This window comes from Hevea brasiliensis, chromosome 4 (genome assembly GCF_030052815.1).
Source record: "Hevea brasiliensis isolate MT/VB/25A 57/8 chromosome 4, ASM3005281v1, whole genome shotgun sequence".
NCBI classification, from domain to species: domain Eukaryota; kingdom Viridiplantae; phylum Streptophyta; class Magnoliopsida; order Malpighiales; family Euphorbiaceae; genus Hevea; species Hevea brasiliensis.
In genome coordinates this window covers 27,897,372-27,969,460 of record NC_079496.1, presented here as the reverse complement: position 1 = coordinate 27,969,460, position 72,089 = coordinate 27,897,372, and positions in this window count along the sequence as shown.

The window sequence follows — 72,089 nt, the reverse complement described above, 5'->3', positions numbered from 1 at the left end:
TCTGATCACCCTGATCTTCTCCTCAGTTTGCTGAACAATTTCGGGTCCAATCATCTTTCTTTCGCCCACGTCATCCCAACACAACGGGGTTCTACATTTTCTGCCATACAAAGCTTCATATGGAGGCATCCCAATGCTTTATTAGTAGCTGTTGTTGTAAGCAAACTCAATCAAAGGCAAGTGTGTATCCCAACTGCCCTCAAATTCAATCACACATGCCCGTAGCATGTGCTCCAAGATTTGAATTACCTCTCAGACTGGCCATCTGTCTGTGGGTGGAATGCAATATTGAAGTTCAATCTAGTTCCTAGGGCTCTCTGAAGACTACCCCAGAATCTAGAAGTGAACCTAGGATCTCTGCCTGATACGATGGATACTGGCACTCCATGCAGTCTCACAATCTCATCAATGTATAACTTGGCCAATCTTTCCAAACTGTAGTCTATTCGAACTGGCAGAAAATGAGCAGACTTGGTCAATCTGTCAACAATAACCCAAACTGCATCATGACTCTTCTGTGTCCTCGGAAGTCCCATCACAAAATCCATTGTTATTCTCTCCCATTTTCATTCTGGTACTGGTAGTGGATGTAACAACCAAGCAGGTACTTGATGCTCTGCTTTTACTTGCTGACAAGTTAGGCATTTGGAAATAAACTCTGCCACATCTCTCTTCATACCCATCCACCAGTAATGCTCCTTTAGCCCCCTATACATTTTTGTGCCACCAGGGTGCATGGCAAAAGGAGACTCATGTGCTTCCTTCAAAATGATCTTCCTCAATTCTACATCATTAGGAACACATTCTGCCCTGGTGTAGCAATAGACCATCGTCTCTTATTGAGAATTCTGGTTTCTTGCCCTGCCTGACTTCTTCCAACAGCTTCTGATACCTTTCATCATTCTGAGCAGCCATTCTGATTTGATCAATCAACACTGGTTATACATGCCATGCAACTGCTGTCTGCCCATCATCATTAATCTCTAAGCTGGCATGCAATGATCTTAACTCATGTACAATGATCTTAACTCATGTACCAAAGACAAAGGAGTAACCCATAGACTTGCCATAGTCTTGCGACTTAAGGCGTCAGCCACAACATTAGCTTTCCTTGGCTGATAGTCTATCAGATTATCATAGTCTTTTATTAACTCTAACCATCTTCTCTGTCTCAAATTCAGCTCTTTCTCAGTGCCCAAATACTTCAAACTCTTATGAACTGTGTAGATGTAACACTTTTCCCCATACAAATAGTGTCTCCAGATCTTAAGAGCGAACACAATGGCTGCAAGCTCCAAGTCATGTGTCGGATAATTCCTCTCATGCGGTTTCAGCTGGCGTGATGCATAGGCAATGACATTTTGATCTTGCATCAATACACAGCCTAACCCATTATAAGAAGCATTACTATAAATTGTATATTCTTTACCCGGAGTAGGTAAAGTCAGGACTGGAGCTTCAGTCAAACATTTCTTCAATTCATCAAAACTCTGTTGGCATTTATCCGTCCACTGAAATTTTACATCTTTTCGGAGTAACTTAGTCAATGGAGATGCCAACATGGAGAATCCTTTCACAAATCTACGGTAGTATCCAGCTAAACCCAGAAAACTGCGAATCTCTGTGACATTTCTGGGTGGCCTCCAATTAAGGACAGCTTCAATCTTACTTAGATCTACCTTGATGCCTTTTTCTAATACTACATGCCCCAAGAAAGATATTTTCTTCAGCTAAAATTCACACTTCGATAATTTAGCGTATAGCTGTTTCTCCCTCAAAGTCTGCAGTACAATCTGTAGATGTCTATCATGCTCTTCTGCATTCCTCGAATTGACCAACATATCATCAATGAATACCACAACAAACTGGTCGAGGTATGGTATGAAGATAGTGTTCATCAGATCCATAAAAGCAGTCGAAGCATTAGTTAACCCGAATAGCATAACTAAAAAGTCATAATGGCCATAACGGGTTCTGAAGGCAGTTTTATGAATACTCTGCTCTTGTACTTTCAGCTGATAATAACCTGATCTCAGGTCAATTTTGAAGAACACAGCTGCACCCCTCAACTGATCAAACAAGTCATCAATGCGGGGCAATGGATATCTATTCTTTATTGTCACCTTATTCAACTGTCGATAATCAATACACAAACGGACAGTGCCATCTTTCTTCTTTACAAACAACACTGGCGCTCCCCAAGGTGACACACTAGGGCGGATAAAGCCCTTGTCAAGCAATTCTTGCAATTGCACTTTCAACTCTTTCAATTTTGCAGGTGCCATTCTATATGGTGTTATGGAGATTGGATCCACACTAGGCATAACATCAATCTCAAACTGCACCCCTCTTTCTGGAGGTAATCCTAGCAATTCATCAGGAAACACATCCGGAAAGTCATATATCGCAGGGATGTCCCTCAGTGCTGGACTCCCCACTTGGGTGTCTATCACATGTGCCAAGTATGCTTCACACTCCTTTCTGATCATCCTTCTGGCTAGTGCAGCAAAAATGATGTTTGATGGCAGTAAATGCCTCTCCCCATGTATTACCACATCACCGTACAGAGGGAGACCAAAAGTGACTGTCTTCAGTCTACAGTCAATCATAGCGTGATGCCTGGCTAACCATGTGACACCCCTTACCCGGCTACAGTGTATCCGAGTAAGCTATGTCACACGGTGTACCGGCACACTCTATTTTACCTTAATTAATTTTTTGTCAAAGTTTTGAATATAGTTTGTGAAATATAGTTCATTTATTGAAATTATAATTTATTTGAGGTTCCGAAAATTTTATAGAAAATTCGGCAGAATACCGGCTAAAAATAGAGAAAACAGTTCTTCTAACTCTAAAATCACTTCCAAATAATTTCCAAACAATCCCAACTTCAATTTATCAACAAAGTCTCAATATCAAGATCTCAACAACATTTCTCAATTTCAATTCTCAATCATCCATCACATGTGATAATCAAGTATAAATCACAAATAGATATTTACTTTTCCATTCACAAATACAATTTTCATAATTTACATGAACATCAATATACATTACACAAGTTTAATTACATATGAGAAAATCAAAATTAATTATAAAATGCCAAAATGACACCTAGTGTCCTACCAATGCACTGCAGAAGTTGAGGTGACACGGACACTGTGCAGAACTGCAGGATGGACTCACCCAGTCTGCGGTCTACTGGGCTCACGATCTGTATCTCCGTAACTCACGCGTGGTAAAAGCAACGCGCTAAGCAATAATGCTTAGTGGTGCAATAATAAAATAAAAGAAATAGCAAGAAATAAATATGTAACGAATGTATATGTTTTATTTGTTTGGTATTTGTATATCATTTACTTTGTCCACTTTTATTCATTTGGTTGCCCCAAGTAACCTACACTAGACGCATCGGATGGATAACGTAACCGCATTGGGTATCTAGTACCTCGGGCCATCACACCATCGGTCACATATGCATCTCCGGCAGGCAATGTAACGACTACCAAGTCAGAATCATCTCAGGCACAAGGCCAAATCTCAATGCAAGGTCAGAATGGCTAAAAGCCATGAAATCACAGAATGGCATATTGCCATGTGCAGTACTGCTAACTGAACCCTATTGGCATGCCAAACTATTCAAACCAATCTTGTTAGGTATATTAGGGCATTTGGAACTTTTAAATTCTTTACTTTATGAATTTCAAGTTTCGGTGTCACTATTCACCTCTTTGGTCAACAAAAATGTTGACTTTTAGGTAGAAATTAGGTACATTGGTTTTGGCACTCCCAACATACCACATTTTGTATTTAAAACTTGTTGGAATTGATTACCATTACCATTTCTAGGCTTAAATCAAAAGGGCAAAATTTTCAGATTTTGAAGCCTGACTTTACTGTTTCATTGAGCACTGTTGCAATGGGAATTTGAGGAAATGATAAACATGAAAGTTGTTTCTTATTTTGTATAGTTGAATTTCTTTTTTTGAATCACTCCATTTGGAGTTTTGTAGCTCCAAATATGGTCCAAAAACCACAGTTGGCCGGATTGCCAAAACTGCAGAGTTACCAAATCTATAGTACCATGAACAGTGACTGTGATTGCCATTTGGGTTAGGTTCTGGCCATAATTTGGGGTAGGTTTCTTAATGAAAGTTGTTTTTCTATGTCTTAACTTGTTGCTGTAAAAATTTCAGGTCAATTGACCATATCTACAGTGAGTTATGGCCAAATGAACAGTTACTGTTCATTTGGTCATTTTTGCAGGTGCTGTTGCAGTGTATCCGGATTGGGGCCAACTTTTGGTCCTCTTGCTTTGGTCTTTTGGGCATGGTTTCTTCAGAAAAAATGTGCCATTATAAGCCTAGTTTCATGTCCAATTGGCCAAACACCAATTGGACCTACACAGCCAAAGTTATGGCTATCTAAGTTGGCTGGAATCTCAGCCACCATGCTGCTGTCTTTAGGCAGCCTACCATTTCACTTTGCCATGCCATATTTCAGTCCAATTTATGGTCAACTTACCTCAAATGGTCACTAATTGACCATTAGAATGTTCTTTAACAATTTTATAAACAAAGTCAAATTTTCACTCCTACCCCTAGCTCAATTTCAAAGTTTTCACAAATTTCCTTAGTTAACTCTTTTATTCTTTGTATATATATATGTATACACTTTAAACATAAGCTCTAGTTCACTCTAAGTCCATCAAACAATCAGAATCATTTCTTCCTTAGGGCTGCCGAAAATTGAAGATACTCTAACATATATAATTTACTTCAAATTATTACAATTTCTTAACTTAATTTGATGCTCTAACAAAGATTAAAAGAATGAGAGAGGAAATAAAGCACTAACCTCTTTGCTCAACTTATTGAGCTTGTGAAAACTCTAGAATTTCTTCTCTTTGTGGCTGCCTAGAGTTACCTTGTGATGTGGGGATAAGTTTTAGTGAATGGAGTAGGAAAATTTATGGTGAAATGAGGAGAGAACTTGAGCTTTGGTTGAAAATCAATGGAGGGAGGAGGGAGGAGGGTTTCGACTGGTTTGGGTCCAAAGGAAGAAGATGAAAATTTTCTTTTATTTTCAGCCTCTTTAGTTTGTTTTAAGTGTATTTGTTATATGGTGATTGGTGGACCATTTTTAAATAACATCATTATGATGTCACAATTCCCATTTACTTACTTTTCTTTTTACTTTTGTTTTCTTATTTTCATTTCTCATTTTTAATAAATTTTTCATCAACATTAATTCATATTTTATGTCACAATATTTATTTACTCAATTGGCCAAGTCGGCCAAAAATCACCTCTGAAGGCGAAATGACCAAAATGCCCTCCGTTTGGCTTAACGGGTCAAAATTGTCTGTACCGATTGAAAAATTTTTCTAGGTATTTTCTTGGCATTCTAATGCCATGGGAACCTCAATAACCCTTCTCTGGAGTCCCTTATAATTTTTCCCCCAGGTCTAGGGCTCCTAGTTGAGAGAACCGCAACTTCACTCTGGGTTACCCATCGCTAGGGCACTGGCTCGTTTAATTTGATTGTATTTTAATTCTAAAATTTTTACTAAATTTTTCTTATTAATATTTGAGTTAACTATGGTTCCTGACTTTAGTTTAAATATTTTTCCCGACGTTCTAGCTGTCCGGACCGACATCAGTCACCGGAACAGTAGAATGTACGGAGTTGTTAGCGGGAGGGTGTTACAACTCTTCCCCTCTAATTTAAATTTCGTCCTCGAAATTTACCTGATGCAAACAGTTGAGGGAACTGTTGCCTCATCGTCTCTTCACTTTCCCAAGTTGCCTCCTCGGTGTTGTGGTGCCTCCAAAGCACTTTCACCAGTGGAATCTGCTTATTTCTCAATTCTTTCACTTCCCGAGCCAGGATCCGTAGAGGTTCTTCTTCATATGTCAAATACGGTTGTATTTCAATTTCTTCCCTGGAGATGACATGTGAAGGATCTGAGCGGTATCTTCTTAGCATAGACACGTGGAACACATTGTGGATCTTGTCCAGCTCTGGTGGTAAAGCTAGCCTATAGGCCACTGGACCCACACGTTCAATGACTTTATATGGGCCAATGAACCTAGGGCTTAACTTACCTTTTCTTCCAAACCTCAATACCTTCTTCCAAGGTGATACCTTGAGGAACACTTTATCGCCAACCGCATATTCTATTTCTTTTCTCTTCAGGTCGGCATAAGATTTCTGTCTGTCTGAGGCAACCTTCAGGTTGGTTTTGATTAGTTTTACTTTCTCCTCAGTCTGTTTCACCAGGTCTGGCCCTACCAGTTTGTCTTCGCCCAATTCAGTCCAGCACACTGGAGTTCTACATTTCCTCCCATATAATGCTTCATATGGAGCCATTTGGATGCTAGCTTGGTAGCTATTGTTGTATGCAAATTTTGCCAGTGGGAGGTATCTATCCCAACTTCCCTCAAACTCAATGACACAACTCCTCAGCATATCCTCAAGGACCTGACATATATTTCATGTTATTATTATCATTTCAATTCAATATTTGTATCAATTCCATTGGTTTCAATTGTTTACCTGGATTACTCTTTCTGATTGCCCATCCGTCTGAGGATGGAAAGCTGTGCTGAAGTGGAGTTGTGTACCCAAGGACTCATGTAACTTCTTCCAAAATCTCGATGTAAACCTTGGGTCTCGATCAGATATGATGGAAAGTGGGATTCCATGCAGTCTAACTATCTCACTGATATACAATTCTGCTAACTTCTCCAGTGAGTAGTCAGTCCTAACTGGCAGAAAGTGTGCTGACTTTGTCAATCTATCAACTATCACCCATGCTGCATCATGTTTCTTCTGGGTGAGAGGTAGACCACTTACAAAATCCATGGTGACCCGATCCCATTTCCATTCAGGTATGCGTATAAGCTGTAGCAATCCTGATGCAACTTGATGTTCTGCCTTGACTTGCTGACATGTCAAGCATTTAGTCACGTAGTCAGCTATGTCTTTCTTCATACCAGGGCACCAATACTGAAGCTTCAGATCATGATACATCTTTGTACTTCCTGGGTGCATAGCATATACACTGGTGTGTGCCTCTTCGAATCATCGCCTTCAATTCCCCATTATCTGGTACACACAGTCTTCCTTTGTAATATAGACACCCATCTGCTTTCATCTCATAGTCAGTTGCTTTTCCCTCTGAGATTTTGCTCATAATAGCCATTAGCTTCTCATCTACCTTCTGCCCATCTAAAATCTACTGTAACAGGGTTGACCTCACTTGCAACTCAGCCAAAATAGCTCCATCACGAATCAAAGTTAGACGGGCATTCAATGATCTCAATGTTGTCATGGATTTTCTGCTCAAAGCATCAGCAACTACATTTGCCTTCCCAGGATGGTAGTCAATTACACAATCATAGTCTTTCAGGAACTCAATCCATCGCCTCTGTCTAAGGTTGAGCTCCTTCTGGGTTGGCAAGTATTTTAGGCTTTTGTGGTCCGTGTAAATGTAGCACTTTTCACCATACAAGTAATGCCTCCATATCTTCAGTGCGAAGATAATTGCTGCAAGCTCTAGATCATGGGTAGGGTAGTTCTGTTCATGTGGCCTTAGCTGTCTGGAAGCATAAGCGACCACCTTCCACTCTTGCATCAATACACACCCTAACCCATTATGTGAGGCATCACTGTAGACCACAAAGTCCTTTCCTGACACTGGTGCCTCTGTCAACATAGCCTTCAACTTCTCAAAACTGGTCTGACACGTGTCATTCCAGTCAAATCTGACATTCTTGTGTAACAACTTGGTCATTGGAGCAGCTATTAAGGAAAATCCTTTCACAAATCTTCTGTAATACCCAGCTAGCCCCAAGAAGCTTCTGACCTCAGTTGTATTTCTGGGAGGCTTCCATTCCATCACTACTTCTATTTTCTTGGGATCCACCCTAATCCCATCAGCTGACACTATGTGTCCAAGGAATGCAATCTCATTCAACCAAAAGTCACACTTGGACAACTTAGCATACAGCTTCTTTTCTCTCAGGGTTTGCAGAACAATCCTCAAATGCTCATCATGTTCTTCCCTGGTCTTGGAATACACCAAAATATCATCAATAAAGACCACTACGAATGCCGCTGGTGCATTTGTTAGGCTAAAGGGCATTACCAGGAACTCATAATGCCCATATCGGGTCCTGAATGTAGTCTTTGGCACATCTGCATCCTTCACCCTCAACTGATGATACCCTGATCTGAGATCAATCTTAGAAAATACTCCTGCTCCCTTCAATTGATCAAACAGATCATCAATTCTAGGCAACGGATATTTGTTCTTCATAGTCACTTTATTCAACTGCTGGTAATCAATGCATAGCCTCAAAGTCCCATCCTTCTTTTTCACAAACAAAGACCGAGCTCCCCATGGTGACACACTGGGGTGTATGAACCCCTTATCAAGCAACTCTTGCAACTGAGTTTTCAACTCCCTCAATTCTGTGGGTGCCATCCTATAAGGGGCAATGGAAATGGGTGTCAGATCTGGCAGTTGTCTCAATAGCAAATTCAACTTCCCTTTCTGGTGGCAAACCAGGTAATTCTTCAGGAAACACATCTGGGAAGTCTTTTACTGTGGGTATGTCACTCAGGTTTGGCTTAGCCTGCCTAGTATCCACCACATGTGCTAGGTAGGCTTCACAGCCTTTTCTCATCATTCTTCTTGCAACTGTGGCTGAAATGACATTGGACAAGAAATCTGTCCTTTCCCCCACAACTGTGATCTCATTACCCTCAGAAGTTTTCAAAGAAATGCTCTTCAGTTTACAATCAACTATTGCCTGATGACGTGACAACCAGTCCATTCCCAAAATCACATCTAACTCATGGAAAGGCAACTCAATCAGGTCTGCCAAGAATTCATACCCCTGAATCCTTAACGGGCAACCCTTGTATACTTTGTTTACCACTACACTGTGGCCCAATGGATTAGTGACCAGAATGTCTTGGTCACTCTCCCCTACTAGTATCCCCCTTTCTACGGGTAGGTTGATGCAGATATATGAATGAGTGGATCCTGGATCCACCAATGCATGCACAGGCGTATTGTAGAGGGAGAACGTACCCCTGATGACATCCGGGGCATCTTGCTCCTCCTGAGCTCTAATAGCATAAGCTCTTGCAGGTGGTCTGTCGCCGCCTCTCTGGCCGCTCGGATGCAGCCTCTGTGATGGTCCTGCACCTCGACTTGCCGATTTTCTACCCCTTTGTGGTGCGGGAGTAGGTGCATGCGCTTGTGTTGGAGCAAACAGAGTAGTTCTGCGTGGCAGTTCTTCAACTGATGCTCTGTTGACCCACACCTTAAGCAGGCACTAGTCACTCTCCAACACTCTCCCTTATGCCATTTCAGGTAGTGTGGACATGCAGAAGTTGCTGGGGCTGGTCCCCTGAACCCCATCCCTGGAGAGTTGCCCACTGATGGTGTGGACTGACCTCTCCTAGGGGTAAACTATGGCCTAGGCCCCTGAGACTGACCCTGACCGTGTGGCTGACCCGAACTCTGTGCAGATGGACCTCTGAACTTCTTCCCAGTGTGAGATGAGCTACACCGACCGGTCCCCTCTTCTCGCTCTCCCTTCTCAGTCCGCTCACTTATTCTTACTTTTTCAACCCTTATTGCAACTTCCACTAACTTGCTAAATTCTGTGATTCCCAAGGCAGTGAGCTGAATCTTTATGTTGTCATTTAGTCCCTCTTTAAATCTCTTACATCTTTCAGCTTCATTAGGGACTATCTCCCTTCCATAGCGGCTTAATCGGACGAATTCCTTCTCATACTCGGCCACTGCAACTGTCTCTGCCTCAGGTTAATAAACTCTCTTCTTCTCTCTTCCAGGTATACAGTGCCCACATATTTCTTCTTGAATTCGGAGAGAAAGAAGTCCCAAGTTATAGCTTCTGGCTGCACTTCACTGGACACAGTATCCCACCATTCGTAGGCATCATCTTGCAACAGGGATATGGCAGCTTCGTGTTTTGCTCGAGTGCAGTGGAGTTGTTTTAGAACTCGCTGCTCGTTTCAACCAATTCTCTACCGCAATGTAATCATCTTCTCTCTTACCGAAAAAGTCCACTGCTCCAAACTTTCTTAGCCTTTCCAGGTGTGATTTCTGCTGTGGAGCTGGTGGTGGTGGTGGTGCTGGCATTACCCTGGCCATTTGTCTAAAGAAATCGGCCATTTGCTGGAACATGGCCTGTGGAGGTTGAGCAGGCTCTGCTTGAGCTGGCGGAGTAGGTTCTCCCCTACCTCCAGTCTCAGCTGCTGCAGGTGGAGCATGACTCTCTACTTCCTCCTCGACTACTCTCTGTGATGAAGGGTCCATATCCTATTTAACAAAGACAAACAGATCTGCATTAGTGTCACCTCGACTCTTACAAATGCAATGCATGGTATGGACTCAATCTAGGCCCAGAAACGCCTAAACCATGCTCTGATACCACTAAATGTGACACCCCTTACTCGGCTACAGTGTATCCGAGTAAGCTATGTCACACGGTGTACCGGCACACTCTATTTTACCTTAATTAATTTTTTTGTCAAAGTTTTGAATATAGTTTGTGAAATATAATTCATTTATTGAAATTATAATTTATTTGAGGTTTCGAAAATTTTATAGAAAATCCGGCAGAATACCGGCTAAAAATAGAGAAAACAGTTCTTCGGAACCTGTTAAAAACACTTCCAAATAATTTCCAAACAATCCCAACTTCAATTTATCAACAAAGTCTCAATATCAAGATCTCAACAACATTTCTCAATTTCAGTTCTCAATCATCCATCACATGTGATAATCAAGTATAAATCACAAATAGATATTTACTTTTCCATTCACAAATACAATTTTCATAATTTACATGAACATCAATATACATTACACAAGTTTAATTACATATGAGAAAATCAAAATTAATTACAAAATGCCAAAATGACACCTAGTGTCCTACCAATGCACTGCAGAAGTTGAGGTGACACGGACACTGTGCAGAACTGCAGGATGGACTCACCCAGTCTGCGGTCTACTGGGCTCACGATCTGTATCTCCAGAACCTACGCGTGGCAAAAGCAATGCGCTAAGCAATAATGCTTAGTGGTGCAATAATAAAATAAAAGAAATAGCAAGAAATAAATATGTAACGAATGTATATGTTTTATTTGTTTGGTATTTGTATATCATTTACTTTGTCCACTTTTATTCATTTGGTTGCCCCAAGTAACCTACACCAGACGACTGGAGTGGATAACGGGTAAATTGGCACTGGGTATCTAGTACCTCGGGCCGTCACACCATCAGTCACATATGCATCTCCCGGTGCAGCAATGGCTACCAAGTCAGAATCATCTCAGGCACAAGGCCGAATCTCAATGCAAGGTCAGAATGGCTAAAAGCCATGAAATCACAGAATGGCATATTGCCATGTGCAGTACTGCTAACTGAACCCTATTGGCATGCCAAACTATCCAAACCAATCTTGTTAGGTATACTAGGGCATTTGGAACTTTTAAATTCTTTACTTTGTAAATTTCAAGTTTCGGTGTCACTATTCACCTCTTTGGTCAACAAAAATGTTGACTTTTAGGTAGAAATTAGGTACATTGGTTTTGGCACTCCCAACATACCACATTTTGTATTTAAAACTTGTTGGAATTGATTACCATTACCATTTCTAGGCTTAAATCAAAAGGGCAAAATTTTCAGATTTTGAAGCCTGACTTTACTGTTTCATTGAGCACTGTTGCAGTGGGAATTTGAGGAAATGGTAAACATGAAAGTTGTTCCTTATTTTGTCTAGTTGAATTTCTTTTTTTGAATCACTCCATTTGGAGTTTTGTAACTCCAGATATGGTCCAAAAACCACAGCTGGCCGGATTGCCAAAACTGCAGAGTTACCAAATCTACAGTACCATGAACAGTGACTGTGATTACCATTTGGGTTAGGTTCTGGCCATAATTTGGGGTAGGTTTCTTCATGAAAGTTGTTTTTCTATGTCTTAACTTGTTTCTGTAAAAATTTCAGGTCAATTGACCATATCTACAGTGAGTTATGGCTTGGTCATTTCTTTAGGTGCTGTTGCAGTGTATCCGGATTGGGGCCAACTTTTGGTCCTCTTGCTTTGGTCTTTTGGGCATGGTTTCTTCAGCAAAAATGTGCCATTATAAGCCTAGTTTCATGTCCAATTGGCCAAACACCAATTGGACCTACACAGCCAAAGTTATGGCTATCTAAGTGGCTGGACTCTCACCACCATGTCATTGTCTTTAGGCAGCCTACCATTTCACTTTGCCATGCCATATTTCAGTCCAATTTATGGTCAACTTACCTCAAATGGTCACTAATTGACCATTAGAATGTTCTTTAACAATTTTATAAACAAAGTCAAATTTTCACTCCTAACCCTAGCTCAATTTCAAAGTTTCCACAAATTTCCTTAGTTAACTCTTTTATTCTTTGTATATATATATGTATACACTTTAAACATAAGCTCTAGTTCACTCTAAGTCCATCAAACAATCAGAATCATTCATTCCTTAGGGCTGCCGAAAATTGAAGATACTCTAACATATATAATTTACTTCAAATTATTACAATTTCTTAACTTAATTTGATGCTCTAACAAAGATTAAAAGAATGAGAGAGGAAATAAAGCACTAACCTCTTTGCTCAACTTATTGAGCTTGTGAAAACTCTAGAATTTCTCCTCTTTGTGGCTGCCTAGAGTTACCTTATGATGTGGGGATAAGTTTTAGTGAATGGAGTAGGAAAATTTATGGTGAAATGAGGAGAGAACTTGAGCTTTGGTTGAAAATCAATGGAGGGAGGAGGGAGGAGGGTTTCGGCTGGTTTGGGTCCAAAGGAAGAAGATGAAAATTTTCTTTTATTTTCAGCCTCTTTAGTTTGTTTTAAGTGTATTTGTTATATGGTGATTGGTGGCCATTTTTAAATGACATCATTATGATGTCACAATTCCCATTTACTTACTTTTCTTTTTACTTTTATTTTCTTATTTTCATTTCTCATTTTTAATAAATTTTTCATCAACATTAATTCATATTTTATGTCACAATATTTATTTACTCAATTGGCCAAGTCGGCCAAAAATCACCTCTGAAGGCGAAATGACCAAAATGCCCTCCGTTTGGCTTAACGGGTCAAAATTGTCTGTACTGATTGAAAATTTTTTCTAGGTATTTTCTTGACATTCTAATGCCATGGGAACCTCAATAACCCTTCTCTGGAGTCCCAAAAATTATCTTATAATTTTTCCCTCGGGTCAAGGGCTCCTAGTTACAAGAACCGCAACTTCACTCTGGGTTACCCATCGCTAGGGCACCGGCTCGTTTAATTTGATTGTATTTTAATTCTAAAATTTTTACTAAATTTTTCTTATTAATATTTGAGTTAACTATGGTTCCTGACTTTAGTTTAAATATTTTTCCGGACGTTCTAGCTGTCCGGATCGACACCGGTCACCGGAACAGAAGAATGTACGGAGTTGTTACCGGGAGGGTGTTACAAACCAATCCATGCCCAAGATAATATCATAATCTCTGAAGGGCATTTCAATCAAATCTAACAGGAAAACATGTCCTTGGATCATCAAAGGACAGTCTCTATAGATTTTATTGACCCGAACCTCTTGTCCTAACGGACTAGTTACTAGCACTTCAAAACCCATTTGCACACATGAAACAGCAAGTGAACAGACTATGCTAACACTAACATAAGAATGGGTTGAACCCGGATCAAACAGCATAAATACTTCTTGATCAGAGAGAGAGAATGTACCAGCTACCACATCGGAAGTCTCAGCCTCTTCTCGCTGTCTCATCGTGTAAACTCTAGCTGAAGCACTTCCTTGTACTGATTGACCAACTGTGCCCTGACTGCCTGAAGCAGTGCCTCTACCTCTGCCTCTTCCTCTGCCAACTGACTATGAACCTCTGGGAGCAGAACTCTGAATAGATGAAGGAACGGAAGCGTGAAAAACACAAGTTTATACCATTGAATTAAAAAATTTTCACCTAGGGTCACATGCATCATGTAAGATTTATTTTTATCTATTTGATTTCAATGATAAACAATATATTAAAACTCTTTTAATATGTTTTTGGATCTGTATTTGCCATTTAAGATTTTAAAATTAATCAGATTAATTTTAGAACCCTAGATTAAATCAAGAACGATTACACTAACCTCTTGATGCAATCGCAATGTGTCTGCGCCTTTGAGATTCGTCTTTAGGACACTAGATGTTGTCCCTCTAGCTTGTCCACACCAAGAACACCTATGGCAGCCCTTGAACAGCTTCTAAAGCCTTTTCTATTAATTAGAAATTCAAGTTCTGCCTTTTAAGAGATTAGAGATGTAAACAGGACACTAGAAACAATTTCTAGTGTTCTTAATTCAAGAGATTGATGGTAATCTCTTTGAATTGATGAGAGATGAAGAAGAATAGAGAGCGGGCTGCAAAATGGCGTGACCAAGGAGTGTGGCTGCTGGTTGTGTTTTATTTTCTCATAACAACACTTAAATAGCTAGGTTAACACATTAAACCCTTGCCACATGTCACCCTTTGATTAGCTCTAGGTTTAAGTGACCCAATCACATTGTGCCAAGTGTCAAACCTATATGTAATCTTGATTTTAATCATCTTACATGATTAAAAAAAACATTTGGCAAGCTTATGTGTTATGCCATGTGTCACCATCTCATGGTGCCACGTGTCACCATCTCATGGTGCCACGTGTCACACTGCAAAATGACCAAAATGCCCCTGTGTCTTAATTTTGAGTTCTCAACCCAAAATAATTATTTTTCTTCTTCTAATTAATTTATATCAAATATAAATTAATTAATTAATCTCTATTAATTAATTTCTCATTAATTAAATTCATATTTAAACACTTTAAATATAAATTTAACTTATATTATACATCCAATAATCTAGATTTGGTTTCAAGTCATGCTAGGGACTTTGCAAACTAATTGCAAACCAAACCTATTTAATTAATCAATTAAACTCTTTAATTAATTAATTAAATCATATTTAATTAGGTGATAACTTGTGTATGTGTGTGACTTACTAGGCTCATCACTAATTAGTAATGAGACATGATATCAACTCTTAATATCATCAGAACTCTTTCTTACCATAAATGATTTCTCTAAATCATTTTATGCACCTCATAGACCATGGTTAACACTTAGCATAGCATGCCATGGCCACCCAATTAGTAATAAGATTTACCTTAAATGAACCGATAATCATATGTTACCATGCACTAGAATCTCTCTGTTACAAAATCCTAACTCAAGTTGGAGTCATGGTTTATGTCAAACTCCATTTGCTATGAATATTATGTTCTCTTTTAATTCCAGTTCTTGATTAAAAAGATTTTCTCATCAGAAACTCTTTTATGAATAAATCTATCTGTCTCTGCCAGAACTTGAAACATCAAGAACAATTAAATGAACATAGGATTTTATCTCTATTTACTTAGAGGAACAGATTCCATCTTGATCAACACCTACCTCCATATATAACTAGTAGGAGCCAACACATGCCCATATACCCATACACAGTACAAGTATGAAAGCAGTATCAAACTCAAACTACCTATATACAAGATAACTGTGCTATCTCAGGTTTAAAGATTATATGCACTGATATGATTTATGACAAAACATTGACAAGAGTAAACTCCATGTGCTTGTTATAAGTGTCACTGGTTCGGCCTACTTATCATTTATAAGTGCCTATCATGTTTGTTATATGGCATGAGACTCACCATTCCATCTTATTTATATCTCATATAAATAACTTGGGAACAAACATGAATACAATCTTTCTGGATAAGTCATGTCCTTATTATGAAGTATCCTCGATTGTGAACCTATTTATGATACTTTGTGCTAGAAATATTGTCACTCATATTATTAACAACTTAAGAATAATATTTCTAACAAAATATCAATGGACCTTTTCTATTACACATAAATATATTATGTAAACGGAAAAGTGGAAATGCCTTTTATTAATAAAAATATGTACAAGATACATACTAAATGATATGCTCTAGGGCATACTACTAACAATCTGCCACTAGCACTAGAGCTATTCATTACAATATCTTAGACCTATCTTCTCAAGATGTCGGTATAACTGAGTCTGTGACATAGGCTTAGTGAATGGATCAGCTGGATTTTCAGCTGATGCTATTTTCTGCATGGCTACATCACCTCGCCCAACTATTTCTCTGATAATGTGGTAGCGCCTTTCTATGTGTTTGGATTTCTGGTGAGACCTTGGTTCCTTAGCCTATATGACTGCTCCATTATTGTCACAGTGTAGTGGAACTGCTGACTCAATGGAAGGAACTACTGTAAGTTCTGTCACGAACTTCTTTATCCAAACAGCTTCCTTTGCAGCAATATACTCAGCCTCTGTAGTGGAATCTGCAGTCTTGCTCTGTTTGGAACTCTTCCAACTGACTGCACCTCCATTAAAAATGAACACATATCCAGAGGTAGACTTTCTATCATCGATATCTGATTGGAAATCAGAATCGTATAACCATCCAATTGCATGTCTCCAACTACATAAATGAATAATAAATCCTTAGTTCTTCTCAAGTACTTAAGAATATTCTTGACAGCTATCCAGTGTTCCAAACCTGGATTGGATTGATACCTACTAGTCAAACTAACAGCATATGCGATATCCAGCCTAGTACACAACATTGCATACATTAAACTTCCAATAGCCAAAGCATATGGAATCCTGGCCATCTTATCTCTTTCTTCAGTTGTCTTTGGAGACATCTCTTTAGAAAGATGGATACCATGTCTCACTGGTAACAATCCTCTCTTGGAATCAAGCATGTTAAACCTCTTTAACACCTTTTTCAAGTATAGACTTTGGGATAAATCAATTATTCTTTTCGCTCTATCTCTATAGATGCGAATCCCAAGAATATAGGTTGCCTCCCCTAAGTCTTTCACGGAGAATGTATTTGACAACCGTACCTTTATAGTTGTCAACATACCTGTGTCATTACCCATCAACAGTATGTCATCCACATATAAGACAAGGAAAGTGATAGCACTGTCACTAACCTTCTTATATACACATGGCTCATCCTCATTTTTGATAAAACCAAAGGATTTAATGGCTTCATCAAAACGGATGTTCCAACTCCTCGAAGCTTGTTTCAACCCATAAATGGATCGCTTTAGCTTGCATACCTTGGAACCATCTTGGGATTCAAATCCCCTAGGTTGTTCCATGAAAATGTTTTCTTCAATGTATCCATTGAGAAAAGCTGTTTTGACATCCATCTGCCAAATCTCATAATCAGAGTATGCAGCTATTGCTAATAAAATCCTAATTGATTTAAGCATGGCAACAGGCGAGAAAGTTTCCTCATAGTTGATTCCTTGCCTTTGGCGAAACCCTTTCGCTACTAGCCTTGCCTTATAGGTCTCTACCTTTCCATCAGAACCAATTTTCTTCTTGAAAACCCATTTGTTCCCTATAGGTACAATACCTTGTGTGGGTCAACAAGATCCCAAACTTGATTCTTATACATGGAATCAATCTCGGATTTCATAGCATCAATCCATTTTGAAGAGTCTATATCTGATATAGCTTCTTCATAGGTAAGTGGATCATCTCCATGATCTACTTCTTCATGAGTAGACAACTCTTGTTCTTCTTCATGAAGAAAACCATATCTCACTGGTGGGTGAGATACCCTAGTTGTTCTGCGAGGAACAGCTGTAGATGTTTCATCAACGGATATTGGTTGACTAGATGGATCTATATCCATCTGATCTGTTGGTTAGTCAGAATTCTCCAATTCTAACTCTATTTGCCTTCCTTTGCCTCCTTCTTGAATAAACTGTTATTCAAGAAATGTGGCATCTCTGCTTATCACAACCTTTTGTGAAGTAGGCAAATAAAAATAATATCCAAAACTATCTTTTGGATATCCAACAAATCGACCTTTTTCTGATCTGGTCTCCAATTTATCAGTGTTCAGCTTTTTGATATAAGCTAGACAACCCCAAATCTTAACATGCTTAAGACTTGGTTTTCTTCCATGCCATATCTCATAAGGTGTGGAAGAAAATGATTTTGATGGAATCCTATTCAGAATATACAAAGCTGATTCTAATGCAAATCCCCAAAAGAAGATTGGCATATCAGTGTAGTTCATCATACTACGTACCATATCCAATAGGGTACGATTTCTCCTTTCAGATACACCATTCAGCTGTGGCGTTCCTGGAGGAGTCAGCTGAGAAACAATGCCATTCAGTAGTCAAATATTCACCTCCACGATCTTATCGAAGAGCTTTAATATTCTTTCCTGTTTGATTTTCTACTTCAGATTTAAATTCTTTGAACTTTTCAAAAGATTCATGTTTGTATTTCATCAAATACAAATACCAAAACTTTGATTTATCATCAGTAAAGGTAATAAAATAATGAAAACCCCCTCTAGCCATTTCTTTAAATGGACCACATACATCACTATGTATTAGCTCCAAAATATTTTCAGCTCTTAGCCATTGTCCAACAAAGGGTGATCTAGTCATTTTACCCTGAAGGCAAGATTCACAACTTGGGGTAGGCTCAGAGCCCAATGAGGATAAAATCCCCATTTTCTCCAATTTTGCAATCCTATCTTCTGCAACATAACCTAATCTTAAGTGCCAAATATATTTTGAATTTTGAGTTGATTTTCATCATGGCATTACATTCTTTTAGATTGCTATACTCTGGACAGTGGAAACACTTTCCTGCTGGCAGTGGAAACACTTTCCTGCTGATAGTGGAAACACTTTCCTTTACCTTTGTCAACTTTGATCTTTGTTTTTTCTGTTTGGCTATCTTCTTGGAAGGACCAGGAATCTGAGGTTTCTTTTTCTTATTGCCCTTATTCTTGTTGGACTTTCCAGTAGAAGAAGATGCAATCAAAGCTACCTCTTTTCCTTTATTGCCTGGCATATTCTTTTGGGCAATAACCGGCATGTTGAGTAAACCAGCTAAGGTGCATTCCTATTTAGTCATATGGAAATTTGTCACAAAATTCCCAAAAGACTCAGGAAGGGACTAAAGGATCAAATCCGTCTGTAGTTGGAAATCCATGTTGAAGTCAAGATGTTCCAACTACTTAATCAGCCGAATCATCTTGTGGACATGATCCCCAACATTTTGTCCCTCATGCGGAATAGCTGTCTAGATATCTCATACCTAGCATTCCTGCTATGCTCACCATACTACTCTTGTAGGTGAAGGAGGATCTCACTCACACTCTGCATGTTTTCATGCTGCTTCTGTAACTCATTACTCATGGAAGCAAGCATGTAACACTTAGCTCTCATATCATGCTCCTTCCACTTGTCCAAAGTTTCATGTTCCTCTTGTGTGGCCTCTGGAGGTAAGGGACCAGGAACATTTGAATCTAGAACATATCCTATATGTTCAAGGTTCAAGACAAGTTTCAAATTTCTTAGCCAATCAGAGAGATTAGGTCCTGTCAACCTATTGCGATCAAGTATGCTTGCAAGGATATTGGATGGTGGTGGTTGTTTTGTGCTCATTTTTATCAGAAAATTAACTGTAGAAAATAACCAGATTAATTAGTAAATGTATCATGTAATTAACCAAAATGATTATGGTCTTTTAATCAAATTGGTCCTCCCACTAACTTAGCGAATCCTACACTTCCAAAGTAGAAAGCGAAAAACCTAGTTGGATGGATTTCTAGTGGGTGATTGAATTCTTATAATTCTATTGATCATCCTCAGGTACATCCATTATTGGAATTACAATAAACTATAAGTGAGCAACTCCTTGCCCATCATATCTCATGTGAGGTTCAATCCTTTACCTAGCCCCTAATGCTCAAAATCTCAGGTACATCCATTATTGACTTATCTTGCAGTATTTAAGTTGATCCCATTGAGCCATTAATTATGCAAATAATTTTAATGTCCTCAGGTACATCCAATATTGGCCACTAAACCATTTACATATTTACAACATCTCATGCTTAACAATTATTCTTAAGAAAATCTCTTAAATTAATTGCATCTTATGCAACTATTTAAAATTTCTTAAAATAATTGCCCCAATGGAGGGCCTATGTTATAATTACTTTAATTATAGCATTTCCAACTTAATCATTTGTTTGGAAGATTTTATGGTCATTCTAATTACTATTAAGGTCTCACTTTGCACATTATCCATTTAGCATGCATATATCATATAATTGCATACATTTCCATACATCTCATGCATTCATGGATAAGCAGTAAATATGGTATGATCATGGACTTTCTAAGGGATTCAATTCTGAGCCACCAAAAATTGAATCAGAGCATTCCTAGGTGCATTTCATTCATTCATTCATTTTACAAGTGTTGCTGAAGGAGTACATAATTAGCACTTGATCTTGAATTCCTCCCACTGGTCCCACCAATGCTCTTGACCTCCTTGAACTTCTTGCAATCCAATATTACATAGTAATCCTTGGCATACCAAGGCTAATTTACAAGAACTTAAATAAATGAAATTACAACCCAAAAATTATTACAAACTTAATAATACATGCCCAAAATAAATTATAATAAATTAATTAATTTACAATCCCAAAGAAACATAAAAGAAATAAATCCAATCACATTGGTCTTTTATAGTCCATGATCATCCATCATGCATATCACTATTTAACAATTAAATAAAACATACATACTTAAATTAAATTGAATATCTCATATTCAACTTAAAAATCCAGATTTGAATATGATTCAAATAAATTTAAAAATTCAGATTTGAATCTCATTCAAACAAATTTAAAAATTTTGATTTGAATCACATTCAAACAACTTCAAAAATTCAGATTTGAATCACATTCAAACATTTTTAAAAAAAATCAGATTTGAATCACATTCAAATATTTTTTTAAAAAATGAGATATGAATTTTATTCAATCAATTTTTAAAAAATCAGATTTAAATATGATTCAAACAACTTTAAAAATTCAGATTTGAATCACATTCAAACAACTTTTAAAATTCATATTTGAATCACATTCAAACAATTTTTAAAATTCTGATTTGAATCATAATTTAATTGTGTGATTAAAATTCCTAATTAAACATTTTAATTAGTCATATGATGAACCTTTCATCATGCAACAATTGCAGAATTTAATAACAACCATGCGCACCATGATCTTCCAAAGCCATGCGCACCATGTTGGAGTTCATCAAGAATGCCGCCACACCTCTTGTTCCAACCAGCAATGGATCAATCATCTCATGATCAAATCACACAATTAAATCATATAATAAATAATCTAAATGGCAAATACAGTGGCTCTGATACCAATTGAAGGAACGAAAGCGTGAAAAATACAAGTTTATACCATTGAATTCAAAAATTTTCACCTAGGGTCACATGCATCATGCAAGATTTATTTTTATCTATTTGATTTCAATGATAAACAATATATTAAAACTCTTTTAATATGTTTTTGGATCTGTATTTGCCATTTAAGATTTTAAAATTAATCAGATTAATTTTAGAACCCTAGATTAAATCAAGAATGATTACACTAACCTCTTGATGCACTGCAGCGTGTCTGCGCCTTTGAGATTCGTCTTCAGGACACCAGATATTGTCCCTCTAGCTTGTCCACACCAAGAACACCTATGGCAGCCCTTGAACAGCTTCTAAAGCCTTTTCTATTAATTAGAAATTCAAGTTCTACCTTTTAAGAGATTAGAGATGTAAACAGGACACTAGAAATAATTTCTAGTGTTCTTAATTCAAGAGATTGATGGCTAATCTCTTTGAATTGATGAGAGATGAAGAAGAATAGAGAGAGGGCTGCAAAATGGCGTGACCAAGGAGTGTGGCTGCTGGTTGTGTTTTATTTTCTCATAACAACACTTAAATAGCTAGGTTAACACATTAAACCCTTGCCACATGTCACTCTTTGATTAGCTCTAGGTTTAAGTGACCCAATCACATTGTGCCAAGTGTCAAACCTATATGTAATTTTGATTTTTAATCATCTTACATGATTAAAAAAAACATTTGGCAAGCTTATGTGTTATGCCATGTGTCACCATCTCATGGTGCCACGTGTCACACTGTAAAATGACCAAAATGCCCCTGTGTTTTAATTTTGAGTTCTCAACCCAAAATAATTATTTTTCTTCCTCTAATTAATTTATATCAAATATAAATTAATTAATTAATCTCAATTAATTAATTTCTCATTAATTAAATTCATATTTAAACACTTTAAATATAAATTTAACTTATATTATACATCCAATAATCTAGATTTGGTTTCAAGTCATGCTAGGGACTTTGCAAACTAATTGCAAACCAAACCTATTTAATTAATCAATTAAACTCTTTAATTAATTAATTAAATCATATTTAATTAGGTGATAACTTGTGTATGTGTGTGACTTACTAGGCTCATCACTAATTGGCAATGAGACATGATATCAACTCTTAATATCATCAGAACTCTTTCTTACCATAAATGATTTCTCTAAATCATTTTATGCACCTTATAGACCATGGTTAACACCTAGTATAGCATGCCATGGCCACCCAATTAGTAATAAGGTTTACCTTAAATGAACCTATAATCATATGTTACCATGCACTAGAATCTCTCTGTTACAAAATCCCAACTCAAGTTGGAGTCATGGTTTATGTCAAACTCCATTTGCTATGAATATTATGTTCTCTTTTAATTCCAGTTCTTGATTAAAAGATTTTCTCATCAGAAACTCTTTTCTGAATAAATCTATCTGTCCTGGCCAGGAACTCGAAACATCAAGAACAATTAAATGAATATAGGATTTTATTTCTATTTACTTAGAGGAACAGATTCCATCTTGATCAACACCTACCTCCATATATAACTAGTAGGAGCCAACACATGCCCATATACCCATACACAGTACAAGTATGAAAGGAGTATCAAACTCAAACTACCTATATACAAGATAACTGTATATCTCGTGTCTAAAGATTATATGCACTGATATGATTTATGACAAAACATTGACAAGAGTAAACTCCATGTGTTTGTCATAAGTGTCACTGGTTCGGCCTACTTATCATTTATAAGTGCCTATCATGTTTGTTATATGGCATGAGACTCACCATTCCATCTTATTTATATCTCATACAAATAACTTGGGAACAAACATGAATACAATCTTTCTGGATAAGTCATGTTCTTATTATGAAGTATCCTCGATTGTGAACCTATTTATGATACTTCGTGCTAGAAATATTGTCACTCATATTCTTAACAACTTAAGAATAATATTTCTAACAAAATATCAATGGACCTTTTCTATTACACATAAATATATTATGTAAACGGAAAAGTGGAAATGCCTTTTATTAATAAAAATATGTACAAGATACATACTAAAAGATATGCTCTAGGGTATACTACTAACAATAGATCCATCGGCAGTAGTAGGAGCTGGACCATATCTCGGAAACAGAGCACTAGTGCAGTCTTTAGCTATATGGCCCTTGCCTCCTGTGACACACCTTACCCGTCTACAGTATATCCGAGTAAGTTATGTCACACGGTGTACAGGAACACTTTATTTTATCTTAATTAATTTTTTTATCATAGTTTTGAATATAACTTGTGAAATATAATTCATTTAAGTCATTATTGACATTATAATTTATTTGAGGTTCCGAAAATTTTATAGAAAATCCGGCAGAGTACCGGCTAAAAATGGAGAAAACAGTTCTTCGGAACCTGTGAAAAACACTTCCAAAATCATTTCCAAACAATCCCAACTCCATTTTATCAACAAAGTCTTAATATGATTTTCAACAACCTTTCCATTACTCAAACATTCATTTCTCATGATACTCATATACAAGCAATAAATAAATACTCAAATTTTTACATTCATAACCACAATTTTCATTATTTACATGAACATCAAATACATTACATAAGTTTTAATTACACAAAAGAAAATAAAAGTTAATTACAAAATATCAAAATGAAACCTAGTGCCCTACCAATGCACTGAGGATGGTGAGGTGACACGGACACTATGCAGAACTGCAGGAGGTCTCACCCAGCCTGTGGTCTATTGGGCTCTCGGTCAGTATCTCCAGAACCTACGCGTGGCGAAAGCAATAATGCTTAGTGGTGCCAATAATAAAATAAAAAGAAATAACAGGAAGTAAATATGCAGTGAATGTATCGGTGTCTTATTGCAAATAAATTATCGATGAGTATTTGTAGTCTTACTTATTTTGTACTTGTTATATTCATTATTTCATTAAATTTATCCACTTTCATTTTTGGTTGCCCAAGTAACCTATACTGGACGACTGGACTAGATAAATGGGTAAACTGGCACTGGGTATCTAGTACCTCGGGCCGTCACACCATCGGTCACATATGCATCTCCCGGTGTGCAATAGAACAGCTAATAAGCTGTAATAACAATAGGCACAAGGCCAAATATCAACACAATGTCAGAATGGCTAAAAGCCATGAAATCACAGAATGGCATAATGCCATGTGCAGCTGCTAACTGAATCCTATTGGCATGCCAAACACTTTAGCAAGGTTGGATGACCAATTTTAGTGAAGGGACTTAAGGGTTTTGGGGTAAGGTTGGAGAGATCTTCAAGCTAAAATGAAGAAAAGAAATGGAGGGCTTTCCTTGGCCATGGTGCGACTGGAATGAGGGAAGAAGATGGCTGTTTGATTTTTAATTTCTTTGGTCTTTATTGTCTCTTTTATTAGTTAATTAAATGGTTGTTTAAATGTAATTGGTGGGAACTTGTAAATGACATCATAATGATGTCATAATTTGCATTATATTGATTTTTCTTTTCTTTTCTTTTCTACTAACTTTAAATTAATTTTTCATCAACATTAATTCATATTTTATGTTATAATAATTATTTACTCAATTGGACAAGTAGGCCAAAAATCGCCTCTGAAGGCGAAATGACCAAAATGCCCTCCGTTTGGCTTAACGGGTCAAAATTGTCTGTACAGATTGAAAAATTTTCTAAATATTTTCTTGGCATTCTAATGCCATAGGAACCTCAATGACCCTTTTCTGGAGTCCCAAAAATTATTTTATAAATTTTTCCCCGGGTCTAGGGCTCCTAGTTGCGAGAATCGCAACTTCCCTCTGGGTTACCCATCGCTTGGGCACCGGCTCATTTAACTTGGTTGTATTTTATTTCTAAAATTTTTACTAAATTTTTCTTATTAATATTTGAGTTAATTATGGTTCCTCACTTTAGTTTAAATATTTTTTCGAACGTTCTAGCTGTCCGGACCTACACCGGTCACTGGAACAGTAGAATGTACGGAGTTGCTACCGGGAGGGTGTTACAACTCTTCCCCTCTAATTTAAATTTCGTCCTCGAAATTTTACCTGATGCAAACAGTTGAGGGAACTGTTGCCTCATCGTCTCTTCACTTTCCCAAGTTGCCTCCTCGGTGTCGTGGTGCCTCCAAAGCACTTTCACCAGTGGAATCTGCTTATTTCTCAACTCTTTCACTTCCCGAGCTAGGATCCGTAGAGGTTCTTCTTCATATGTCAAATCCGGCTGTATTTCAATTTCTTCCCTGGAGATAACATGTGAAGGATCTGAGCGGTATCTTCTGAGCATGGACACGTAGAACACATTGTGGATCTTGTCTAGCTCTGGTGGTAAAGCTAGCCTATAGGCCACTGGACCCACACGTTTAATGACTTCATATGGGCCAATGAACCTAGGGCTTAACTTACCTTTTCTTCCAAACCTCAATACCTTCTTCCACGGTGACACCTTGAGGAACACTTTATCGCCAACCGTATATTCTATTTCTTTTCTCTTCAGGTCGGCATAAGATTTCTGTCTGTCTGAGGCAACCTTCAGATTGGCTTTGATTAGTTTCACTTTCTCATCAGTTTGTTTCACCAGATCTGGCCCCACCAGTTTGTCTTTGCCCAATTCAGTCTAGCACACTAGAGTTCTACATTTCCTCCCATACAGTGCTTCATACGGGGCCATTTGGATACTGGCTTGGTAGCTATTGTTGTATGCAAATTCTGCTAGTGGGAGGTATCTATCCCAACTTCCCTCAAACTCAATGACACAACCCCTCAGCATATCCTCAAGGACCTGGATTACTCTTTCTGATTGCCCATCCGTCTGAGGATGGAAAGCTGTGCTGAAGTGGAGTTGTGTACCCAAGGACTCATGCAACTTCTTCCAAAATCTCGATGTAAACCTTGGGTCTCGATCAGATATGATGGAAAGTGGAATTCTATGTAGTCTAACTATCTCACTGATATACAATTCTGCTAACTTCTCCAGTGAGTAGTCAGTCCTAACTGGCAAAAAGTGTGCTGACTTCGTCAATCTATCTACTATCACCCATACTGCATCTTGTTTTTTCTGGGTGAGAGGTAGACCACTTACAAAATCCATGGTGACCCGATCCCATTTCCATTCAGGTATGCGTATAGGCTGTAGCAAACCTGATGGAACTTGATGTTCTGCCTTGATTTGTTGACATGTCAAGCATTTAGTCACATAGTCAGCTATGTCCTTCTTCATACCAGGCCACCAATACTGAAGCTTCAAATCATGATACATCTTTGTACTTCCTGGGTGCATAGCATATACACTGATGTGTGCCTCTTTTAGAATACTGGCCTTCAATTCCCCATCATCTGGTACACACAGTCTTCCTTTGTAGTACAGACACCCATCTGCTTTCACCTCATAGTCAGTTGCTTTTCCCTCTGAGATTTTGCTCATAATAGCCATTAACTTTTCATCTGCCTTTTGCCCATCTAAAATCTACGGTAGCAGGTTTGGCTTCACTTGCAACTTAGCCAAAATAGCTCCATCTCGAACCAAAGATAGACGGGCATTCAATGATCTCAAAGCTGTCATGGATTTTCTGCTCAAAGCATCAGCAACTACATTTGCCTTCCCAGGATGGTAGTCAATTACACAATCATAGTCCTTCAGGAACTCAATCCATCGTCTCTGTCTAAGGTTGAGCTCCTTCTGGGTTGGCAAGTATTTTAGGCTTTTGTGGTCTGTGTAAATGTAGCACTTTTCACCATACAAGTAATGCCTCCATATCTTCAGTGCGAAGATAATTGCTGCAAGCTCTAGATCATGGGTAGGGTAATTCTGTTCATGTGGCCTTAGCTGCCTGGAAGCATAAGCGACCACTTTTCCCTCTTGCATCAATACACACCCTAACCCATTATGAGAGGCATCACTATAGACCACAAAGTCCTTTCGACCATTGCCGTGTTGCACTGGTGCCTCCGTCAACATAGCCTTCAACTTTTCAAAACTGGTCTGACACTTGTCATTCCAGTCAAATCTGACGTTCTTGTGTAACAACTTGGTCATTGGAGCAGCTATTAAGGAAAATCCCTTCACAAATCTCCTGTAATACCCAGCTAGCCCCAAGAAGCTTCTGACCTCAGTTGTATTTCTGGGAGGCTTCCATTCCATCACTGCTTCTATTTTCTTGGGATCCACCCTAATCCCATCAGCTGACACTATGTGTCCAAGGAATGCAATCTCATTCAACCAGAAGTCACACTTGGACAACTTAGCATACAGCTTCTTTTCTCTCAGGGTTTGCAGAACAATCCTCAAATGCTCATCATGTTCTTCCCTGGTCTTGGAATACACCAAAATATCATCAATAAAGACCACTACGAACCGATCTAAGTGTGAATGGAAGATACGGTTCATAAGGTCCATGAATACCGCTGGTGCATTTGTTAGGCCAAAGGGCATCACCAGAAACTCATAATGCCCATACCAGGTCCTGAATGCAGTCTTTGGCACATCTGCATCCTTCACCCTCAACTGATGATACCCTGATCTGAGATCAATTTTGGAAAATACTCCTGCTCCCTTCAACTGATCAAACAGATCATCAATTCTAGGCAACGGATATTTATTCTTCACAGTCACTTTATTCAACTGCCGGTAATCAATGCAAAGCCTCAAAGTCCCATCCTTCTTCTTTACAAATAGCACTGGAGCTCCCCATGGTGACACACTTGGGCATATGAACCCCTTATCAAGTAACTCTAGCAACTGAGTTTTCAACTCCCTCAATTCATTGGGTGCCATCCTATAAGGAGCGATGGAAATGGGTGCTGTACCCGGCAGTGTCTCAATGGCAAATTCAACTTCCCTTTCTAGTGGTAAACCATGCAACTCTTCAGGAAATACATCTGGGAAGTCTCTTACTGTGGTTATGTCACACAGATCTGGCTTAGCCTGCCTAGTATCCACCACATGTGCTAGGTAGGCTTCACAGCCTTTTCTCATCATTCTTCTTGCAACTGTGGCTGAGATGACATTGGACAAGAAATCTGCCCTTTCCCCCACAACTGTGATCTCATTACCCCCAAGAGTTTTCAAAGAAATCCTTTTCAGTCCATTGCCTGATGACGTGACAACCAGTCCATTCCCAAAATCACGTCAAACTCATGGAAAGGCAACTCAATCAGGTCTGCCAAGAATTCATACCCCTGAATCCTTAACGGGCAACCCTTGTATACTTTGTTCACCACTACACTGTGGCCCAATGGATTAGTGACCAGAATGTCTTGGTCACTCTCCCCTACTAGTATCCCCTTTCTACGGGTAGGTTGATGCAGATGTATGAATGAGTGGATCCTAGATCCACCAATGCATGCACAGATGTATTGTAGAGGAGAACGCACTCGATGACGCGTCAGGGCATCTTGCTCCTCCTGAGCTCTCATGGCATAAGCTCTGGTAGGTGGTCTATTATCAGGCCTCTCTGCTGGCTCAGATGCAGGCCTCTGAGATGATCCCACTGCCTCAGATTTGCCAGATTTTCTACCCCTTTGTGGTGCAGGAGCAGGTCTATCTGTTTGTGTTGGAGCAGCTGTAGTAGTTCTGCGTGGACAGTTCCTCAACTGATGCTCTGTTGACCCACACCTTAAACAGGCACCAGTCACTCTCCAACACTCCCCCTTATGCCATTTCAAACAATGTGGACATGCAGAAGATCTTTGAAATGGTCCCTGAACCCCATCCACGAGAGGCGCCCCGATGGTGTGGACTGACCTCTCCTAGGGGTGAACTATGGCCTGGGCCCCTGAGATTGACCCTGACCTTGTGGTTGACCTGGACTCTGTGCAGGTGGACCCTTGAACTTCTTCCCAGGTGCAGGAGATGAACTTGGTGACACAGGCCCCTCTTCTCGTCTCTCTCTTCTGGTCTGCTCACTTATTCTTACTTTTTCAACTTTTATTGTAGCTTCCACTAACTTGGTGAAGTATGTGATTCCCAAGGCAGTGATCATGATCTTTATATTGTCATTTAATCCTTCTTCAAATCTCTTACACCTTTCAGCCTCATTAGGGACTATCTCCATTCCGTATTGGCTCAATCTGACGAATTCCTTTTCATACTCGGCCACTGACAGCTGTCTCTGCCTCAGATTAATGAACTCTCTTCTTCTCTCTTCCAGGTATACACTACCCACATATTTCTTCTTAAATTCAGAGAGGAAGAAGTCCCAAGTTATAACTTCTGGCTGCACTTCACTGGATACCGTGTCCCACCATTCATATGCATCATCTTGCAACAAAGATATGGCAGCTTCTAAATTTTGCTCTGGAGTGCAGTGGAGTTGTTTTAAAACTCTGCATGTTCTGTTCAACCAATTCTCGGCTGCAACAGAATCATCTTCTCTCTTGCCAAAGAAGTCCACAGCTCCAAACTTTCTCAATTTTTCCAGGTGTGATTTTGGTTGTGGAGGTGGTGGTGGTGGTGGCATTACCCCAGCCATTTGTTTGAAGAATTCGGCCATTTGCTGAAACATGCCCTGTGGAGGCTGAGCAGGCTCTGATGGAGCTGGTGGAGCAGGTTCTCCCCTACCCCCAGTCTCAGCTGCTGCAGGTGGAGCATGACTCTCTACTTCCTCCTCAACTGCCCTCTGAGATGTAGGGTCCATATCCTATTCAAAATAAGAAAGACAAACAGATCTGCATTAGTGTCACCTCGACTCTTACAAATGCAATGCACGGTATGGACTCAATCTAGGCCCAGAAACACCTAAACCGTGCTCTGATACCACTAAATGTGACACCCCTTACCTGTCTACAGTATATTCGAGTAAGTTATGTCACACGGTGTACCGGAACACTTTATTTTATCTTAATTAATTTTTTATCATAGTTTTGAATATAACTTGTGAAATATAATTCATTTAAGTCATTTATTGACATTATAATTTATTTGAGGTTCCGAAAATTTTATAGAAAATCCGGCAGAGTACCGGCTAAAAATGGAGAAAACAGTTCTTCGGAACCTGTGAAAAACACTTCCAAAATCATTTCCAAACAATCCCAACTCCATTTTATCAACAAAGTCTTAATATGATTTTCAACAACCTTTCCATTACTCAAACATTCATTTCTCATGATACTCATATACAAGCAATAAATAAATACTCAAATTTTTACATTCATAACCACAATTTTCATTATTTACATGAACATCAAATACATTACATAAGTTTTAATTACACAAAAGAAAATAAAAGTTAATTACAAAATATCAAAATGAAACCTAGTGCCCTACCAATGCACTGAGGATGGTGAGGTGACACGGACACTATGCAGAATTGCAGGAGGTCTCACCCAGCCTGTGGTCTACTGGGCTCTCGAAGATCTCCGTAACCTCACGCGTGGAAAAAGCAACGCGCTAAGTAATAATGCTTAGTGGTGCCAATAATAAAATAAAAAGAAATAACAGGAAGTAAATATGCAGTGAATGTATCGGTGTCTTATTGTAAATAAATTATTGATGAGTATTTGTAGTCTTACTTATTTTGTACTTGTTATATTCATTATTTCATTAAATTTATCCACTTTCATTTTTGGTTGCCCAAGTAACCTATACTGGACGACTGGACTGGATAAACGGGTAAACTGGCACTGGGTATCTAGTACCTCGGGCCGTCACACCATCGGTCACATATGCATCTCCCGGTGTGCAATAGAGCGACTAATAAGTCAATAACAATAGGCACAAGGCCAAATATCAACACAATGTCAGAATGGCTAAAAGCCATGAAATCACAGAATGGCATAATGACATATGCAGTACTGCTAACTGAACCCTATTGGCATGCCAAACACTTTAGCAAGGTTGGATGACCAATTTTAGTGAAGGGACTTAAGGGCTTTGGGGTAAGGTTGGAGAGATCTTCAAGCTAAAATGAAGAAAAGAAATGAAGGGCTTTCCTTGGCCATGGTGCGGCTGGAATGAGGAAAGAAGATGGCTGTTTGCTTTTTAATTTCTTTGGTCTTTATTGTCTCTTTTATTAGTTAATTAAATGGTTGTTTAAATGTAATTGGTGGGAATTTGTAAATGACATCATAATGATGTCATAATTTGCATTATATTGATTTTTCTTTTCTACTAACTTTAAATTAATTTTTCATCAATATTAATTCATATTTTATGTCATAATAATTATTTACTCAATTGGACAAGTCGGCCAAAAATCGCCTCTGAAGGCGAAATGACCAAAATGCCCTCCGTTTGGCTTAACGGGTCAAAGTTGTCTGTATCGATTGAAAAATTTTTCTAAATATTTTCTTGGCATTCTAATACCATAGGAACCTCAATGACCCTTTTCTGGAGTCCCAAAAATTATTTTATGAATTTTTCCCCGGGTCTAGGGCTCCTAGTTGCGAGAACCGTAACTTCCTTATGGGTTACCCATCGCTTGGGCACTGGCTCATTTAACTTGGTTGTATTTTATTTCTAAAATTTTTACTAAATTTTTCTTATTAATATTTGAGTTAATTTTGGTTCCTCACTTTAGTTTAAATATTTTTCCGAATGTTCTAGCTGTCCGGACCAACACCGGTCACCGGAACAGTAGAATGTACGGAGTTGCTACCGGGAGGGTGTTACACCTCCACACTTAAAGCAGGTTCAAGTGGCCCAATAACATTCCCCCCCATGAATCTTGCCACAAGTCTCACAGAGGTGGGCAGAATGTGAACCCCTGCTCGACTGTTGACCAGACCTAGGGGGTCTCTGTCCGAAAAATCTACCCCTATCAAATCTTCTACCTCGACCCCTGCTGGGTCCACTAAATTTCTTCTTCTTCCCAGAAGTCCCACCAGAACTCTGTTCTAATGACTTTTCCCTTTTGTCTTTCTCTGATTTTTCAGCTTTCTCTGATTTTTCTTTCACTGGGGTTGCTTCTAATTCTACTCTTTCCAATTCAAGTGCTTGAGACATGAGTTCTGAGAAGTTGCTGTGTCGAAATCCCACAACTTGCATCCTTATGATGGGCTTCAAACCCATCTCAAATCTCTTGCACCTTGCCTTGTTGGTGAAAAGGAGACTCCCAGCATAATGACTTAAGCGGGAGAACTCCCTCTCATACTCTGCCACTGATCTATTCCCTTGTTTCAAACTCAAAAATTCTTGCAGTTTCTGATCAACATATGCATCTGGGATGTATTTCTGTCTGAATTCTCTGATGAAGTCATCCCAAGTCAGCACTGGTGGTTCAACCAAGCTGTGGGGGATGGTCTTCCACAAATCATACGCATCCCCTTGCAGTAGCGACACAGAGTATTCAAACTTCAATTCATCTTGGCAGTGCAGCTTCTTAAATACTCTGTCCATTCTTTCAAGCCATTGCTCTGCCTCTAAAGGGTTCACTGTACCCTTAAATTCTGCAGCCCCATACTTCAATAATTTATCATACTGTCTGGCTGGAGGCAGTGGGTGTGCCACAGGTGGTTGTGGTGGAGTTTGAATAGGCATTCCCCCAGCCATTTGTTGAAACATTGCCGCCATCTGCTTCAGGCAATCGTGCGGCATTTGGCATTTAAGTGGTGCTACTAACCAACTGACATTCAGTAAAGCTGGGGCTTCCACTTGTGCCTCAGCTTCAACAGACTGCTCAACTGAGCGATCCCCTTCTTCCATTTCAGTCTGAAGTTAGGGTATCTCCTGAACAAGTAACACATGGAGATTTCCCTCCGTTAGTTCATATTCATGATGTAATGCACTATATGTAACAAAAATGGACATTGAGCAGTTGTACTTAACAAAGAAAAACACAAATTCACAAGTTAAAACATACTTCAAAAATTTGCTCTGATATCACTAAAACATGTCACACCTTACCCCTCTGTAAGGCATAACATGATCCCGTAGAATACCTAATGAACTACCGCATTTCATCTACTGATAACTCATTAAGTACCCTACAAGGGATTTTAAAACAATTTTCTTATTTTTGGTAAGTGGTGAGCATTTTCTAATAAGTATTTAAAACATTTAATTGAAATTAAAAACTAGTTAAAACTTTTGGCCCATTATATTTTTTTGCAAATTTTATAAAAATTTTGACATAGTTCCGTTTATATTTTGAGAAAACAATTCTTCAAATACCTGTAAAAAACACTTCCAAAAATTTTCTTAACCACTACTTCAATTCCACAATCAATCTCAACAATTTCTTAAATCTCAAAATTCAACGATCAACATTTCTCAAATTTCTAAAATTCGATCATTAGTAAAATAATATCTATCAATCTCATTCAAATTAAAATAAAAATTTCCATTCATTAAAGACAAACAATCTATATATACATCATACTAAAATCTACTTTGGGAAAATCCAAACTAAATTTTAGTACAACTTTATATAAACTTTGTACAAGCTGCTCAAGATCGAATTTACATGTCCATATATTTATGTGCAATACATACATCCTCAATCCTCAGCAGCTCAGTCTGCTGCTCCTCTAGTCTCTATATCTGCGACAGCAATAAAAGCTATCGCTGAGTACTAGGACTCAGTGGTGCACAACATACTAAAATAATCTTTATGCAGAACTTAAATCACATTTATTCAAAAATTTGATTGAACATGAGAATTAAATACAAATCATGCATTATGAGATTTTAATCCCAAACAATTTCATTTTGAAGTATCAAATCACATTTCATAAGACCCACAGTTAGATCATGCCATTCGAAACAAATAGAATCTCAATAACCAGAGGCTAAAGAGAAATCACATCACAAGGCTAGCTAGCTCAAATATATGGATATCCATTCACATCCTCTTCTACTGGTACACCTCAACACTTCTCCAGAGAAGGAATCAAAATTCGAAACTAATTACCCTCACTAGTCGTGCTAGTGAGGTGTTCAAATATATGGTCATGACACTATGGTTTCAAAACTTATCTTAACAATTTGCTAAACATTGTCATTTCAAATATACACAATAACTTTTACAATTTAAATCAAAACATCATAAATAAGGTCACAATAAACTTTCAACAATTCAAAGCGAAAGTAAAATGCATATTTCATTCACTTTATCAATGAATTTTAAAGCATAATGATGTTGTGCACAAACCTCAAACGAGTCACCTCTTGGCCATGACTCGATTCCTCGGGTTCTTTCCCGGTATTCTTTTCAACTGAAACACACAATTTTATAGTGTTTCAGTACCATAACTTAGCATAAATCCAAAAATAAATTTAAATTCACTTTTACCTAACTCTAACGTGCTAAACTCGACGTTCTTGAAATTTTGTGTTTTAGGGTTACTATTCACTATACCATTCAAGTCAAATTGTTGACTTTCTAAGGCTTAATAGTTATGGGAATTCCAACTTTACCCACATACCACATTTTGGTCACTAAATTTGTTGGTTTTAGTTGTTTACTCAAATTCTAAGTCTTTTTAGGCAAATTTGAAAATTTTCAGTTTTGGAGTCTAAGGTTGCACTGTTCCATTGGTCACTTTTCTGTTAGAATTTCGAAAAACTTCCTTCATAGAAATTGTTCCCTATTGTCTTAAGTTTATTCTCCTTTTTGAATCACTCCAATTGGAGTTTTGTAGCTCAAGTTATAGCCATTTGAACCATGGCTGCCGGATTGGACACAACCCAGAATTCTGGGCAATTTTCTGTGCTGGCAGTTTTAGGTCACCAACTTGGGGTGGCCAAATGACTTGGTTAATGGCATAATTTGGATTTGTGTTCTTCATGAAAGTTTTAGGTCTATATCTCATCTAACCACTGGTAAAATTTCAGGTCATTTAGACCTGCCTAACTCGAGTTATAGCCAAATGAACAAACACTGTTTATTTGTTCAGTTTGTACAGAGGCAGACTGTGATTTTTCAACTTTGGTCAATTTGTTCACTAGGTTTTGATCACTTTTTAGGCATGCTTCCTAAATGAAAATTGTGTCATTTAGTGTCTATTTTCATCCCCAATTGGTCCCATACCAATTGGAATTGTAAAATTGCATTTTTGGTCCCTCAAAAGAAATTTGGTCATGCTGCCAGCAGCATGACCATACTCCATCCGAATTTGGCTTTGATTCAAACACTTCTAACACACTTAATTAGGTCATAAATGACCATTTTTCACTTCACATTAGGTCAAAAACATCATTTACCACTTCCTCACATTTTTGTCTATAAACCCTAAGTCCAAAACCCTAGTTCACAATTTCTTTGCATTTAACCAAATCTAAACATTTCAATCTCACTACCACAATCACATAAGCTTGCCTAACATATTAAATTCAATCAAAACACATGCTTTTCGTCACAGACCCTAGCTGCCAAAATTTCCATCTAGTCCTCCAACAATTAATTTCTTTTCATTTTAAGCATATTTCCATGTTCTTCATGCTATAAATACTTAAATTAAACTATAATTTCCAAGTTTAGCTACTAACCTTGAATGCAAAATTTTCAATCTCCCTTTTCTTAATTTTCTCTTTCTTTCTTTCCCTTGAATCTTCTTTTCTAGTTGCCCAAACAAACTTTAACCATGGTAAGACAATTTTTATGGTGGGATTTTGTAGTCTTCAAGCTCAAAGATGAGCTTCAATGATGGTTTTTGGTGAGGAAGGGAGCAAAGAGATGGGTCACGTTTTTTTTGAAGAAGATGACTTTATTTTTTTTTTTTTTCTTTTCTTTTCTTTTATGTCTTAGGAAGACCAAAAATTCCAATTAATTAAATATATTAATTATTATTTTTATGGCGTCATGCATGATGTCATGGATGATGTCATCACCTTTTTAACTTTTTTATTTTTTTTCTATTTATTTTTCTATTAGTTCTTTAATTTAATTCTCAATTCCAAAATTTTCTTTTCTCCGATTTTATTTGATAGTTAGGTCAAGAGTCAGCTCTCGGGGTCAATTGACTAAATTGCCCCTCGCCAGTTCATCCCGGTTTGCAAATACTTCAATATTTCTTCCGACTCCCTGACCTAATTATTTGACTGGCTTAACAGTTCTTTTTCGTGATTTTCTCTTTTCCACTGTGTTTATAAGGGTCCTAAGGACCGCAGCGTCACTTTTTACGGTTCGAAATTTGAGTTTAAAATGACTTCGCAGTTATTCCCGAGAAGGTCACCCATCGCTGTGACTCTCGGCTCGTTTAACTTCTTATGTTCTGTTTTTCTTATTTATACTTAACCAATTGAACATTACTAATTATTTGTGTTTATGGCTTCTCTAATTGACTTAAGTGTGGTTCTAATCTCCTTAATTGTCCGGACCGACACTGGTCACCGGAACAGTGAAATCTACCAGGCTATGCAAACGGGGGTGTTACAAGATGGGATCCGTTACCCTAAGTAAATATAGATAAAATCCTATGTCCATTTAAATTGCTCTTGATAAGTTAAGTTCCTGGTCGAAACAGATAGACTGAGTTAGAAAACAATTTTTGACAGAAAAGTCTTATTAATCAAGAATTAAAATTAAAATGAGGATATATGATTCTAAGCATAAGAGTTTGACATAAACCATGACTTTAACTAGAATCAGGATTTTGTAATGGAGAGATTTTAGTGCATGGTATGTATGATCAAGGTTCATGAATTAGGAAATAATTTATAACTAGTTGGGTAGTCATCGTACATTATGCTAGATGTCAGCCATGATTTATGTGGACTTAAATGAAAAAGAAATTTTATTTTAAGTTTGGAATGGTTCGAATAATATTAAAATGTTAATATTTCTCATTGTCAATTAGTGATAAACCTAGTAAGTCACACATATAAGAGTAATATGATTAAAGTAAAATTAATTTTATTAATTAATTAAATGATTTAATTAATTAAATAAATTAATAAATTTAGTTTGCAATTAGATTGTAAAGTCTCTAATATAACTTGAAACTAAATTTATTTATGAAAGTAATCAAGTTAATATTTAAAGTGTTTAAATATAAACTTGATAAATCAAGCATAAAGGAAATTAATGTGATTAATTTGAAAATTTGACTTGGTCAAAATTTGACAACTTTGACTTAGTCAAATGGAGAAGAAAAATTAAATTAATTAATATATAATATTAATTAATTGTGATTTTAATTTTCTTAATTATCTAAGTTAGACAAGTGGCCAAATTAAATTTAGGAAACTCATTTAATAGTTAAATGAGATTTGAACACTTGTAAACTTAAAGATAATTATGAGAAATTAAGATAAATATCAAAATGGAGAGAAAAGAATTATAATCATCTTCTTTCTCGATTCTTACCGTCCACCTCCTCTCTCTCCAAGCCAAGTTGCTTCTTCCTTGCTTGCTTGAAATTCAAGAGAATCAAGTGTTGTTACTGTTGAATAAAACCTTGAGAAAGAGTTTCTTACCACTCCCATTAGACTAAACCTAGAAGAAACAAACATCCTTGATTCTTCCAAGTTAGCAGAATCAAAAGGGAGAATTGCCAAGAGGATTCAAGGTGCTTTGATCAAGGTGCTTGTGTGGACATGCTAGAGGGCCAACACTTGGTGGTCTCCACTCTCCAGATTGGTGTGTGAATGTGCTTTTGTACCTTTAGGGGTAATTTTTCCCTAAATCCTAACTTGTTTAAAAATTGGGGCTTTTGCTTCCTAATGGCAATTAGGCATGTTAACAATTGAAACATAATTTGTTGTGACCAAATTAAGTTTTTTTCAATAGCTTAATTAGTTTACATGAAGCATGAAATCCTAGGTGTTGAAAAATTTTAAATTGCTAAATTTTGCACCCTAAGGTATGTTAAGGTGCATTTTTCTTTCACCTGCAAGGGGGTCAAAAATTTTCACTGACTCTAGAACTTTGGAGCATGACCTAGGAGTGATCAAGACACATGCAGACGGCAAGATTTACAAGAATTTAGGCTGGACCTATGATCAAAATTTAAGCCCATTTGGAGTTAGAAGAATAAAGCCTGAAAGAGGTCCAACTTAGAAGCATGAGTTGGATTGGTTGTATGGGCCTATAAGACACATCTAAGCCCAATAGGGCATGGTTGGCTTGTGGGAAGGTCTCTTGGGTAGATAGGAGTTGTTTTATCCATTTAAATAATGAAAAATATCCATTCTTAAAAATTAGGATTAAATTAAGGAAATAACTGAGATATAGGCTTAAATTAAAGAGATACATATCTTATCCATCTAAATCCCACTCAAACCTGGAAAAGAAGTCCAAGATACCTCCTCCCTATAAAAGTGATATTTTTTCATGTTTAAAAGGAGTTGATTGGCTGTTTTGTGAAGATAAGCTCAACTTCCTATCTTTTAGGCAAGATTCAAGAAAGTTGATTACTATCTTACAAGATAAGTCTTAAGCTAAGTTGAAGAAGACAACATCCATCTTTATCTCTTCATTTTGGCGTGTGGAAGATTTATGGCTAGATTGAAGACCTTGTCCAAGCTTATCCTAGTTCTTTAGGTTTCTAGTTAGCTTATGTTTATCTTTTCCTATTTCTATTTGGATATTGTTTTTATTTGTGTTTCTTTGTAAGTGCCTATATAAAGGCCTCCAAAATTCATATTTTTAGTACTTGTTGATGTTTAATCTTTAATAAAGCTTTGCTTTGTGTTATTTTCTTTTATCACTCTTTGAGTGTGGCTAGTTGAGAGACTTATCTCCTTTTGAGTGTGGCGTTTAACCTTGATTATTGATCTTCTTTTGTGATGAAAATCTTCTTATCAAAAGGACATTAATTACCACCCTTGCTTTCGGAGTTATTATGGCATTTTCCAACCTATCACTTTCTTCATCGCAAGTTTATTAATTCTTATTTCTACCTTTCTTTATATTTTTTTTGCTTTGTTCTTAAAGTCATAAAGTCAAATAACAATATCATTGTTGGTATTTTTTTATTGTTTTCCAAATACTATTTTGTTTTAAATCTCGTTTTGCTTGCCTTCATTGTCTTTGGAGTGTTCTTTGATTAGTTCATTAAGTGAAGTTGTTTCGATTACAAATTAGTTTATTTTCTCCTAAGTGGTGTGTTCTTGTCCCTTTCATACAGCTTATTTTGTTCATGTTTAATCCTATTTAGTTCATTAAATCCTTACTTTAGTGTTTGTTTAATTTGTAATTCATTTGTCCTTGTTGTTTATTTGCTACCAAAACATTCTTTCATCTTTAGTGTCCTTTAGATACATCAATTTGGTATCATAGCACATGATTGGGAGATCAACCAACTATAGAACATGATTAGATATCTACTTCCCTTGCCTTAATCCATTTCTCTTTAATAGGGCAAAAGACAAAATTTGACAAATGGTGTTATATCAACCCAAGTGAATGAGAGTGTCCTAGTCTAAGTGGGAGCAATTTAGGAGTGAGTGATCTTAGTCTAAGTATGAGCAATATGAAAATTAGTGAATCTCAATTGCAACAAAGCAATCATGGAAGCATTCATTAGATGATTGCTGATTTACCTAAGTTGGTCTTAACATCTCCTTATGAGAAAGAGATTATGACTTCAATCATGCAAACTATATCGCTCCAAACTTCTAAGTGAAGGAAGGCATGACCTTTCTGACACCTTAGAATTTTAAAATACAAATTTGTTAAATTTTTTATATTCTTATAAATGAAAGTTAATTAAATTATATCATTATTATTATTAGTAAATAGAGAATAAAAATATTAATTATATCAAATAATTTTGTTATTATTGGAGAGAAAGTGAGATATTTATTAAATTATTATTTAAATATTAATAAACTAATAATAATAACAAAAAAGTAGTTTATTTTTAAGAAAATGGCTCTGTTACCCCCTCCCCATGCATTCCTTTTCTCCCACCAAAGACCTTCACTCCCTCTCCCTTTCTTCCTGTTGCTAGTGATAAAATCCACTGCTAACAATGACCAGGCCCATAATCGATGAAATAGCTATAGGCATCAACCTTTTACTCCCTGTTTTAAGCATGTCTGTAGAGATAGTGGGGAGTTTTATGATGAAAATACTATTGGATAGTAAAGATCTCGAAGCATTTTGGAGACTGTGGAATGATTAAAAATTTAATAAAATAAAATAATTTTTTAGGAAATAATTTATTAGGAATTCTTTTTTTGGGAAAAAAAGGTTTTGTGCTTAAAAAGGGTCTAAAAGATTGTGTTATTTAATTAAACATAATTTAATATTTTTTAGGATTTTAAGTGTGTTTAGAAAATAATTAAATAAGTAAAATTAAATAATCAAGTCCATTAATTTAAGTTTTGGCCAAATTAAGAAAAATGGGCCAAAGTGAATTTTAGGCTTAATATTAAAAAAAAAGCTTTTTAAGAATTTAAAAAAATATAAAAATAAAAATTAAAAAATATACAAGAAAATTATCCCTTAGTGGATTCCACCAAGGGATAATGTGCTTTTTTAATTAATTAATTTTTATTTTTTAATTACATAAAATTAAAAAAAAAAAGAAAAATAATATAAAAGAGATTCATATCTCTTTGTTGCCGTAGATAAGGTTGCTATTTTATTTTTTTATTAATTTTATTTATTTATATTTATCACTTTTAAATTCTAAAATCCTGTTAGATTAGGTTTGTTTATCTTATCACTAGTTCTACTATAAATATATCTTTATGATTAGAGTTTTGAGGGACTTTTAGGGTGGTTAAAAATAGGGAAAATCTAGGCTAATTTTCAGATCTATTAGTGTGTGAAAGAGCCTCTCCATAGAAGTTTTTTTCCTCCAATTTTCAAATCATTTTTTTTTACCTACATTCACACACTAATCACCTAATTTAATTAGATTAATTAATTAGTTCACCAAATTATTTTATTTTATTTTTATTTTAACTTATTCATAAGCTCTCCACGGAGCTAAAGGAGTCTCGAAAATCATCCAAAAAAAATTGCGTTTCTGATTGGGCACCCATAACTATAATATTGTTATTTTTATATTTTTTATTTTTTCTATATTTTAATTATGTTCTTGTTTGATTATGGTACTTTTGAGTGTTCCATTAGATTCAATGGAATATTTCCATATTGAATAGCCTTTTGAATCATGTAAAAAGCATTTTTCTTTTATTTTAAATGATTTTTTTTGAAGTTTTGTGCTTGTCTGAATGTGTTAATAGATAATCTGATTTTGTTAATTTTATTTGTAGACTTTAGAAAATTTATTTTAGGTTGAAAATTTTTCTGATGATAGTTTAACATGTTTAGTTTGTCAATATATTTTTATTCCATTTAATTCTATGCAGATTAATTAGGATAATACTCAATAATCATTGTCTAGATTTGTTAGTTTTTATAGTAGCAGTAAGTATTTTTAATATTCTGTATTAATTAGTGCATAAAATTAGTTGTTTCTTTTCCTATATTTTAATTCATTATCTTATCTATCTTGTGATAAAATTTGATAATTTTATCAGTATTTTTGGTATTTTAATGCATTTTTACTTTTTAATCATTTTTTGGTCATTTTGCATTATAATTGAGTTAGTGAATTTGGTGTGCTTTTTAAGTTGTTAGTTTAATGTTCTTGTTTTTCCATGTTAAATTTTGATATGTTCAGGGTTCTAGATAATTTTCTGGATTTTTTTTATTAAGTTTTATATTTTTTTTATAGAATTTTCAAAATTTATGTACAGATTTAAAATTTTCTAGAAATTAGACTAGTTTAGTTAAAATATGACTCTTTTGTATTTTTTTATTAATTTCCGTGAATTATTTTAATTTATTTGGGATTTTTATGCACATTAGACCTTCTAGAATTAGGACTAGTTAATTTAATTAAAATTAATTTTAATTTCAATGTTTATTTGTTTTAGTTAAATAATTGACTTTTTTATTTATTATTTAATTTATTATTATTATTATTATTATTATTATTATTATTATTATTATTATTATTATTATTATTATTATTATGTCTTCTTTGAATTTAAATGTGTGTATAGCTTTAACTTGCATAAATGTATAATTATGGAATTTAATAGAAGAGACAATAAGACATGCTTTAGAAATTAATAGTAAAGGCTGACCCTTGTTCAAAGGTAAGTCTAGGTAGAGAGGGTACTTAACACCTTCCTTCTCGTACCCACTATCCTGAACCTAGACTATTGGGCTCATAGTATTCTTTGAATTTAAATGTGTGTGTAACTTTAACTTGCATAAATGTATGATTATGGAATTTAATAGAAAAAACAATAAGACATGCTTTAGGAATCAATAGTAAAGACTAGCCCTTGTTGTAAGGTAAGTCTAGGCGGAGAGGGTGCCTAACACCCTCCTTCTCGTACCCACTATCCTAAACCTAGACTATTAGGTTTGTAGTAAAAGAAGGGCAGTGGACCTTTGCAAGGGGTAAGTTATCACCCACGTCCCTTTTTATATATGAATTTTTCCTAGTTATTACTTGGGTAGCAACTCCGTCCCTCCACTTTTGAGGCATTAACATCCAAGTATTGTGGTAGTATTACAGGAAAATGATACTAAACCAGGTTCAAGGGTCCCATAATAGCAACCAAGTGACATCGGTAAGGGGTGGCAGCAGGAGAAGCTCTAATGGCAAGAGATGACGAGAGGGAGGGCCCCACGTTGCTACAACTTCGAACGTCATTTTCTTGCATTTTTGGCATTGGCTTGGCAAGAAACTGACAATGCTATACTCTCTAAGTCCTAAACTTTAAAACTCAACCTCTTTTACCAGATTTTATAGTACTCTTCGGTGAGGGATAGGAGAGAAATAATACCTTATTGATAGGCTCCCTCCAATCGCTATTTTCGAAAACTAATAACGCCACAGTGACGAACGTGTGTTGGGCTTTGTGTAGGTACCTTCTAATTGACGGGATCCTTTCAGGGGCAGAACCTCATTTTTGGATAGATTAAAGCACCTGGTGAAGTGTGTTGGAAACTAGTCAATATTATGTTAATCCTTGCATTTTTCAAATGCTTTAAACGCATTTTAAGTGATAGAATGCTCTAAACGCATTCTAAGTGATAGAAATGACATAGATAAATCTTAACTCAAATTCAATATTTTTAACCTATAGCAAGGGTTGATAAATTAATAAAATATTTATGGCCTAATGAAATTAAGTAAAATGATTTTAATAAATTAAATGTCAATAAAATGGAATCCTAGGAATATTCTAGGAATTTTCAAAGGATAAAGGATAATTAAATGGACTGTTAAGGAGTTTGGCACCTAAGTCGGATATTGGATAAATGAACTTATATTATTTGGGTTCTGAAGGCCTCGAATAGGCATTGTGATAATTATTGTGGGCTTGAAGCCATGTGTTGAGTTTGCTTTGCAAGGTGGATACGTCTAGATATAGAGGAGACTCTACTGAATTTTTGGTAGATCCTTGGAGTTAAAATTTTACTTTTGTAATTACAGTCAATGTTTGATAAAGTCATTGTGTTTGCATAGGTAAGCTCAACCACCCATGCGATATTTTAGTCAGACTATCAATAATGGATTGACCAGTCTGTTAGTAGAACCTACTTAAATTATTTTTTAAACAATATCTAAATTGTTTTATTTTATTTTATGCATATTCATGCATCATGACATTTATTTTAATATATAATTGCATAATTACTTTTATATTAGTTAGTAATACATAATCATGAACATGCTAAATTATTAATTTTGTTGTGTGGTAGTTCATGGATGGCCCAATAGTTCCTAATGGTAAAGGAAAGGAAAGAAAAGTAAAGGCGGGCAAGCAAATGAGCTCACACATGAAAGAAAGGAAAGAGATTTCTAAGTAAGGCAATTCTATGTCTTTGGCATCCAAGGTAACCGAGTAAGGCAATTATGTGTCTTCAGACTTATTGTTTGATAAGATATGATTAAAAGGAAGTTCTGAAGAGCTCCTATAATGGCATGGCCACTTTGGATATATAATATGGATCGAGGAACCTTTAGCAATTAGCTACCTTATCGTGACTTATTTGTGTTGTGTAACTGTAACACCCTCACTTTAGCAAGTCTCCCTCACCCGACTACAGTGTAGCCGAGCGAAATGTGCTACATTTGGTGCTGGAGCACTCTATCTTGTATTACTTTATTATTTTAATAATTTGATCTCGTTATATTTTAATATCAATTATTTTTCCAGAGAGAAACCAGCGGAGTTTCCCCTATTTTATTATCAATTGACGTATTTCACTATTTACCTGCTTGAAATTTTCAATAATATTTTACAATAAAAATATCATTCATGCTCATCATATTTATCTCACATTCAATTCTTGTAATTCACATGCTCATTGGTACAAATCTATTCATACTCAAGTCATATGTAAATATTCTCAAATTACATAAGCAAAATTCTCAAATTTCCTTAATTTACATAATTTACAAAATAATTACATAATTTCATAATTTACATGATCTACAAATTAATTATAGTTTCATAATCTATATTTTAACATATAATTCATAGTTTACATTACAAATAATAACTAATTATAATGTACAAAATACATAATATGATTTTTTGCTTCATAAAATAAGCACTGCCAACCCAGGTCTTCAAAGTTTGATTCGATTCTTGAAGTTAGTTTCCAAGTTCTAAAGAATTCAAGTAGCCTTTTTACGTAGTGGTATCTAAAGTTGGAATAGTTTTATCTAAGCCTCCTTTGTAAATGTTTATTATAAGTTTAAAAATTGTATAACTAAGCTTAAACATGGACATGCTCCTTATACAATAATGGACTCCTTGCAAAGGTCAATTGTCTTTTTAGCTATTGTAAATTGTTATCAATCATTAACATATATCTTACTCTAAACTTGACCCTTTCTCCAACCAAACCAGCAAATATATTTCCCCAAGTCTAATTCTATAAAAATTCTCCTTCATACTCAACTCAACTAAGCCTTTATCCCAAAAATTTAGGGTCGGCTATATGGATTCGCTTTCTCCACTCTAAACGATTTTGTGTTAAATCCTCAGAAATGTGTAATGCTTCTAGGTCATATTGTACTACTCTCCTCCAAGTCAATTTAGGTCTACACCTTTTTTTTTTTTTTTTCTATCCTCTAACTTAATGTGCTCTACTTGTCTGAATGGAGCCTCTGTATGTCTACGCTTCATATGACCAAACCACCTCAATCTCCCTTCTCTCAATTTATCCTCAATTGGCACCACTCCTAACTTTTCTCTAATACTCTCATTATGGACTTTATCTAGTCTAGTATGGCCACTCATCCACCTTAACATTCTCATCTCTGCAACTCTTATTTTAGACGCATATGACTCCTTCAATGCCCAACACTCGCTACCATATAACATGGCCAGTCGTATGGTTGTACAGTAAAATTTTCCTTTCAACTTATTTGAATTATTTATGACTTCTCACTCTAATCTAAATATAGTTCTAGATATTCTAGCTGTCCGGACTGACATCGGTCACCAGAACAGTAGAATGTACGGACTTGCTAAAGTGAGGGTGTTACAGTAACTATTCATATGGATGATGCATTCTTATGTTTGAAATGTATTATTAATACATTTTCCTTCCCCATGTAATTCTCTACTTGCTGGGTTTATATACTCACTACCCCTTTTCTATTCATCCCATTTAGGTATATGAGTAAGGCAGCAATTAGCAGATTTTCAATAATTATGCTCTAAAATTTGATAAAATAAAGCTCATACATTTTTACACCATTTTTTGGAGCCATTTTAAAGCATGTATTATTTTGGCATTGTTCTTACTATTGTGTATTTTGTAATAAATATTTTACCAAAATGATTTGTGATTTTATGAAAAGTATTTGTTTCCTAAAGTAATCAATGAAGGCATGAAAGAATGTAAATCCCCACTTACATGGACTCCACTCAAAAGGAAAGAAAGTAAAGTAAATGATTGTGATGAAAAAGCTTTGTCCAGACCTAATGAAATGAGCTTCATGAATTGAAAGTGGAATCTATTAGTAAATGGGGAATAATAAATGAAATGATGTTTTGTGATTAGAATGGTAAAAGGGCTCACCTTAAATATTTATAAAGTTATAATATAAAAATAGTTTAAGGAAGGATCCATGTCAGGTTTGCTGTGTTCTAGTGGCCGTATGCCTTCTAATGCTTTAATGCCAGTAATGGTCTGGATTTAGCTTGTTACAAAGATGGTATTAGAGCTCTAGGTTACTAAAATGAGACCTAATATAGTATGCCCCAAAAACCTAAATAAGTCTTCAGATAGTCCAAATCCTTTAGATCAGTTGGGATTCATTTTCATCATTTAGGATATCTAAGTAAGGTGTTGGATAAGACACAGGGTGTTCAGATACGACATGAGGTGTTTGGACAAAGCACAAGATGTTCGAATAGGGCACAAGGTGTTTGGATAAGGCATAAGGTATTCGAACAAAGAACAAGGTGTTCGGATAAGACATAAGGTGTTTGGATAAGGCACAAGGTATTCGGACAAAGCACAAGGTGTTCGGATAAGGCATAAGGTATTTGGACAAAGCATGAAGTGTTCGAATAAGACATTGGAAGTTCATAAGTTGGATACATGCTGTAGGGTGTGCTATTTTCAGATCGAGAATGCCGCTTGGTAATGAGTTGTGTTTTCACAATATATGGAAGAAGGCAGTTGGATATGAGTTGAAAAGATTTCGGATATCGTAGAAAGGCATTATCCCTTTCCTTATAAATAGAAGTCATGCTAATAGCCAAGGTATGCAATTCATTCCTTTCATATTTTCAGTATTCATTTTCTTCTAGAGCATCTATTGACTTAAGCATCAAAGTGGCCTTGCTCAGGCCACTAACCTCACATCTTTTCATTGAAGGATACACAAATCATTGATTGACCTGAGAACTACAGACCACATAAGTTGGCATCGTCTGTGGGAAAGGAATGCTAAGCATGTTTGTCAGATTTCCTACTTTCCATTATAATTGTTTTTTTGTTTATTTTTCTTAGGTTTTTATTTTTTCTCACTATTAATTAATCGATTTGTGGATTTTAATGGCTAAGCTAAGTACGCATATTGATAGAATAGTCTCTGAGGCTATAGTTGATAATGTTATTGCTATAGCAAAAGGGGGTGTAGCTCCTGTGAGTGTTCATAATTAAGGAACACCTATAATTGGAACTTTTAGACCCTCTTAAGATCTATGTTCTCAAAAATCAAGGAAATGAGGCTATGTTGGCATTGTTAAGGAGAGAATATAAATAATCTAATAGAACAAGTACACTAGCAACACTAACACCACCTCTACTTCCTCCCCTACCAGCCATAGTTCCTTTGCCTTCTAGTGATCATCCCCAGGAAGCAAGGTCTGGGAGTAATAGAGGCAAATCAGAAATGGAATTTTCTAGGGAGGAGGTTTCTGAAAGTGAAGAAAGTGCATTAAGCCAGAAGCTTTCCAAAGCCATCAAGAAATATCAAAAGCACCCTAATGATGATGATTTTGGCCTGGGCGATGGTTATATAGATAAATTTTAAGGGCTTTCAAAATTCAAATTGACCACTAAAAGTGCATCGAACATAAAAAAGAGTTGACGTCCTTTTAGATTATTGAGGCACAACTATTAGGAGCCATCAATGCTGTTGTACTTATGAGGCACATAGTTCAATGTGCGACACATCTTTATGGTACTCCAAAACTAACTATTCGAAACTAAAGAGGGGGGGGGGGACTAATGATAAAGTATGCCTCAAAAACCCAAATAAGTCTGCGAAGAGTCTAGATCCTTTGGATCAGTTAGGATTTGTTTTTGTCATTTAGGATATTTAATAAGGTGTCAAATAAGAAACATGGTGTTTGGATAAGGCATGAGGTTTTTGGAGAAAGCACGAGGTATTTGAATAAGGAATAAGGTGTTCGAATAAAGCACGAGGTATTGGGTGAGGCATAAGGTGTTCAGACAAAGCACGGAGTGTTTGGATAAGACATAGGAGGTTCACAAGTTGGATACGTGCTATAGGGTGCGTTATTTTCCCTGCTAAGAATGCTACTTGGTAATGAGCTATGTTTCCGTAATTTACAGAAGAAGGCAGTTGGATATGAGTTGGTAAGATCTCAAATATGGTAGAAAGGCATTATCCCTTACCTTATAAATAGAAGTCATGCCAATAGCCAAGGTATGCTATTCATTCCTTTCATATTTTTAGTATTTATTTTCTTCTAGAGCATCTATTGACTTGAGCGTCGGAGTGGCCTTGCTTAGGCGACAGACCTCACATCTTTCTCCATTGTTGTATACACGAAAAATCATTGATTGACCAGGGAACTACAGATCACATCAAGACCTAATTGCTAAAAGTGTAAAGTATAGAAAAGTAAAGTTATGTTATGCAAAGAAAAGATAAATTTTGTCATGCAAGCACTGTGAATTTTGGATACATGTTTGATATTTTGCCCTGCTAATTGCAATTTTGGCATTTTGGTTCCTATTAGTAAGTGTAAGATATGAGCTAGTCTGTGGTATGGATTAAAGTTAAGAAAAATGTGGTAGTGAATGAATGTCTTTGGCTATAAAGTCAAGAGTAAATAACTAAGAAAAGTTCCTTGTTAGTGTTGAGGTCTAAATAAGGGGTCAGAGTGAAAATGATTAAGAAGACAAGATGTAAAGAATAATGAAAAGGGTTCTAGAAAGTAGTAAAGACCACTTAATATGAGCTCAGTGGCAAGATTTAATGAGATAAAAGTGAAAGAAAGTGAATGATGGCTTTCGAACCATAAATAGAATGATGAAAAAGAATATGAGGCCCATATCAAAACTCAACACTAGAAGGAATGAAAGTGTATAGATGAAAGTTTTATGTGTCATGAAGTAAAGTATAGTGTAAAGGTGTGCCCATGTAATGAGAGGCACAAGTGAAAAAGCTAGGAGTCATGATAATATTATGGTCCTCAGAAAAGGCATAGATGCCCAAGATGGGCAAAGTTAACAGTTTAATTCTCTATTAGAGGATGTGTGTTTACTAAATGATAGAAAAGATATAAAGTTAAAGTTGATAGTGGTGTAATGGTCGTGTGATACCCTACTTATTCTTCTGAGTTTTAGTGTTGTAAGTTATAGATTACGATGATAGACACAAGGATAGATGGGTAGAACTATGTGCCATATGTTAGCATACAAGGGATGCATGTGTAGATGCACTTCCTATTATATACAATGTTACAAAAAGCATGAATATGCTCATAAGGAAAAATTGAAGAACTACAATGCAAAAAGAGAAAGAAGTAATGTGTACTACACTGTTATCTCAAGTAGAAGTACTCTAACCATGGATGGCTTAGAGAGAGTTAAAGTTATTGGGTTGGCCTCTAGGAATTTGAGGCAGAAAAAATTAAAAAAGTAAGCTAGTCACCCTGATATCCATGTAAAAAGCATAGAAGAGACAATGGCTAAAGCAAGTGACTTTGTCACTATGTTTGTTATGAGCAAATGAGTGTAATCTTAATCATGCAAGTGCATGAGATGGGGAGACCCTCTAGAATTTAAGGGATATGACTGTTAGGTTTCTCTCCAAATGTCTATAAAGTTTGACTTTATCATGAGTTTTACAAACTGGTGCATGTGATGATGATGTAATAATGGTTGTGAATGGTTAAGAATATATGTATGTATATGTGCATGTGTATAGCAGTGTGTGAACAATTGATGCTTTGTGAACTTGCATATATGTGAAACAAGGAATAGACTATTGGAGCGTGAATCCTAGGACTGGAAAGTGAAATCTCTTCCCTAAGCAATTGGCTTAATTTTATGTTTGTTGTATTAGATGGTGTAATATTAATGTTATGAATTTATGTTAGTATTAATAGTAGCATTATTAAGGAGGGACAACTAAATGGTTGTAGGTTCTTGAAATTGATATGATGTAATTATGGTTAGTAGTAGAGTTTAATGTTAGGTAATTAAAGTGTTGTAGTTTTAGAATCTACAGTTTTATTTAGAGATTTGCAATTTTAGCTACCAAAGGAGTAAAGGCTGCTATTGAACTTGGGAAAAATAGATGAATGTTCTTCCTAGAACCTAGTTTCGTTGTCAAAACATCAAAATTCAACTGCCGAAGCTGGGAAATAAATGGATGTTCTTCCTTAAAATCAACTTTGACCATCGAAGATTTGTTCAGCTTCAAAATTTGTAAGGACATGAAGTTGTGCTTAATGAATCATATAGATACCCACTTCCCTTAAACACCAACCTAACTTTCCTTATTCTCTCCATTACACCATTTGAGTCCTTTCACCATTTTTATCCTCCTCTAATTGTGTTTGGATTACAATAACTCCCTTTTTACAAACTCACTTATAAAAGCCCCTTAAATGAGTTATTTTTTTTTAGAGAATTTTAAATTTCTTTCATTTTCTTATTTAAGGCTTAATGTCTGTTTTACATACATGTAACTATTTATGCTAAACCTTTGATTCCATGTGTTTTCATAATGAAATGGGAAGAAAGAAAATGAATTGGTAGAAAAGTGGGAAGTGAAAAAGTGTTACAAGGCTATTTAAAGCCTCGAATAGTAACCCAAGTTCGATAACCTAACATTTTTCGGCTGTCAAAGAATCACTTAGGACGTGTGCACTACAAATGTCATGTTTGGTAGCTAAAAGTACTTTCGGCTACTGAACTTGTCATGTTTGCAAGAAATTTGAAATTTTAAGTTAGGACTTATAAGATTAGACAACACTAACACCTAAATGGATGTACTAAAGACTATAATCCTAAGAGAGGAACTGTCCCACTAGAAATGGATTAATAACAATAAACTAGTAAAGTGAACATAATAAAGAACAGTACAAAGAAAATATGGTTTGAGTATATAGGGTTTATTTCTCTTGAATAGTGAACTCACTTAGAGCATTAGTCAATAAGCTGGAATTAAGAACTAAGTAGGTCCCAAAGTACAAATACATTAAAATGACTAGGAAGACCTATAGTAGAATATTCACTTTACATCCTGCAAATTGATAGTGGTGTTTGGTAACTTTAAAAAGGCCAAGTAGGAATACTTTCATTGAACCCCACACTTTATGATCTTGGCATGTGCCTAGTACACATCACCACAATCTAGAGGGACCTACTCACTGACAAATGAAATAATTAAGAAACTTAATTAAACCCAAGGTGTAGTAAAAGAATTAATATGATAGGAACTTTGTGTATAATATGTGTGTAAATGATGTATTTTTATTGTAGGAGATATAAAACTATAGATAACCTTTAGTCCACTACAATGTTATATATACACACGCACACACACGCATATGATATACCAAATGGTTTAAAGCTAATATTTAAATTAAATTTAATGTGGACTTTGAGACCCTTGTACTAATGACTTTGAGAGCCTTTTACCAATCTAAGTATTAATATCATCACAACTTTTGAATTTGGTTTGTGATATGTACGTTTTTGTATAAAGTCTTAAAAGGATACAATTTCTCTGTAGAAAATTAAGATAACTTTTTAAATTTTTTTGAAGAAATTTATAAAATTAAATTTATTTTTTAAATTTTAAATAGAAAATTGAAAGTTGAAATTTAAATAGAAAATTGAAAGTTGAAAATCATATTTTGAGCTTATTGGATTTTAAAATATTAATTTTAGTGAAAATTACTATCTAGTCTATTTATTTTAACGAAACTAACTACTTGGTCTTTATATTTGAAAAAATATACTATTTAGTCTCTATGTTTTGCTTTTGTTAAATTATTTAGTCTCTCTGTCAAAATTTCTATTAGTCAATGGATTTTCATGCTAGTCAAACTACTATTAGTTTCTTTATTTTGGTGAAACTAATTAGTTGATCCATATATTTTAAAAAACACGATTATTTAGTCTCTATATTTTACCATTCATGCCCATGCTTCTACTTCAAAGAGGAGTAATTGAATTCACAGATTGCGAGATGAGGAGGGTGTGTGGTATGATTGGGATCATGCTAGCTTTTGAGATGTTGCATTATATGAAACATAGAAGACAGGTTAAATATGGTATGGCAACATTGAACATTGATATGTCAAAAGCATATGACCATATTTGTGATACCCCTTACCCATCTACAGTGTAGCCGAGTAAAGCGTGTCACATTCGGTGCCGGAGCACCCTCTCTTATCCTGTCATGTCCATTGTTAATTTTAAACTTTATAGAAAACATGTGAAAATTTTTTTTTATCACAAATTATTTTTGTGGATACCCGGGCAGAGCCTTCTCTGTTTTATTAGCATCTGGCGGATTCCACTATTTACCTATTAAAAACAATTTCATATCCATTTATCTAGTCATATAAAATGTCATTCATTTTCTCATATAATAAATCATTCATAAGAAAATTCATATACAGAAATTCACATCTTTATTTACAATCTCAAAAACATAATTAAAATTTATTTACATCACAACTATGATTATATAATGTTTTTACACAATGAACCAAAACATTAAGTCTATACATGGGTCGTACAAAAATACTACAACTGATGAGGTGAACTCTGGATTGTGGCAGATCTGGTTAATTGTAGTCAGAACATTTATGGCGGCTGCTGTGTCTGGTCTCCAATACCTACGCGATAGAAAAACCAACGCGTTAAATGAATTGCTTAGTGGTGCATAATTGAAAATGAAAATAACTAAATAAATTGAAATAACAATTCTAGGTCAATTATATTTTTATTGCACTTTGGAATCAATTAATTTATCAGGATCTTATCTGTGCATTTATTTCATTCTCAGTCTTTTAAAATCATATCAATACCCAAATAACGTGTACCAAACTATAAGTGCTAGATACACAGGAGTATACTGGTTAGACAACCGTATGTCTATCCAGTATACATCTATCATGTCAGGCACAAGGCCAGCGGGCAGGCTTTTAAAGCCAGATAAAAAATTAGGTACAATAGCCAATGGGCAGGCATAGAGCCTGTAGATCAATTATATCAGACATATGTTATCGGTCAATGACTATCCATGTAGGCAGTACTGCTATCTATAGTCCCTAATTGGTATAGCAATCGATCCAACTATATATATATATATATATATATATATATATATATATAAGCCTATGTTTACTTTGGGCAATTAAGCATTATTAATTGTTTAACAAAATTTTTATGTCCATGTATAGTGGGGAAAGTGTGTCCCACATATCTATTTCATGTAATTTAGCATGTAGTGACTTATTAGGGATAAGTCAATAATTTATTTCTAGAACCTTTCTTTAGATTCAATTTCAATATCTTAAATTTGCATATCAAATTGAGTAATTTATGGCTACTATTTGGCCACACTTCCTTAATGGAAGTTGTTCCTCTATGTCTTGTCTTTATTTTCCTTTTTGAATCATGTCATTTAGATTTGTATAACTCAAGTTATAGTCAAATAACCATAACTAGGTCAATTCTGAATTATGGTTCTTTTAACTAGGTAGTTTTGGTTTTGGAATTTACCAATTTATTTGAATAGGTTATAGCAACATTTAGGCCTAGTGTTCTTCATAGGATTTGTGACCCTATGTCTTATGGTCACTCAAAATTTCTAGTTGCAATTTTTCAAGTCATATAGAATTACTTATAGCTACATTATTGGCCTGGACCCAAATATCCTATACCAATATGATTTCCATTTAGGTCAGTAGATTTGACCCAAAATTTAAGCTTCTTACATTCATAGTTTAAGGTAGGTGTCTAAAACAAAGTTAAAGCCTTATTTCTTTGGTTTATAGAACTATATGGCACATCTCAATTGAAGTTTTCTAGTAGTAGATATGCTTAAAAAACTATTCTGGATTCAATGGTCAGTTATGCAAATTTCCAGATTTTGTATGTTGTCTTAACCTAGCTAAATGACCTAATTCCCTTGATTTCTGGGTTACGGGCAAAATATTAATATCGTAGGTCTATGTCTTATTGAAATTTTGGCACTGATTTCATGTCATTTTAAGTTCTATGGACCAAGTCATGGCCTTTTTTTCAAAACTGGTCAAGTTGCCTTTGTCTAGCAATTATGTACAGTTTTGATTCTGGACAGTTTTGGTAACCCAACTTGGGCAAGCAATTTGACTTGGTTAATGGAATTTCTGGGCTCTGTGTTCTTCATAAAAGTTGTAGCCCTATGTCTAAGCTTTCCTATGGTATAAATTTTAGGTCATTTGGATCTGTCTAGAGTGAGATATGACCAAATGAATGTGCACTGTTCATTTGGTCAATTTTCTGGGTTCACAATTTGGTAATCCGGATTAGGTCAGATTTTAGGTCACTTTTTGGATAGAATTTGAACATGATTTCTTCATGGAAAATGGTAAATTTTAGGTCTAGTTTTACCTTCAATTGGTCTCATACCAATTGGAGCCACACAATTTCACTTATGGCTCAAAACATTCACTGCCTTCAACAAATACTCAACCTACAAGAAAATTGTACACTTCCAATTTCATTCCTCCTACTCCCAAACTACAAATTTGCATTCATGGCACTTATAATATCATCAATTCATCTCAATTCAATTAAATTTCTAGCAATTACATTAAGTCTCCAATAATCAATTCAAAACCCTAATTCAAATTGTCAAAGTCAATAATTCACATAGGCTACATTTACCTATTCATCAACACTATTAATCACCATTTACATTCATGAAATTATCAATCTCCCATGCTTTTCAAGGCTGCTAAAATGAAGCAATTACACAAAATTCCAAATTGTTAGGCCAAACCCTAACTCAAAATGGCAATGATCAAGTATAATCATGCAATCAAATTTCTAATCCATATAATTTCACCACTCAACATCATTAAGGTCAAAAATCCATCAAGCTCCTAAGAATCTCAAGGCTGCCAAAATTTGAAGTATTTATACCCTTAACAATTTCTTGTAATTACATGCAATTCACACTTAATTTGGTATGTATACTACAATTAGAAGTTGAAGGACAAGTTTTAGGGTACTAACCTTTAATCAAGAATTTTCCAACCTTGTACCACTTCAAAATTTCCACTTCTTGTTGCTGCCTATAATCTTGTGAAGGGAACCATTGATTTTAGGTTGAAAATGAGGGATTTGAAGCTTTGCATGAAAGCATCCATGGAGATTTGAGAGAAAACCCATTCGGCCATGGTAACAATATGAGGAAGAAGAAGCGAAATGAAGTGGTGAACTTTGTCTTCATGTGCTCTTATATAGTCCACTAACTTTGATTTAATTGTTATAATAACCAAGTTTTAAAAATTCTAATTATACCCCCTCATTTCTCCTTAATTACATTACACATGAAATTTCATTTTTTTTATGGGGATTTCAAAATTTTAATATCACTTATTTTAATGGACATTTAGGTCAAAAGTCAACTCTAGGTGCCAAATGACTAAAATGCCCTTCTTCGGGTTATAGTCCCACTTTTTCGATAATACCGATTAAATCCTTGATCCGTTGGGTTCCTTTAATTTTCATGTTCATCGGTACTGATTAACTAAATTTTCTTTGACATTTTTAATGTTATTTGTACCTCTGTAAACCTTTAATTAAGTCCCAAAAATTATTTCCTAGGGTTTTTCGCAGGTCTAGGGTCGTCAACTGTCTACGCAGTGACTTCCCGGTACGGTTACCCATCGCTACGGTTCTAGCTCATTTAACCTAATTGCATTTTATGTCTTTCATTTTTCATTAATTTTTCTTGTATTCTCTTATCACTTATTCTATCATTTTATGTCTCCTCACTATCATTTAAGTATAGTTCCAGACATCCTGGCTGTCTAGATAGACATTAGTCGTCGGAACAAACATTAATCGTTAGAACAGTAGAACGTACGAACTACCTACGGTGAGGGTGTTACAATTCTTCTCCTCTAAATAAAATTTTGTCCTCGAAATTTACCCAATGTAAATAATCGAGGAAACTCTATCTCCTTATCTCTCTGCTTTTTCGTGTTATAATACTTCGCTTTCTCTTTAGTCTGTCTTATTAGACCTAGCTCTACAATCTTATCCTCATCTCGATTTATTATCAGAAATACGTAGCTCTATATAATAGTCCCAAGTCGGTACTATAATCTATAGCTTATAGCACAAACATCGAGAACATTGCATAGCTACCACGGTATATCCCAATAGATCAAATTTTTCCTATACTTATCCTCAATCAGTTCTGCACTCATCCTCTTTCATCTCATATATGCAGTCTCTCTCTTATTTCCATCCATTATCTTTAATATGTTTCTTTTCGGTTGATAATCTACCATCATCTTATGGCCTAAAGGGTTAGTGACAAATATGTCATCTTCTAACCCATCTATCGGTATCCTCTTTCAATAGGAGGTACAATGCATATATAGGGATGAATATAGTTAGGGTCTATCAATACATATTTAAAGGTATTATAAATTGAAAATATACCTCTGATAATGTCTACGGGATCTGGCTCCTCCCGAGCCATAGCATATATGCGGGGTGCTACTCCAGCCTCAGGCCGTTCTATAGTCTCAGAAACACTCTGTGATATACCAGTTGTCTCAGGCCTCACAGATCTTCTGCCCCTTTGTGCTGTCGGGGCAAACCTCTGAGTCTGTGGTGGAGTTGTGGGAGGACTTCTCTATGGGCAATCTCTCAAAAAGTGTTTTGTGGACCCACATCTAAAACATCCACCTGTAAGCAATCTACACTCTCCTCTATGGCTCCTCCCACAATGTGTACAAACTGGCACCGGGGCTAATCTCTGTGCTATAGGACCCGCAGAACTGCCAACTGATACACCCATCTAACCTCCTCTCCTCAGGGCAAATCGGGACCTCTGCCTCCGTCCTCTGCTCTGAATCTGACCTTGAGACCCCCTGGGTCTCTTACTCTCTGTAGCAACTGTGCTGGACTGGCCAGATCTAGACTCTCTCTTGCACTGCCTATCCCTCCTGAATGGCTCATCATTTCTAACACTCTCTACTGGGGTCCTATATACTGGTTGGGGAGGTGGCGGTGGTGGCTGTGGCTGTGGAGGTGGCATAGCTCCGGTGACCTGACGGAGTAATTAAGTTATCTGCTCTAGGAAGGCCTGCTGTGTCCTTCCAAAGGTACCCAAAGATGGCTTTACTCTACTGCTACTGCGCCCTTGATTAGAAGCAGGTGTGGGTGCGTGACTCTCTACCTCTTCCTCAATCGGTCTAGGAGACCAGTGCTCTGATAGATCAGATGTCATCGATCCTATAAAACAAACAAAGAACATATCTGCATTAGCGTCACCTCGACTCTTATTGAAGGACCATGCATATAATGCACTCTATCTATTTCTATCTATCTAGGTCTAGGACCGCCTAAACCTTTGCTCTAATACCACTAAATGTGATACCCCTTACCGTTCTATAGTGTAGCCGAGTAAAGCGTGCCACATTTGGTGTCAGAGCACTCTATCTTGTCCGGTCATGTCCATTATTAATTTTAAACTTCATAGAAAGCATGTGAAATTTTTTTTATCACAAATTATTTCTGTGGATACCCGGGTAGAGCCTCCTCTGTTTTATTAGCATCTAGTGGGTTCCACTATTCACTTGTTAAAAACATTTCATAACCATTTATCTAGTCATATAACATGTCATTCATTTTCTCATATAATAAATCATTCATAAGAAAATTTATATACAGAAATTCACATCTTTATTTACAATATCAAAAACATAATTAAAATTTATTTACATTACAACTATGACTACAAATGTTTTTACACAATGAACTAAAACATTAAGTCTATACAAGGGCCCCACCAAAATACTACAACTGATGAGGTGAACTCAAGACTATGGCAGATCTGGTCAACTTTAGTCAGAACACTACTATGGCAGCTGATGTGTCTGGTCTCTAATACCTACGAGATGGAAAAACCATTGCGCTAAGCAAATTGCTTAGTAGTGCATAATTGAAAATGAAAATAACTAAATAAATTGAAATAACAATTCTAGGTCAATTGTATTTTTATTGCACTTTGGAATCAATTGATTTATCAGGATCTTATCTGTGCATTTATTTCATTCTCAGTCTTTTAAAATCATATCAATGCTCAAGTAACCTATAATAGACTATAAGTGCTGATACACGGGAGTATACTGGTTAGACAGTCGTATGTCTATCCGGTATACATCTATCATGTCAGGCACAAGACCAGCGGGTAGACTTTTAAAGCTAGATATAAAATTAGACACAATGGCCAATAGACAGGCATAGAGCTTGTAGATCAATCATATCAGATATATGTTGTCGGTAAATGATTATCCATGCAGGCAATACTGCTATCTGTAGTCCCTAATCGGTATACCAATCGATTTAATTATATATATATAAGCCTAGGTTTACTTTGGGCAATGAAGCATTATTAATTGTTTAATGAAATTTTCATGTCCATGTATAGTTGGAAAAGTGTGTCCCACATTTCTATTTCATGTAATTTAGCATGTAGTGGCTTATTAGGGATGAGTCAATAATTTATTTCTTGAACCTTTCTTTAGGTTCAATTTCAATATCTTAACTTTGCATATCAAATTGAGTAATTTATGGCTACTGTTAGGCCACACTTCTTTAACGGAAGTTGTTCCTCTATGTCTTGTCTTTATTTTCCTTTTTGAATCATGTCATTTGGATTTGTATAACTCAAGTTATGATCAAATAACCATAGCTAGGTCATTTTTGAATTATGGTTCTTTTAACTAGGTAGTTTTGGTTCTAGAATTTACCAATTTATTTGAACAGGTTATAGCAACATTTAGGCCTAGTGTTCTTCATAGGATTTGTGACCTTATGTCTTATGGTCGCTCAAAATTTCTAGTTGCAATTTTTCAAGTCATATAGAATTACTTATAGCTACATTATTGGCCTGGACTCAAATGTCCTATACTAATATGATTTCCATTTAGGTTAGTAGATTTGACCCAAAATTTAAGCTTCTTACATTCATAGTTTGAGGAGGTGTCTGAAAAAAAGTTAAAGCCTTATTTCTTAGGTTTCCAGAACTATATGGGACATCTCAATTGATGTTTTCTAGTAGTAGATATACTTAAAAGACTATTCTGGATTCAATGGTCACTTATGCAAATTTTTAGATTTTTTATGCTGTCTTGACCTAGCTAAATGACCTAATTCCATTGATTTTTGGGTTATGGGAAAAATAATTGTAGGTCTATGTCTTATTGAAATTTTGGCACAGATTTCATGTCATTTGGAGCTCTATGGAGCAAGTTATGGCCTCTTTGCCAAAACTGGTCAAGTTGCCTTTGTCTAGCAATTCTGGGCAGTTTTGGTAACCCAAATTAGGCAAGCAATTTGACTTGGTTAATGGCATTTCTGGGCTCTGTGTTCTTCACAAAAGTTGTATCTCTATGTCTAAGCTTTCCAATGGTATAAATTTCAGGTCATTTGGATCTGTCTAGAGTGAGATATGACCAAATGAATGTGCACTATTCATTTGATCAATTTTCAGGTTCACAATTTGGTAATCCAGATTAGGTCATATTTTAGGTCACTTTTTGGATAGAATTTGAACATGGTTTCTTCATACAAAATGGTACATTTTAGGTCTAGTTTTACCTACAATTTGCTTCATACCAATTGGAGCCACATAATTTCAATTATGGCTCAAAACATTCATTGTTCTTAACAAATACTCAACCTGTAAGAAAATTGTACACTTCTAATTTCATTCCTCCAACTCCCAAACTATAAATTTGCATTCATGGCACTTCTAATATCATCAATTCATCTCAATTCAATCAAATTTCCAGCAATTACATGAAGTCTCCTATAATCAATTCACAACCTTAATTCAAATGGTCAAAGTCAATAATTCACATTCAATCATGTTTCTAGCTCAAGTATTTTCATCAATCAACATATAGCCTACATTTACCTATTCATCAACACTATTAATCACCATTTACATTCATGAAATTATCAATCTCCCATGCTTCTCAAGGCTGCTAAAATGAAGCAATTACACAAAATTCCAAATTGTTAGGCCAAACCCTAACTCAAAATGGCAATGATCAAGTATAATCATGCAATCAAATTTCTAATCCATATAATTTCACCACTCAACATCATTGAGGTCAAGAATCCATCAAGCTCTTAAGAATCTCAAGGCTACCGAAATTTGAAGTATTTATACCCTTAATAATTTCTTGTAATTACATGTAATTCACACTTAATTTGGTATGTATACTACAGTTAGAAGTTGAAGGACAAGTTTTAGTGTACTAACCTTTAATTAAGAATTTTCCAACCTTGTAAAACTTCAAAATTCCACTTCTTGTTGCTGCCTACAGTCTTCCCAAGATGTGAGGATCAATTCTTGTGAAGGGAACCTTTGATTTTAGGTTGAAAATGAGGGGGATTTGAAGCTTTGCATGAAAGCATCCATGGAGATTTGAGAGAAAACCCATTTGGCCATGGTAAGAGAATGAGGAAGAAGAAGTGAAATGAAGTGTTGAACTTTGTCTTCATGTGCTCTTATATAGTCCACTAACTTTGATTTAATTGTTATAATAATTAAGTTTCAAAAATTCTAATCATACCCCCTCATTTTTCCTTAATTACATTACACGTGAAATTTTATTTTTTTTTTATGGGGATTTCAAAATTTTAATATCACTTATTTTAATGGACATTTAGGTCAAAAGTCAACTCTAGGTGCCAAATGACCAAAATGCCCCTCTTCGGGTTATAATCCCACTTTTTCGGTAATACCGATTAAATCCCTGATCCGTTGGGTTCCTTTAATTTTCATGTTCATCAGTACCGATTAACTAAATTTTCTTTGATATTTTTAATGTTATTTATACCTTTGTAAACCTTTAATTAAGTATCGAAAATTATTTTCTAGGGTTTCTTGCAGGTTTGGGGTCGTCAACTGTTTACTTAGTGACTTCCCGGTGCGGTTACCCTTTGCTACGGTTCTAACTCATTTAACCTAATTGCATTTCAAGTCTTTTATTTTTCCTTAATTTTTCTTGTATTCTCTTATCACTTATTCTATCATTTTATGTCTCCTCACTATCATTTAAGTGTAGTTCTAGACATCCTGGTTGCCCAGATAGACATTAGTCGTCGGAACAGTAGAACATACGAACTACCTACAGTGAGAGTGTTACAATTCTTCTCCTCTAAATAAAATTTTATCCTCGAAATTTACCCAGTGTAAATAATCGAGAAACTACTATCTCCTTGTCTCTCTGCTTTTTCGTGTTATAATACTTCGCTTTCTCTTTAGTCTGCCTTATTAGACCTAGCTCTACAATCTTATCCTCATATCGATTTACTGTCGGTAATACGTAGCTCTATACAATAGTCCCAAGTCGGTACTATAATCTGCAATTTACAGCACAAACATCGGGAACATGTCGTACTTATCACGTTATATCCTAATAGATCAGATTTTTCCTATACTTATCCTCAATCAGTTCTGCTCTCATCCTCTTTCATCTCATATATACAGTCTCTCTCTTATTTCCATCCATTATCTTTAATACGTTTCTTTTCGGTTGATAATCTACCATCATCTTATGGCCTAAAAGGTTAGTGATAAATATGTCATCTCTAACCCATCTATCGGTATCCTCTTTCAATAGGAGGTACAATGCATATATAGGGATGAATATAGTTAGGGTCTATTAATAAATATTTAAAGGTATTATAAATAGAAAATGTACTTCTGGTAACGTCTACGGGATCTGGCTCCTCCCGAGCCATAACATACACGCGGGGTGCTACTCCTGCCTCGGGCTGTTCTATAGTCTCAGAAGCCCTCTGTGATGTACCAGCTGTCTCAGGCCTCATAGATCTTCTACCCCTTTGTGCTGTTGGGGCAGACCTCTAAGTCTGTGGTGGAGCTATGGGAGCACTCCTCTGTGGGCAATCTCTCAAAACGTGCTCTATGGACCCACATTTAAAACATCCACCCATCAACAATATACACTGTCCTTTGTGGCTCCTCCCACGATGTGTACAAAATGGCACTGGAGCTAATCTCCGTGCTATAGGACCCGCAGAACTACCAATTGATACACCCGTCTAACCTCTTCTCCTCGAGGAAAACCGGGACCTCTGTCTCTGTTCTCTACTCTGAATCTGACCTTGAGTCTCTTGTTCTCTATAGCAACTACGCTGGACTGGCCAGGTTCAGACCCTCTCTTGCGCCGCCTATCCCTCCTGGACGGCTCATCATTTCTAACACTCAGTACTGGGGTCCTATTTACTGGTTGGGGAGGTGGTGGTGGTGGCTATGGCTGTGGAGGTGGCATAGCTCCGGTGACCTAACGGAGCAATTGAGTCATCTACTCTAGAAAGGCCTGCTCTGTCCTTCCAAAGGTACCCAACGATGGCTCTGCTCTACTGCTATTGCGCCCCCGACTAGAAGCAGGTGTGGGTGCGTGACTCTCTACCTCTTCCTCAATCGGTCTAGGAGACTCGTGCTCTGATGGATCGAATGCCATTGATCCTATAAAACAATCAAAGAACAGATCTGTATTAGTGTCACCTCGACTTTTATTAAAGGCCCATGCATATAATGCACTCTATGTATTTCTATCTATCAAGGTCTAGGACCACCTAAACCTTTACTCTGATACCACTAAATGTGATGCCCCTTGTCCGTCTACAGTGTAGCTGAGTAAAGTGTGCCACATTCGGTGCCGAAGCACCCTATCTTATCCTGTCATGTCCATTGTTAATTTTAAACTTTATAGAAAACATGTGAAATTTTTTTTTATCACAAATTATTTCTGTGGATACCCGGGTAGAGCCTCCTCTGTTTTATTAGCATCTAGTGGGTTCCATTATTCACATGTTAAAAACAATTTCATATCCATTTATCTAGTCATATAACATGTCATTCATTTCTCATATAATAAATCATTCATAAGAAAATTCATATACAGAAATTCACATTTTTATTTATAATCTCAAAAGCATAATTAAAATTTATTTACATCGCAACTATTATCACATAATGTTTTTACACAACGAACCAAAACATTAAGTCTATACATGGGCCCACCAAAATACTACAACTAATGAGGTGAACTCTAGACTGTGGTAGATCTGGTCAACTATAGTCAGAACACTACTGTGGCGGCTGCTGTGCCTGGTCTTCAATACCTACGCAATGAAAAAACCAATGCGCTAAGCGAATTGCTTAGTGGTGCATAATTGAAAAAGAAAATAACTAAATAAATTGAAATAACAATTCTAGGTCAATTGTATTTTTATTGCACTTTAGAATCAATTGATTTATCAAGATCTTATATGTGCATTTCTTTCATTCTCAGTCTTTTAAAATCATAGCAATGCCCATGTAACCTATAACAGACTATGAGTGCTGGATACACGGGAGTATACTGGTTAGACAGCCGTATGTCTATCCAGTATATAACTGTCATGTCAGGCACAAGGCCAGCGGGCAGGCTTTTAAAGCCAGATATAAAATTAGGTACAATAGCCAACGAGTAGGCATAGAGCCTATAGATCAATTATATCAGACATATGTTATCGGTCAATGACTATCCATGTAGGCAGTACTGCTATCTGTAGTCCCTAATTGGTATAGCAATCAATCCAATTATATATATATATATAAGCCTATGTTTACTTTGGGCAATTAAGCATTATTAATTGTTTAACAAAATTTTCATGTCCTTGCATAGTGGGGAAAGTGTATGCCACATATCTATTTCATGTAATTAGCATGTAGTGACTTATTAGGGATAAGTCAATAATTTATTTCTAGAACCTTTCTTTAGGTTCAATTTCAATATCTTAATTTTGCATATCAAATTGAGTAATTTATGGCTACTGTTTTCCACACTTCCTTAATGGAAGTTGTTCCTTTATGTCTTGTCTTTATTTTCCTTTTTGAATCATATTATTTGGATTTGTATAACTCAAGTTATGGTCAAATAACCATAACTAGCTCATTTTTGAATTATGGTTCTTTTAACTAGGCAGTTTTGGTTCTGGATGTTACCAATTTATTTGAATAGGTTATAGCAGCTTTTAGGCCTAGTATTCTTCATAGGATTTGTGGCCTTATGTCTTATGGTCGCTCAGAATTTCTAGTTGCAATTTTTCAAGTCATATAGAATTACTTATAGCCACATTATTGGCCTGGACTCAAATGTCCTATACTAATATGATTTCCATTTAGGTCAGTAGCTTTAACCTAAAATTTAAGCTTCTTACATTCATAGTTTGAGGTAGGTGTCTGAAACAAAGTTAAAACCTTATTTCTTAGGTTTCTAGATCTATATGGCACATCTTAATTGAAGTTTTCTAGTAGGAGATATGCTTAAAAGACTATTCTAGATTCAATGGTCACTTATGCAAATTTTCAGATTTTGCATGCTGTATTGACCTAGCTAAATGACCTAATTCCCTTGATTTCTGGGTTATGGCCAAAATACCAATATTGTAGGTCTATGTCTTATTGAAATTTTGGCACTGATCTCATGTCATTTGGAGTTCTATGGACCAAGTTATGGCCTCTTTGCCAAAACTGGTCAAGTTGCCTTTGTCTAGCAATTCTGGGCAGTTTTGATTCTGGACAGTTTTGGTAACCCAAATTGGGCAAGCAATTTGACTTAGTTAATGTCATTTCTGGACTTTGTGTTCCTCACAAAAGTTGTAGCCCTATGTCTAAGCTTTCCAATGGTATAAATTTCAGGTCATTTGGATATGTCTAGAGTATGATATAACCAAATGAATGTTCACTATTCATTTGGTCAATTTTCTGGCTTCACAATTTGGTAATCCAGATTAGGTCAGATTTTAGGTCACTTTTTGAACAGAATTTGAACATGATTTCTTCATGGAAAATGGTAGATTTTAGGTATAGTTTTACTTACAATTGGCCTTATACCAATTGGAGCCATACAATTTCACTTATGGCTCAAAACATTCATTGCCTTCAACAACTACTCGACCTACAAAAAAATTATACACTCCCAATTTCATTCCTCTAACTCCCAAACTACAAATTTGCATTCATGGAACTTCTAATATCATTAATTCATCTCAATTCAATCAAATTTCTAGCAATTACATCAAGTCTCTAATAATCAATTCACAACCCTAATTCAAATGGTCAAAGTCAACAATTCACATTCAATCAAGTTTCTAGCTCAAGTATTTTCATCAATCAACATATAGCCTACATTTACCTATTCATCAACACCATTAATAACCATTTACATTCATGAAGAAGGCTGGCAAAATGAAGCAATTACACAAAATTCCAAATTGTTAAGCCAAACCCTAACTCAAAATGGCAATGATCAAGTATAATCGTGCAATCAAATTTCTAATCCATATAATTTCACCACTCAGCATCATTAAGGTCAAGAATCCATCAAGCTCTTAAGAATCTCAAGGCTATTGAAATTTGAAGTATACATACTATTAACAATTTCTTGTAATTACATGCAATTCACACTTAATTTGGTATGTATACTACACTTAGAAGTTGAAGGACAAGTTTTAGTGCACTAACCTTTAATTAAGAATTTTCCAACCTTGTAAAACTTCAAAATTTCCACTTCTTGTTGCTGCCTACAGTCTTCCCTAGATATGAGGATCAATTCTTGTGAAGGGAACCTTTGATTTTAGGTTGAAAATGAGGGAGATTTAAAGCTTTGTATGAAAGCATCCATAGAGATTTGAGAGAAAACCCATTCGGCCATGGTAAGAGAATGAAGAAGAAGAAGTGAAATGAAGTGGTGAACTTTTTCTTCATGTGCTCTTATATAGTCCACTAACTTTGATTTAATTGTTATAATAATCAAGTTTTAAAAATTCTAAAATATACCCCCTCATTTTTCCTTAATTACATTACACATGAAATTTCATTTTTTATGGGGTTTTCAAAGTTTTAATATCACTTATTTTAATGGACATTTAGGTTAAAAGTCAACTCTAGGTGCCAAATGATCAAAATGCTCCTCTTCGGGTTATAGTCCCATTTTTTCAGTAATACCGATTAAATCCCCAATCCATTGGGTTCCTTTAATTTTCATGTTCATCAGTACCGATTAACTAATTTTTTTTTGATATTTTTAATGTCATTTGTACCTCTGTAAACCTTTAATTAAGTCCCAAAAATTATTTCCGAGGGTTTCTCGTAGGTCTGGGGTTGTCAAGTGTCTACGCAGTGACTTCCCGGTATGGTTACCTATCACTACGGTTACTGCTCATTTAAACTAATTGCATTTCATGTCTTTTATTTTTCCTTAATTTTTCTTGTATTCTCTTATCATTTATTCCATCATTTTATGTTTCCTCACTATCATTTAAGTGTAGTTCCAGATATCCTGGCTGTCCGGACAGACATTAGTTGTCAGAACAGTAGAACGTACGGACTACCTACGGTGAGAGTGTTACAATATTGAATGGGATTTTTTGTGAGGTATGATGGTTAAGATGGGGTTTTCATAGTAGATTGATTGGATTATGATGTGTGTCACTACGGTATCCCATTCAATTCTCTAAGAATTGAGGGAGATTGGGCCAATTCATCCAAAAAGAGGGTTACACCAAGGGGATCCATTGTCCCTTTATTTATTTATTATTTGTTCAGAAGGATTATTTGCTTTGTTAAGGCGTAGAGAAAATGGAGGTTTGATTCATGGATGTAAGGTGGCAAGGCGAGCTCCATCGATTTCTCATTTATTTTTTTACAAACGATAGTTGTTGTTTTTTAAAATAGTGCCGCAAGAATGTGATCAAATAAAGCAGTGTTTAGAAATATATGTGAAGGCATTAGGGAAGATTGTTAATTTTCAAAAATCATCTACAGCGTTTAGTTTAAATATTGTGGATGAGGTTCGAAGGTAGTGTGCTATATTCCTTGATATTGTGGAAACAATGGAGTTGGGTTTTCATTTGGGATTGCCAACAGTGTTGGGGAGGAATAAGGCAGAGGTGTTTGGTTATATTAAAGATAAAGTGTGGCAACGACTTCATGGTTGGAAGAGGAAGTTGTTGTCTAGGGCACGGAAAGAGGTTCTCTTCAAGGCAGTTGTTCAAGTAGTTCCAAATTATACGGTGAGTGTGTTTCTATTTCCTTTGGAGCTGTGTGCTGCTTTAAAGAGGATGATAAATTCTTTCTCGTCGAGTGATAGTGGTAAAAGAGGGATTAAATGGGAGCTTTGGGATTTCTTGTGTCGTAATGAGGGAGTGGGTGGACTGAACTTTAGGCAAATCCATGAGTTTCACATTGCTTTGCTAGGGAAACAAGGATGGAGACTTCTTACTGCTCCTAATGCTTTAATTTCTCAAGTGCTGAAGCCTAAATAATTATCCCAGGAGTGATTTCTTGCATGTAGAGCTAGGTAACAACCCAAGTTTCCTTCGCAATGTCTTATGTTAAAGGCAGGATGCAAGTGTCATGTTGGTGATGGTTTGTCAATCTTAATGTGGAAGGATCCTTGGTAATCGAATGAAGTGCACCTTTAGGTCTCTAGTTTCACTCCACAAGGTTATGAGGAAATGATGGTACATTATTGAATTCTATTAGTCTACTAAAAAAAAAGAATTTTATTAGTACTTATTGGAATTTTAAAGTTGTTAATCATTTTTTTAATTAGGGATAAGGGCCTTATAACAAGAATTCCTCTTTCTAGAGTATCTCATCTAGATGTGTGGTGCTGGAGTGGAGAGGAAAAGGGTGTTATTCTATTTGAAGTGCTTACAGAGCATTGACAAGATCTATTGTAGGTGAAATGGAGCAGAGTAATGAGTTACTATCTTTTTGGAAAAAATTCTGGGCGTTGAAAATCCCTTTGAAGGTGAAAATCTAGTATGGCGGCCTATGAGTGAATGCATTCCTACAAAGGACTTGCTTTAATGGAGGAGAATGGAAGTAGATGACATGTGTCCAGTTTGTGTTAGGGTGAGGGAGACCATTGATCATGTATTTATTGATTATCTGTTATGTAGGGTTACTAGAATATTTCAGTTCAGCTAATGTCCTTCGTTGTGATGAGATTTGTGGATTCCTCTAAAGATTTTTTGTGTGTTTATTGGTTATGTTTAGGGAGGGCAACTTAGACGAGATTCAACAAATATGTATGATATTATGGGGTTTGTGGAAGAATTGGAATGAAGCATTATGGAATTAAAAAAAGATCAGATCCTTCAATGCTAGTGAACATGTTTTCATTGTTTTTGCATAATTGGCTACTGGCTTAAGTTTCAGGTGTTTCAACTAATGAAGCACAAGTTAATATGGGGATAAATGTAGGGTGTTCATTGGAGCAAGCCACCAAAAGACTAGGTAAAATGTAATGTGGATTGATTAAGTCAAATTATATAGACATTTAAGGTTAATATTCATTGCATTTTATTGGCATTTAGTCTCATTTCATGTTTATTTTTGTGTTTTTAGTGTTATTTTAGATAATATGTTAATCCAACTCAATTCATTGATTTTTTATATTTTATCAGGTATTTTTATGTGGTTATAGAGCCAAAGATGAGTTTGAAAGAGATCTGGAGGTCAAAACGTGAAGAATACAACGCTAGAAGCATTACACAGGCCGTGTAACCTACCCCGTGTAACCTTCTGGACAGAAAAATAACTTGAAAAACAAAGCAACAGAAAGTTACACAGGGCGTGTAACACTACACGGCCTGTGTAAAGTGTAACACCCCTGACCCAGTTTACAGTGTAGCCAAGCAAGGCGTGCCACATTCGGTGCCAGAACACTTTATCTTATCTTACTTAATTCCTATAATTTATTTTAATCTCTTTATATTTTAAAATCAATTATATTCTAAAGAGAAACTGATGGAGTTTCTCCTATTTTATTACCGTTTGGTGTATTTTACTATTCACCTGTTCGAAAATAAAATCCCAAATATAATATCATATTTCAAGATTATCTCAAATATGTTAACATCATAATTTCATTCCATAATCATTTCTATAGAATTTGCATATCATTCATCCATATCAAATTTTTATAGTCCATTCATAATCAATTCATATAATAAATAAAAAATTCTCAAATTTCATAAATTTACATCAAGGTACAATCGATTACAAAAGTTACAATTTACATCATATACAAATTTAATTACATGTGTTCATAATTTACATTACAACAAAATGAAAATTTACAATGTACAAAGTACATTAATATGTCCTATGTGGGCCCTATCTACATGCATTGCTGAGGAGGTGACAAAATGTGACACTGCAGATCTGATCTCCAAAATCCAAGTCTAATGTATACTAGGCTTGTCTTCAGTACCTACGCAAGGAAACAATTTATCATGCTAAACATTTTTGCTTAGTGGTGCAATAATATAATAAGGAAATAATATATACAAATAAAGATAGAATTGGAGCATATTTTCTATACTCTAGAATTTTACTGGTTTCACATGGAATTTTCAATACTGAATATCTTTCGTCATTTATGTTGCTCTCTAGAAGCACTTATTTTATCAGTTACAATAATCATATATAATATACAAAATAAATATAAATATTGAATTTGTGTTCATATTATTATGAAAGATGTATTTGTAATAATTATTTAAGCTATACTTATTTTATTAGTCTTTTATTACTTTGCTTAACATTTTCTATATGTTTTGGATTATTTCATAACAATTAAATTTTTAGCAACTAATCTAGTTCATTTTAGGTCTTTCTCACTTATTTATTTAATTTTTAATATTTTTAACTTATTTTACTGCTCAAGTAACCTATGACAGACTGACTAAACTGGATACGCAGGTCCTTGGCACTGAACACCGTGGTGTCTCGGGCCATCATACCATGGGACGCAGAACGTCAACCATGTATGCAATCAATATAGCTAACACTGCACTGTGGTGCCTCATGCCATCATACCATAGGACACATAACATCAACCACGTATGCAATCAATATGGCTAAGAAGCCATGGTAATAAATAGTCGAGCATCCAAGCCATAAATGCGGGCATAAAACCATAAATACGGGCATAAAGCTTTACGCAGTATTACTCAATCAATCCCCTATTGGCATGCCAATCTATCCAATCTGACACATGTGTCTAGGCAATACATGGGCATATTAGTACTATTAAATGTTTATATGTTTTATTATTTCATTATATTTTCTATTTATATTTTATAGCATTTTAATTCTAGTTATGATGGAAGCATAATTTTCAAATCACATTTCTACGTAATTTATACATTTATTATATGATCTATATTGATCACAACTCACATCAATTATTTTCACATACCATTATACTCAAAACATTTTTCCTTTCTCTCATGATGAGAACAAATGTCCCATTCACACATTCATGTGATTCATTTATTCATTACAATATTTATATGAATTCATAATTTAAGAAGCATTTTACTTACTAAGTATTTATGATTCACTTTAATTCCTCTCATGTACCATTTATTGTACAAGGTGTTATTATCTTATTTGTAATAGAAACATACACTGCCCTATTACACATTGTTCATCACTCATCAATTACACATCCTATGCTTACCAAGTTAACTCTTCCATGTCATTTCTATTTTGTACCTTACTGTTAACACATTTAACAACACATTTTTAGTCATTTTGGTAGCTTATAACCAGTCTCAATATGCACACTATAACCCAGAATTTTCCAAGTCCAATTACAACAATTAAACACATGAATGCACCTCATTTACATGTCCAAATTCAAACCTTTATACACATATACATGCTGCCATCCATAACAACATAATTCAATAATATAATTCCATAAACCAAACCATGAAACAACACATTTTGATCTTTTTCATAAGTCTGCCATAAGTTTACACATACCCATCAATTTCCACTTTCACTTTTTAAGCTTACAATTCAAACCTTACACATGGAATTCAACTTCAATACAATTAAACATTTAAATCATCATTCAAACCACTATTTACATGCAAGAATAAGCTGTTCTTAAATGTACATTTCCACTAATTCATCAAACTTCAAAAATTCTTTCACAAATCAACTCCCCACAACATCCACTCAAAGTTTAATGAAGAAAGGGAGAGGAAATGAGCACTTACTTAATTTGAAGCTTGTTAAAAACTCATCAAAACCCTTCCTTCTTACTGCCAATCTCTTTACTAAGTTGTGTAGGCAAGCTTTAATGAAGAAGTTGAGGTGAAATGAGGGCTTGAATGGAGGTGCATGGTGGTTGTTCATGTTTCGGTCATGGAGTTTCCATGGAGTTCCATTCGGCCATTGTTTTGAGAGGTTCAAGATGAATTCATCTTCTGTCCCAAATGGCTTTTACATCTGTCCACTTAAAGGTTTATTTAATCCCATAGTGCTCCACTAATCATCCTAAGCATTATAATAATAATCAACTTTAGTTAATTTCAATTACATCCCTTAGATTTCCTTCATTTATTCTATGTAATTGACTTCTAATTTTTATGGCATTTCCTAAGTGCAATATCATTTATTTTTAATGGATATTTAGTTCAAAAGGAAACTCGGGGTGTCAATTGACCACAATGCCCCTATTTGGGTTGCATTCCCAATTTTTCAGTAACACCGAGTTTTGTCGTTTTCTCGATTTCTCGTTTTTCTTTATACTAATTAATTAATTTTTCTTTGATATTTCTAATGACATTTATACTTCAATAGATGTTTATTTAAGTCTAAAAAAATATT